Below are 72,089 nucleotides of genomic sequence, written 5' to 3'. Positions count from 1 at the left end.
TGCTAACAATCGATTTTGCAAGAAACTGTCCATTGTTGTTGGTGTTTCCTCTATTTCAGAAGTAGAAATCTTGCATTAGCGTTCAAAGTGGAGGCGAGCTACTTTTAGCTACGTTACCGTATATAACATATAGCTAGTGAACTCGGGCAATAGTGTTCTATAAACTTTTTGCTACATGGAAAATCATAATGTTGTCGTCCAATACTGAAATGGGTGTAATGGCGCCCAAGAACGGTGTGGGTTTTCCACTTGATTTGGTCCATTTTGGCATTGTCTACTAAGTAAAACGAAATGTTTCTTTCTAGTGTGGAATCAGTAGTAACAAACGCCTAATAAACGAGTATGTTTTATGCACCCAGTTATGTAAATAACAAGATGGACTGATTTCAAATGCATATGTCTACAAATAAACAGTATACGTATGTCAGCAAACACTAAAATAGCCTCACCTGTTAGTCGTGTGCTACATCCTCTCATTTATAAAATCTTAAAGACAAAGTATGGCTTCGTTCGAGAGACGAAATCTAGATACAAATTCGGAAAAAAAGACATTCTTCGTAATAACTGAGGAAAAGTCTCACATTCTTCTCCTTTTTAGGTTCTAACAACAATTCTGCCAAAATCTCGTTATCACTGTCTCATTCTTTCCTTCGATTGTGAAAACTTATTCTCCAGATAATCTCGCTTATCCGGCCCCAAATCGCCAGTTAACTTGACCCAAGTTTATACTCCGGTTGGTACACCGCGGTTCTTACGCTATACCGAGACTAGAGCATTATTACCTGTTAACCGGAGTTTGTGCAACCGGCCCTATGATGTACAATTTGTTTGTACATTTCGGATGTGGAACTGTGAGACTTTATTGAAATTTTCATAACAGAGCAATTGTGCACTTGGGAGGCATATTTCAGCAAACGGTAATTTTTACACATTGCACGAGAAATATAAATCTGGAGAACTGAAGTGCGTGAAGAAAGATGAGAGTTTAACTTTCTGTAGATGACGCCTTTATTACAGGTTGAGCATTAACTCAGGAAAGGACAGAACAGGTATCTTTTTGAAGGAACCATATTTACTTTCATTTAAGTGACTTAGGAAAAAATCGAACCGCAATAGCCAGACAGATATTTTAAAGTCAACCTTCCTACTAAATACTAAAATATTTTGAGACAACGGAAAAATAAATATTTAAATGAAGTTAGTCAATTTATCCTCGGATAAGTGAAAAGTATGTAACTGCTGATAAAGAAGCAGAATGGGACCTATATACTCGTCGCAAAATAACTTGTAAGTGGTATTCTATAAGGACACTTATAACATTAGGTTAATCATGGAAAAGTTTATTTTTTTAATTATTCCCTCCCTCTCATGATACCTACTTGGATTCTATATATTGTAAAAGACACGTACAAAATATGTGGCCTTTACTGTTCTTTCATCTTTGTTATTTCTTTTATAAACTAACAGACGTGACCTATTTTAAGAGAGCGACGTCTCGAGTTTCGTGTATGATCACAAAGGTGTAACGTATCCGAGGAAAAGCTGTGGTGTTGCACGTCGAACAACAGATTTTTCGCGGTCTTCCGTAAGAGGCGTCATAAGGGTAAGCCCATTTTTATTGCTGATACCAGCTCAGCTTCTGACTCACGGTTTATCCGACGCACGCCACGAACCGACAGATAAAGACTGATACCCCTATACGATAACAGTAGATAAAGGAAACGTCACACCTTAGACTTCCAACGCACATCGCAGCTTGGTATTGCATTTCTGCGTGGAAGTGTTTGATTCATTGCGTTTCCGAAATGTACCGTTGTCGACGTTCCCTTCTCTACACAAGTCTTCTTTTTGGTAAGTTTCAACTTGACACTGTCGCATTTATTGTTTTTCTATGTTTTTTAGCAAGTTTCTGGGAAAGGTGCTCACAGTAGTCAATATAAGTTGTGCAACCATTTACCAGCGACCCAGTGCACGTTTCAAATGAATGTGTGAGAGTTCGACAATGAATGTGTTCCCGTGTAGGTACGAATGAAGAGGAATGATTCAATGAATAAACCAGGAACATTACGGTGACTGAATCCATTAACCAACACAAAAAATCATCATTTTTATTACTGTTATTATTGTTATCTTTCCCGTGCGTGACCCAAAATGCTGACAGATCTTATACAAACGTTTTTAAAGCAAATTTAAGTTTTCGGTGATGCACTGTATAGAGAAACATGTTAAGAGATGATTAACGGCGTAGACGTGTAGCGGATGCAATTGTAATCCCCTTGCTACAAATTACAGGTAATGGAGTTATTCAGCATCACCATATTTGATTTTGTTAATGTCAGTGGCAGTTGAGAGGCAAAGAAATGCCTCCTATATAAATATTGCGTCTTTATGTATAGGATGACTCGGATAAGTTGTGCGCCTCAAATATTTCCGGGATCATTTGATACATTGTTATTGTGTTTTCAGCCCCAAATGAATTGAGAGTTTCATGCCTACATAAATTACAGAGCTTTCGTTATCAGCTTCGCTTATCCAAATGAAACTACAGTAATTTCTGCTACTAATGTCGTAGTTACAAAAGAGATGAATTCAACGGTATTTCACTTTTCAAAATCCGACTAGTAGTTTCGGAGTAAGAACAATATTTAGAGCATACAGTGAAGAGCCGAAGAAACTGCCTAAGTCCGCAGCCCGTGGTCGTGCGGTAGCGTTCTCGCTTCCCACGCCTGGGTTCCCGGGTTCGATTCCCGGCGGGGCCAGGGATTTTCTCTGCGTCGTGATGGCTGGGTGCTGTGTGCTGTCCTTAGGTTAGTTACGTTTAAGTAGTTCTAAGTTCTAGGGTACTGATGACCATAGATGTTAAGTCCCATAGTGCTCAGAGCCATTTTGAACACCTGCCTAATATCGTGTAGGGCCATCGCGAGCACGTAGAAGTGCCGCAACACAACGTGGAATGGACGCGACTAATGGCTGACGTAGTGCTGGAGGGAATTAACTCCATGAATCCTGAAGGGCTGTCCATAAAAATCTGTAAAGGTACGAGGGGGTGGAGATCTCTTCTGAACAGCACGTTGCAAGACATTCCAGCCCCAAGTCCGTCGGAATGCACAATGGGCGTGAATGGATGCAAGTGATGGCTCTGAGCACTATGGGACTTAAAATCTATGGTCATCAGTCCCCTAGAACTTAGAACTACTTAAACCTAACTAACCTAAGGATATCACACAACACCCAGTCATCACGAGGCAGAGAAAATCCCTGACCCCGCCGGGAATCGAACCCGGGCGTGGGAAGCGAGAACGCTACCGCACGACCACGGGCTGCGGACTAGAAGTGTTTGCGTACGTGTCACCTGCCAGAGTCGTATCTAGATGTACCAGGGGTCCCATATCACTCCAATTGCACTCCCCTATAGCGTTACAGAACCTCAATCAGCTTGAATAGCCCACTACTGACATGCAGCATGGATTCATGAGGTTGTCTCCGTACCGTACACATCCATCTGCTCGATACAATTTGAAACGAGACTCGGCCGACCAGGGAACATGTTTCCACTCATCAACAGTTCAATGCCGCTGTTGGCGGGCCCTGGCAATGCGTAAAGCCTTATGTCGTGCAGTCATCAAAGGAACATCAGTGGTCCTTCGGCTCCAAACGCTCATATCGACGATGTTTCGTTGGATGATTCGCACGCTGAAACTTGTTGATGGCCCAGCATTGAAAGCTGCAGCAATTTGCGGAAGGGTTGCACTTCTGTCGCATTGAACAGTTCTCTTCAATCGTCTTTGGTCCTGTTCTTGACTGTTCTTGCAGAATCTTTTCCGGCCCCAGCGATGTCGGAGATTTGTTGTTTTACAGGATTCCTGATATCCACGGTAGACTCGTGAAATGGTCATACGGGAAAATCCCGGCTTCATCGCTACCTTGGAGGTGCTGTGTCCCATCGCTCATGCGCCGACTATAGCACCATGTTCAAATTCACTTAAATCTTGATAACCTGCCATTGTAGCAGCAGTAACCGATCTAACAACTGCGCCAGACACTTGTCTTACACAGGCGTTGCCGAACGCAGTGCCATATTCTGACTGTCCACGTATCTTTGTATCTGAATACGCATGTCTATGCCAGTTTCGTGGAGACATTATCTGTTTCGAACATGAAATGACTGCTAAAATTCGTGATTGCATTCCCAAATAAGGGAATGCTTCACGTCGGATAAGAAATAAAGTATATAAAAGCGGCACACAGTCTTTCATTCTGTCTGTATCGTTCACGCATGTCGAGTGCTGGTTAGTTTCAAAAAATAAGTCTTTAAGAAACAAAGTAATTTGCTCTGCTACTTCTTTACAAAGAATGCACAAGAAACTCGAAGACAACTGAGTCGTAGTGACAAAAGTAACCCGACGGAAAGCGTCCAACAAAAATAAAAATTCAGTGAATGTTAAGTAGAAAAAATTGTCGTTAGAAGGGCACTCTACTGCTACCCAGAAGGTAAGAAACAAGCCTGCAATGAATAGTGCGAACGAAATAGGTGAACAGCTGTTACTCGTAATCCATGTGTTAGTTCCAGAGAAATTGTGAACGGCTCTGACCTCATTTGCCAGCCAGCAAGACTGCAAAAGACAGATGGAATTTCGAGCGGTTCTAGGCGCTACAGTCTGGAACCGCGAGACCGCTACGGTCGCAGGTTCGAATCCTGCCTCGGGCGTGGATGTGTGTGATGTCCTTAGGTTAGTTAGGTTTAAGTAGTTCTAAATTCTAGGGGACTGATGACCTTAGAAGTTAAGTCCCATAGTGCTCAGAGCCATTTGAACCATTTTTGAACAGATGGAATTAAACTGCTCTGTTATGGTGCGACATAAGGACATTGTGTTTTTCCTTCAAATAATTATCTTTATCGATGTAGCAAACTTTACATATCATAGAAAGTTGAATGTGAGAAATGCCCATTTTTGGGCCGCTGAGTATCGCCACTGGCTGAGGCAAGTTGAACATCAGAGATAGTGGAGTGTGAACTTTTGGTGTGGATTTATTGGAGACTAACTGATTGGTCCATACTTCAAGGAAGAAACATCTATGGGTAAAACATGCACAATTTCTTATAGAAATACCACTGGAGATAATACCACTTGAAATACTTAGATATAAGGGGCAGTCAAAAAGTTTGCGTTTCAGGGCGTATCTGCAGCGTATATTCGACTCCAATGCGGGTATATAAGCACAGACATGTAGGCAAGAGGTCGGTCTAACATTCGTGTCGTTCTGATGTGCCTATGGCAAATGCGGAAATGTGATCTGTGGCAATGCTACTACCAAATGTGTTCAAACAGGACCAACATGCTGTTATTCCTTTCTTCTCTGCCAAAGGACGAACACCAGTAGACATCCATTGGAGAATAAAGAATGTGTATGAGGCAATGTGTCTGTCGAAGACCACCATTGTGGTATGGTGTGCCAAGTTCCATGTTGGTCGCACGTCCACATACCGCAAATATCCTACTCCGTAAGTTACGCCAACTCGAGTGGGAGACACATATGTACCCGGCCTACAGTCCTGGGGCTCTATTCTGTATCATTGAGCCATTTTGCCGATCGGTTCGGTACGAGAGAGCCCCAAACGGTCTTGTTTTCGAAGGAGAGACCCAACATTATTCTACAAGCATTTCGGAAGCGATGTCGAAGGGTCCTAGCGAACCTGAACGCTACTGTCAGTTCTCCTCGCACCAACCAAAAATTGTTTAAGAGAGTGTAAAAGAATGAGAAGATGCATAGAATGTGGTTCCAGCTCGCCCCTAGAGATCCAGATTATGAAGTAGCCTACATCTCTATATGATACATCAATGATTTGACTTATAAAACAAATTAAAAAAAAAAAAACGCCTTTTCGAGAGCATGTGGCGAGTGCAACTAAAGATGTTCGTTGTAGTTTGTAACATGCATCTGATGAAATAAAATATTTCATATATTGTAGTATAGTCTGAAAATATTGTGGCAGGGATCATTCATCTCGTCTACTGTTGTTAAGGATTCAATTGCAGATAAATACACTATGTGATCAAAAATATCCGGACACCTGGCTGAAAATCACTTACATGTTCGTGGCGCCCTCCATCGGTAATGCTAAAATTCAATATGGGTTTGGCTCCTTTGCAACTATCCATTGTTAACTCTGCCGAGGGTTTTTGGCGGTCTTGGGTGGCACATATTTTATCAGCTATTACTTTAACAGCACTCATGTACCCATCACCAGGCCTCTTCCTTCTTCTATCCCTGCTTTGAGTGGCATGGGTAGGGGGTTGTGGTGCTGGTGATGGTGATGCTGTTGTTGTTGTTGTTGTTGTTGTTGCCATTGTTTGTGGTGGTACCTCTGCACATTGCTCCACAATGCAATCATTCAGCACATCCACATCAAAACTATAACATTCTTACATGTATTGATGTGGAGATGGCTGCATATCCACACTTTGGGAAGAAGAGAGACTGCATGTCTGTAAATTGCAGAACAGTCTGAAATATATTGCAATACTGTACTGAATGAAACGCATAACATCACAATGAACAGTTGAGCATACTTATGTTTTGTAAATAATGTAAGAAACAGTTACTACATAAGGGGGAATTTCTATTTAAATCACATTTTGTTATTATAAAAGTTGGGGGGGGGGGGGGGCCTTTGCCCCAATTTCAGGAAAATTGAGGCAACTTTTTCCCACTGACAAATTTGATAAAAGTAGTTCCACCATATTTGCATTTCTGACTTTTACACTTGAAGCAACTTGGAATGAATCTTAACACATTGAAAGGAATACTGCTTAAGAGATTAATGTTGTTACAGTGGGTATGAATGCAAACAAAAGCCAAGAGCACACCAATATGCAAATTACAATGCACACAAAATCTGAAAGAATTCCAGTAATCCATAACAAATGGAACATTTGCTAAAAATGTCACAAAATGCTTCTGAATCAGTGAAAGGTACTAGTAAACAACCTGATAGAAGGAAGAAACCAGGCAGTGCTTGATTATCCTAGTGATGAAGACCTATCATAAGAACAAATTGCAGATGAGAAAGTTCAGATGAAGACTGGGAATCATACAGAAGAAATAAAACCATATCAAAACCACAGAGAAAACTGATACCTATCCACAAGCAAATTAATCCACACTAGGGCTACTTTGCTCCAGTTTTTAAAAGCTTAAAAAAATTTTAAAAATAATTCCTTCAGGGTTTACTATGGTTCTTAAATAGATTTGGACAGAATAACCTCATTTGCAAAAGTAATTTTACAAAACTGCCACTCACTACATGATTTTGTATGAATAACTACGGCAGTGGAGCACAGTACTCTAACTGTACATGCAATGTGTCTCTCACCCATGAAATTCAGTTTTTGTCGTAAGTAAATAGGTAACTTACCTCTTCACTTTCATTGTCCTCAGTCATGGAATGTTGAGTCAGGCCTATGGATGGCTTTATCTTGGCAACAATGATCCGCCAAAACCAGTAACTTATCATAATACCATAAATCAGCATATATCCGCAAAATTGTAAGTTCATATTAACATAGTAAAATGTACATGGGAAAGCTACATTATAAACTATTACCAATCAAGATTATGTGCTTTCAAAAATCGGGTGAATATTCAGTGTGATAGTTCTAGGAAATAGTCTTAAATGTGTCCGATTTTTGCAAGTAGTAGGTTTCTACATTCAACACAAAATTCATAGTTTTGTACTCACGTCGTTCATCCCAGCACCACTGCTTTTCGGTGATTTTACTTTGATGTACTCCACTTTCAATTGAGTACGTAAATTGTGCATTCATGCAGGGAAATCTTTGTTCATCATAGATACCTCACAGTCTACTCACCGTATCTTTACAAATTAATTATATTTTTTGTGACACATCAAAACAAAACAATAAAGTGCTCTGATATGCATGCCTATAATACAAGAAATAAAGACTGCTACTACAGACAAAGAACAAAATGAAAAACAGACCATAGTCCATGCATTAGTGGTCAAATATGGTACAACAGATTACTGACCTCTGTAAGGTGCCACAAAGGGAACTTATTCAAAGTGAAACTGAAATATTTCTTGATTGACAAATATATATATATATATATATATATATATATATATATATATATATATATATATATATATATGCTACAAACACGGAGAGGAAAACAAATATTTTAAAATTTAGTGGTATGCGAACCTATGAACTTCGACATGGCAATTCGTTGCCTTACCGACTTGTTTTAAACAAAATTATTCTACAAAAACAGTAAAAAAACTGGCTAGCTTACAATGAAACGACATAAATAAGGTGACAGATAGTTGCAGTCATAAATTACAGCATTCATAGAATGAGAAATGATATTCAGTCTTCAGCAGTAGTACACATTTAGCATCTTCACTGTCGCCTTCAACCGTGGCAGTTCAGCAGCACATTTTCTTCTTCTGGAGCCTGAGGTTCCTCATCATCATTTTCCAGGCCCAAATTAATCGTTCAGTGCATCCTTGATGCGTGTTCCTAGTCTCCCCCAGGGTAAATTACGTGGACAGGAGAGCAGTCCCGAACATTTATTCCGAATAATTCCAGTCGAGGGAGACGCAGGCTGAATTGCGGAATGATGCGGTCATAAGCCGTAAATGCATGAAATTTTGGAAGGTTTCCTCTATCAGGCTTCACAAAATTCCTTTGCGTCGTTACTTTAAAGCTTTAAACGCGTTTCGATAATTAATAAGTAAGTTATTTGTGGAAAAACGTATGCGAAGTCTCTAGTAATTTGCAGCTAACACTCATTAGATATACATAAGCAGAGCTGACCTTTTGAAATTTAATGATTTTTTAAATCTCTTAATTACTTAAAAATAACAGGTATTTTGTGAGAATATTGACGGAAACTGTTTTTTATGTTATAATCATTCACAGTAACAACAATACAAACCATATTTGTAACAAAGGAAAATATTCTATTATGAACTCACATTCCACCTGGACACGTCCTGGTGATTCTTCAGTAACATAATCACTAAATCCGAAGCTAAAACTGCTCAATATATTTAAAATAACAAATTCTAGTTGTAAATAAACCACACCGAACCGAACGAGAGGGCCATACCGAAATACAAAACCTCTCGTACAGTTGTCGAAAAATCGGCAGGACCGATTGGCGACAGGTTTCATAAGCTTACTGAATAGGAACTTCCGATAAAGAACCGAAAATGACGTCACTATCGAGGCTAACATAGTGCACCGATCGGTATGGACACAGAATAGGGCTTCTGATCTCTTCCCATGCAGTCGTCGTGCCTCAGGTCCGTTAAAAAAGCCCTTGAACGATTGACGATATCTGTCAGGCGAGGATGTGCAGCTGGCAGTTCACCCAGCAGGACACACTGTTTTACCAAACGGGTATCTTCGATCCCATTCATAGTTGGAATGATAGCCCCGATTCTCACGGCGATTTTGCCTGATTTGCATACCGATTCTGTACTGTACGGCTTCGAATGGAAACTTTTTGATCACCCCTTATATACTAGGTGTCTCTCCTAAGAGATGTGATGCACATTTTCTCTGTTTCAGCAGATATTTGCAATTTAGTTTTTCAGTTGCACAACTGGAGTCAGCCCAAACAAATAGTGCTCATCGCGTTTTTTAGGCGACGCCCAGTGTTGACGAAAGGCATTGATTTGTTTCCCGTACAAACAAAATTTTTTTTCAAAACGGAATTTTACGTGCCTATTCGATAGAGCGGTTTGTTTTATCGTTATGTGTTAAAAGGGGGTCAGCCGTTGTGACCGAGCGGTTCTAGGCCCTTCAGTCTGGAACCGCGCTGTCGCAGGTTCGAATCATGCCTCGGGCACGGATGTGTGTGATGTCCTTAGGTTAGTTAGGTTTAAGTAGTTCTAAGTCTGAGGGACTGATGACCTCAAGATGTTAAGTCCCATAGTTCTCAGAGCCATTTAATTTTGTTAAAAGGGACAGTAAAAACTCGAAGAATAACCATCACTGATGCAGCGATAGCGTTGCCCTGACGCGCGCTGACTGCTACCACCAAGTATGCAACGCTGTTGAATGGATGCTGGATGAGTGTTTATCCTTCGTGTTTTACTGTCCCTGTTAATACATACTGATCAAACGAATATCGAAGTAACCTAATTTGGGAGCGCTCTCTCGAATGGGCACGTAAAATTCCGATTTAAAAATTATTTTTGTTTCTAATGGGAAACATGCAAAACCGAAATTGCAAATATCTGCTGAAAGATGAGAGAAAATGCGCCTGACGACTCTTAGAAGAGACACGAGGTATATGATACCATTACGATGAGTATCTGGCTCACTGCTCGCTAGTGAGCGGTCACCAAACTCTTTCCTGGGCGCTACATAGGATGTGAAGGAGTTATCAGTTGGCCTGCACGTTCGCCAGATTTGATCCAGCTGGACTTATCTCCGGGGTAAACTCAAAGACGAAGTCTACACACAAGTTCGGGCAACCTGAGATGATTCAAGGCATCGCATTGTTGCGGCATCTGCAAGGATACCGGAGGAATATCTTTAGTTTGTCCAAAGTCCTTGCACCAGTGACTATAAAGTGTATTGTAGTGGACCATGCGGTAGACAGTGGGCGCTTGATGTCATAAATGGAATTTTGAGGAAGTGTATAACAGCAGATTCTTTTGTGATTTCCTTTTTGTTGTTGTTACTGATGTAACTTTGCAATATAAGGCCCAAGTCACACTGACGTGGAGCGGCGGGGACGCACCACGGCCTTTAGACGCCGCGATTAGCGCAGCGAAGAGACGCGTGGCGAATACTACGTCCAAGTGGCGTGCAGCTGTTTTCATTAATCTGAAGCGTGCTTAAAAAATTGTTTTGCTTAGATGAAGCAAAGCTACATCCGTCTCTGTAGATAGTTTCCCAATTTGTGGCCCGTGTTTCTCTTTCATACATAGTTTATGAAGTCATTTAATATTGCATTAAGAGTTATTTCCATTTTAAAACTAGAGATAGACAATCACAGATACAGCGAGAGATTCAGCTTCTTGTACATACTGTATACATAAAATTTTCTTGTCTACACCAACGGTTTCGTTGACGAAACATTCAATAACTATTTTGGTTCACATATTGTCGAACAAATGACCTGCGTAAAAAATTAAAAATCAGCGTCCTGGGATTCACGCGTGGTCTCCTCTATGCAGTCTTCGTCATTCGTTTCTGCGGAAACTATTCGGCAAAACAAAATTGATTTTTCGACATCTTATAGTCTAACATTACAGATTTATAATAATGTCGTTTTATTGTCGTTATTGCCCACAGCTGCTGTCATGCTTACCAAATAAGTTAACTACCGGGTGTATTTTGAAAAGTATCCACTGAAAAATGTAATCACTGGCCAGTTTACATTTGGTGCGTTTTAGGACATAGGATGATATGTAGCTAACGCATCGAAATTGCGAAAAGGAGAGCGACACCGCTTTCCAGTCCCGAGTAAATAAGTGATGTATTTTGACGTTTGGTCGCGACGAGCTACGACGCGTAACACTCGACGTTATGGCCGCACTATGCAGATTTGTGGCTCGTGTTTCCCTTTCTAACGTGGTTTATGAAGTCATTTAATGTTGCATTAAGAGTTATTTTCATTTTAAAACTAGAGATAGACAATCACAGATACAGTGAGAGACTAAGCTTCTTGTATATACTGTATACATAAAATTTTCTTGTCTACACCAACGGTTTCGTTGACGAAACATTCAATAACTATTTTCGTTCACATATTGTCGAACAAATTACCTGCGTGCGATCGAGCAATGATTGAGTAATGGTATTTTGCTGTTCATGCATCTAAAGAGTTCTGTATTCTGAATGTTTTATGCTTACCTACTTGCTTATCTATTTTATGCTTACATATTTGCACTTCCTTGATTCAGGCAATGTGTATGATGAAAATCGCTATTTTGCATATTTTCGTAACAGTTATTACACAATTGTTTATGTTATCTTTGAAAAATTAGCTCCATCATTTTTACTTACCTGGACGAACAACGTTGAATCTGTGCAGTTACAACGTTGTGCTGCTGAAACACACTGGTTTTTCTGTGTTACGTATTGCAGAAATAGAAACTTTATATTGAGAGAGTACAACAACACAAAACAAAACTCGTAATGTTTACTGTAATATAAATTTGCACAAGCGGGAGCAGATAGAGAAAAATTTAACACTATTCCTGTTACAATTACACAAAAAATGTACAGTCAGCGTTACATTTTCTGTCCTCAGTCAATCAGTTTCGCCAGACGGATGTACGAATCCACTGCTCACTTGGTATTTGCTCATGGGAACTCCATTTTTTTAGTTTGAATATACTGTTGCATGCTAAGTTATGTACTTTTACTGGCAGAGTTTTATTACACAAGACAAGGAAAACTGTAATGTTACTTGCGGCAGACTTGTTTTCCAAGCACCTGCAATGCTTTGACAAATCCACAGTTGCTGGATGTTTAAGACTTCTCCTTCCCTGTAGTGTAGCTGGGTTGTCAGATGACGTATGAAGGCAGACGTGCTCAGTTATTTTGAACGAGCCTCTGTGTAAACTGTGGCCTGAAGCACTAAGATCCCTGAAATTCCCCGGAAATCTAGCACAGAAGGAATCCGTTGTCTTTGGCGTTGGCAATGACTGTAATTCAGGTATCGTGGTGAAAGGATATTTCGATCCTCTATAAGGGCAAAAATATCCATCAAATGCTAGGAACCAATGCCCTGTAATGAGGAATTTATGGTCAACAGCAGTGAAGTATTTACGGATGATCAGATTTTGGAAAACTCCTAATATTTTGAAAATATTTCACAAAATCAGAAATATTTAAGTTCAAGTGGCTCTGAGCACTATGGGACTTAACATCTGAGACCGTCAGTCCCCTAGACTGAGAACAACTTAAACCTAACTAACCGAAGGACATCACACACATCCGTGCCCGAGGCAAGATTCGAACCTGCGACCGTAGCAGCTTCCACTTTCGTTGCTTTTCTCTGAATACTGTCCTTTATTTTCTTTAAAGCAATATAGAAACATTGTTGAGACATAGTGTAAAACTGCTGGAAACGTTCAGGATACATGTTTAGTTCGCTGATTACGTCGAATGTGCCATATTTCTTTCGTTATTTTCAACCGTAACGTTTGTACCAATATCTTCTCCGTTGTATAATACTTACGAGTTAAAAATGAACCAGTGCATCAATGTCTTCGTCTGATAGAGGACATATACTGACTGATCCATTCGTGGCATTGTTCACGCCCTTGAGTTGCCGCCAGGCGCCCACACACACCATTTCTGTGTGGATTGGGACCAAGTGAGTACCTTGACATTAAACTCATGACGTGAATTTATTATTTAACGATCCTTATACCCCGACTAGCGACCTGTACTTGGCTTCTAACGGGTCGCAATAAGTACCTACGGCCGAACAGTTTGTCTGGCGTAGACTATCTTATTTGTAGACTACTGTGCAGAGTTACGAAAAAAAATCGGATCACGACATTAACTCAATATCAACATTTTCATATAACTTAAGCAATGTAAGTGTCGTTAGCGAGGAAAGTTGTCTGGAGGCATGAATGTTAAGTGTTCCATATTGAATTGGAGTTTCAAGTGGCATCTCATAGCAATGATGGGAGCTCATCGTCGTCGAAGTAATATGTTTACACCTATAATATATTTACAAATATTGTATGAGAATCGTGGTCGAGTGCGCACGTGTGTGTATGTGTATGTGTGTGTGTGTGTGTGTGTGTGTGTGTGTGTGTGTGTGTGTGAGAGAGAGAGAGAGAGAGAGAGAGAGAGAGAGAGAGAGATATTCAGTATGTATCGGAGGATGGCTGAGACGGCACAAATAACAGCAAAAATAAGAAAAACCATGCATGATCTACACTTTAGATAGTGTTACAGCAGTCCTCTTGTGAAGTTTAGTACACCCTGTGATGTATTGTTGAGACTCATTACCGCAGTTCTTTGTCATGGATTCTTTATAGCGGACCTTGCCCCCCAAAGAATCGTGTCCATATCTACGTTTGAGCAAAGGAAAGCAGAAAGCTGAAAGTTGAATCATCTGCTGCGCTGCTGAAAGAACATTCTGTACGAAAACAAAGGTAAATTGGTAATTTTTCCAAAACGTTTCACTTGTAGCATAAAGAATGAACCACCAAATGTTTTGGATTTATCGTTATGCAGACGTTCTCAAACAATTCAATCACAGCTTCACGACGAGGAGGTTATCATTTCGTTATCAGTAATATTTATTACGATACTTCAAAGTTGAGTAACTCACTGCCCGTTGATCGAGGAATTTGCAGTGAATTAAGACTGCAGTGAATTAAGACTGCTAATCTGAGGGAAGCAGAAATCGGCAGTTTAAATCGTCGTCATATTTTGAAATGCATCCTTCATCCTAGGAAGGATTCGAACCTGCGACCGTAGCGGTCGCGCGGTTCAGACTGTAGCGCCTAGAACCGCTCAGCCACATCGGCCGGCTCTAACAATTGTCCACATCTTTGAGAGTTGAATACTAGGTTAAAAGAGAGAGTGAAAAAAGTGGTCCAGTAGGGATTCGTGTCCACAACTTTTCAATTTCCAGCCACACAGTCCACCGCTAGACCACCATGCCGCATGCAAATTGTTTTTGTATGTCCATCCAACTGATTGAAAGATTGAGGGATTTCTGCCATTCACATACATAATAAAATGGAACGAACACACGCAGCCGTTCTTTCGATGTTATTTATTATATATCTGCCAGTTTCGGTGATTCAGTACCTTATCTTCAGGCCTTAATTGACGCTGAGGGGATTAACTCCAATCGTATACATGATTCCATCAGTGGCCAACATTCGTGAACTGGTTTCCATAGACTGTAGCAATGATAATGTGTCTCCAAACATCAACTACCAGCAAGTTGGAGACACAACATCGTTGTTATAGTCCACAGAAACCAGTTTGTAGATGTTCAAAGAGATTTCGTGATAGCTACCAGTCGTCGTCAACTTCAATCCACGGAATTTCGACTGGACACCCACCAGTCATCTTCAGGTGAGCCATATAAGACTGACGAAGACGTTCTCTACTCCACTCTATATAGTGTGCTGAGAGTATTGCCGCACATGCGTCAGAGTCACAGTGACAGATGGACCACACCACGTGGCGGCAGAATCCTCATTGGTGGAACTGTGAAGATAGCTGTCTTCGGCGCTGTCGCTCGCTGCAAACATCGGAGTACTCTGGTGTCTTCGTCTGGAGCAAGTCTCGGAAACGACGGGATTCCACGCGTTATCCAGCTGGTAGACGCTATCGCGGTTCATTAGACTTTCCACAGTGCGTATTTTAACGGATTCTTTTATAATGGAGTCCCAGAATATTAATTTTGGGCACATCAATATCCTTTTGCGGCTCCATTATAAAACAATCTGTTGAAATATGCATAACAGAAAATCTAATGAACCGTGACAGGGACTTCCAGCTGTATAATGCGTGCAATCCCATCATCTCCAACATTTGCTCCAGAGAAAGACGCCAGACTACTCCAATGGCGACGTTGAAGACATGCTGCCGGGCAATGTGGTCCTTTGTCACCATGATTCTGATGATTGCACGGCAATACTCTCAGCGCACTACATAGAGCGGAGTAGAGAACGTCTTTGTCAGTCTTTTATGGCTCACCTGAAGTTGACTGGCATGTGTCCAGACAGAATATCTGGGAGTGAAGTCGACAACGACCGGCTGCAATGCCGAAATGTCTTCGAACATTTAAATTGCTGGGAAAATTTTAAATTTCACGTCAGTTCACAGATGTTGACTATTGATGGAATCATATATATGACTGAACTTAACCCCCCCGGCATCAGTTAAGGCCTGAATATAGTGTATTGAATCACCGAAACTGGTGGCTATATAATAAATAACATCAAGAAGATGGCTGCAGGCGTTCCATTTTATTATGTATACAAATTGGGTTATGCTTGCTGCTCTCTCAAGAAACTACTGTTCTCTCAAGTTATGGTGGCTGTTCGCTAGATCGCATTGGCGTTGGCACATTTTTACAGAGGTGACAAAATTTAATTCGTCTTAATTCACATAGGTTCTACGAAATATTTATAAACCGTGCACTGAAACCTTCCTTGTGAATCAGTGTATTTATTAGTCAAAACCAGATCAAAATACCTATGGAAATTCCTAATATTAACCTGCATATACAGGGTGTTACAAAAAGGTACGGCCATTCTTTCAGGAAACATTCCTCACACACAAATTAAGAAAAGATGTTATATGGACTTGTGTCTGGAAACGCTTAATTTCCAGGTTAGAGTTCATTTTAGTTTCGTCAGTATATTGTATGACGTTGGAATGAAGCCTAATCCGCAAAGAGAAAATTTGCACTGAAATGAGGATTGACACATTGTTGGATGAACCATTCACAGAAGTGTACCCGTGGAGGCCAATCAGCTGCTGATAGTGCCTGCACACGCTGTACATGGTACGCAAACAACTGGTTCTCCCGTAGCAGTCTCCATACAGTGACGTGGTCAACGTTACCTTGTACAGCAGCAACTTCTCTGACGCTGACATTAGGGTTATCGTCAACGACACGAAAAAAAAAAAAAAAAAAGGGGGGGGGGGATATAATACACTAGATCGCGTGTTAGTCATCTAGGGCTGGAGTGTTTCGTGCTCCCTAAGGACGCCGATCAATTGCTTCGAACGTCTTCCTGTCGGGACACCTTCGTTCTGGAAATCTGTCTTGATACAAACGTACCGCGCCACGGCTACTGCCCCGTGCTAATCCATACATCAAATGGACATCTGCCAACTCCGCATTTGTAAACATTGCACTGACTGCAAAACCACGTTCGTGATGAACACTAACAGGTTGATGCTACGTACTGATGTGCTTGATGTTACTACTGTAGAGCAATGAGTCGCATGTCAACACAAGCACCGAAGTCAACATTACCTTCCTTCAATTGGGCCAAGTGGCGGTGAATCGAGGAAGTACAGTACATACTGACGAAACTAAAATGAGCTCTAACATGGATATTAAGCGTTTCCGGACACATGTCCACATAACATCTTTTCTTTATTTGTGTGTGAGGAATGTTTCCTGAAAGTTTGGCCGTACCTTTTTGTAACACCCTGTAGTGACTGTAGGAGGCAGGCGACTTCATTTTATGTGTGTAGAGATGCCCAGTTTTACAAATCCATCCAATTTTTAACATCTATGTTTCTTTCAAAAACCTGGCAGAAACAATACCAGAATTGCTACCATAGCTGATTGGTGAATCATCCTTAGAAGCCACATCACTTGAATTCTGGTTGGTGTGTCAGTCCAACTACATGCACCTATCGAATGGTGATTAGTATAAGTTTCAAATTAAACTTTGCTCCATTTGTCTGCTTTGCAAGTAGACTCCCTTTCTCTTAGCTGTGTCCATCTGGAGCTTCTCATCAGCGTGATGCAACATTTCCTTACAACAATATCAAATTCCACATAAGACAGCGATCAGTTTTGGGTTCAAAACATAAATCCTCAGTTATGGACATTCTAATTTCTCTGAAACTACTAACTGGATACTGAAGAGTAAAATGCAAATGAATTCGTCTTTATCAGAACCACGGTACTAGCAACAGTAATTTCTATACTTCATTTGAAAATCAGTATCTCTGTTAGTTATGAAACGATACTATACATCATTTAGTGGAGACATTATCATGGTTCATTTAAGGGAAAACAGAGGACTCAAAGGAATGAAGTGTTAGCACAGCCTAAATCTCCTTGTAGGGCCATGGTACAGTTGGATCTATCTGTGGCCACATGACTCCATGGAAGCAAGCAGGTCCATGGAGCCATCAACCTTTGGTGCTGCTCACCTACTGCCTGTCATCCCAGCGGGCATGTGAGGGGCTGTTGTCTATAGGTATGGTCGCTGTGACTTTGCCATATAGGCCACTCACATGATGTGCTGATGTGAGAGGAGAGGGTTTGGTGACAGAGACAGAAAATTGCCTATACATAGCATAAGCTACTTTAACAAAGGCAGATTGTTGTAGTCCATTGGCTGGGAAAGAGCATCTCAGAAACAACAAAACTAGTCAGATGTTCGCATGTTACTATAATGAACATCTATGGAAAGTGTTTGAAGGAAACAGGCATTTTGGAGCACACCATTCAGTACACATGAGATGCTGCAATTACATGTTCTTGTGTTGATCCAGTGACATTGTCAGTTACAATTGTAGTGAGCAAGGGATCACTGAGATTGGACCATGAATCAATGGAAACGAGATGACTGGTCAGATGATTCACATTTCTTGTTACAGCAAGTAGACGTTCATATCTGAATATGAAGTCATTCAGACGAACAGCTGCTCAAAACATGACCGCATCACGGACACTGGCTGGCAGGGCAGTATTATAGTATGAGCGTTCATCAGGGCTTCCTTGGTATCTATGGTAGTAATCGAAGGTGCCATGTCAGCTGTGGACTTCAAGGATATCATTGCAGATGATGCACATTGCTTCATGATGTCTTTCCCAACAGTGATGGCATCTCCCAGCACGATAACTATCCATGTCACAAGGCCAGATTCATTCTATAGTGGTTTGAAGAGCATGTTGATATCTTGTCCACCACATTCACCTGTGTGTGTGTGTGTGTGTTTTGTTTTGTTGAATAGGACTGATCTATTTATTGGTTGAGAACAACACTCATTAATGAGAATCATAACTATTTAAACATCAACTGACTAGTTCTACAAACAACACATTGAGGGTGGGAGTTCCACTTCAATGTGATGGCTAAGTTATAATAGGTAGACTCTGGTTTTGTGATCTGAAGAGCAGCAGCAGCAAGTGTGCCATGTCATACTGATGCAACTTTCCCAATTTAAAACACATAGTAAATTGCAGACTGCAGATCATCATAACCTAAATGAATTGTGTGATCTGTATATGCAGTTCTGGCATCACACAATGAGATGTTTGTTATGTTATGTTTGATTACCTTACAGAGTCAGCTAAGAAATTCTTGTTGATATGCGTACTATAATCTGGAACAAAGAACACTTTCATGAATTGTAGGGGGATACTGACAGCACTCCCTATTAAGATTTTACACCAATTGAGCAGGTTGGCTAGGAAACAAGGTTCCTTCAGTGGAAAGCTGCTGGACATTCACTCAAGATCTTAGACTTATTAATGCAAACTTTATTACAGTAAAAGCTTTCATTCCTTGGTACTCAAAAGATACAGTGATAAAACTTCAACACTGCATCATCATCATCATCATTTAAGACTGATTATGCCTTTCAGCGTTCAGTCTGGAGCATAGCCCCCTTATAAAATTCCTCCATGGTCCCATGGTCCCCTATTCAGTGCTAACATTGGTGCCTCTTCTGATGTTAAACCTATTACTTCAAAATCATTCTTAACCGAATCCAGATTCCATCTCCTTGGTCTGCCCCGACTCCTCCTACCCTCTACTGCTGAACCCATGAGTCTCTTGGGTAACCTTGCTTCTCCCAAGCCTGTTTGCCCTGACTGCTACATCTATAGAGTTCATTCCCAGTTTTTCTTTGATTTCCTCATTGTGGACACCCTCCTGCCATTGTTTCCATCTACTAGTACCTGCAATCATCCTAGCTGCTTTCATATCCATAACCTCAACCTTGTTGATAAGGTAACCTGAATCCACCCAGCTTTCGCTCCCATACAACAAAGTTGGTCGAAAGATTGAACGGTGCACAGATAACTTAGTCTTGGTACTGACTTCCTTCTTACAGAAGAGAGTAGATCATAGCTGAGCGCTCACTGCATTAGCTTTGCTACACCTCGCTTCCAGTTCTTTCACTATGTTGCCATCCTGTGAGAATATGCACCCTAAGTACTTGAAACTGCCCACCTGTTCTAACTTTGTTCCTCCTATTTGGCACTCAATCCGTTTATATTTCTTTCCCACTGACATTACTTTCGTTTTGGAGACGCTAATCTTCATACCATAGTCCTTACATTTCTGATCTAGCTCTGAAATATTACTTTGTAAACTTTCAATCGAATCTGCCATCACAACTAAGTCATCCGCATATGCAAGACTGCTTATTTTGTGTTCACATATCTTAATCTCACCCAACCAGTCTATTGTTTTCAACATATGATCCATAAATAATATGAACAACAGTGGAGACAGGTTGCAGCCTTGTCTTACCCCTGAAACTACTCTGAACCATGAACTCAATATACCGTCAACCCTAACTGCTGCCTGACTATCCATGTAAAGACCTTTAATTGCTTGCAAAAGTTTGCCTCCTATTCCATAATCTCGTAGAACAGACAATAACTTCCTCCTAGGAACCTTGTCATATGCCTTTTCTAGATCTATAAAGCATAGATACAGTTCCCTGTCTCACTCATAACACTTCTCCATTATTTGCCGTAAACTAAAGATCTGGTCCTGACAACCTCTAAGAGGCCTAAACCCACACTGATTTTCATCCAATTGGTCCTCAACTAATACTCGCACTTTCCTTTCAACAATACCTGAGAAGATTTTACCCACAACGCTAATTAAAGAGATACCTCTGTAGTTGTTACAATCTTTTCTGTGTCCATGTTTAAAGATTGGTATGATTACTGCTTTTGTCCACTCTGATGGAACCTGTCCCGACTCCCAGGCCATTTCAATTATCCTGTGTAGCCATTTAAGATCTGACGTTCCACTGTATTTGATGAGTTCTGACTTAATTTCATCCACCCCAGCTGCTTTATTGCACTGCAATCTATTGACCATTTCCTCCACTTCCTCAAATGTGATCCTATTTCCATCATCATTGATATCCCATTCTACCTTGAAATCTGAAACATCACTGATCGTACTTTCACCTACATTGAGCAACTCTTCAAAATATTCCCTCCATCTGCCCAAGGCATCCACAGGATTCACCAGCAGTTTTCCTGACCTGTCCAAAATACTTGTCATTTCCTTCTTACCTCCCTTTCGAAGACTGCTAATTTACACTCCAGAATGGTTTTCCAGCAGCTTGACCCATAGTCTCCAACCTGTTTCCAAAGTCTTCCCAAGATTTCTTCTTGGATGCTGCAATTATCTGTTTGGCTTTGTTTCTTTCTTCAACATAACTTTCTCTGTCTACCTGAGTTCTAGTAAGTAGCCATTTTTGATACGCCTTCTTTTTCCTTTTACAAGCTGCCTTGACTGTGTCATTCCACCAAGCTGTTTGCTTCATCCTACTTTTACACACTACTGTTCCCAGACATTCTTTAGCCACTTCTAGTACTGTGTCCCTGTACCTTGTCCATTCCTTTTCCAATGACTGTAACTGATTACATTCAACTAACTGGTACCTTTCTGAGATTGCTGTTATGTACTTGTACTTGATTTCCTTATCCTGAAGTTTCTCCACTCTTATCCTCCTACATATGGACCTGACGTCCTGCACTTTTGGCCTCACAATCCCAATTTCACTGCAGATTAAATAATGATCAGTGTCATCGAAGAATCCCCTGAATACACGTGTGTCCCTCACAGCCTTCCTGAATTCCTGATCTGTTATTATATAGTCAATGACAGATCTGCTTCCCCTGCCTTCCCAAGTATACCAGTGAATGTTCTTATGTTTAAAAAAGGAGTTTGTGATTACTAAGCCCATACTGGCACAGAAATCCAAGAGTTGTTTTCCGTTCCTGTTGGCCTCCATATCCTATCCAAATTTACCCATAACCTTTTCATACCCTTCTGTTCGATTTCCAATCCTGGCATTAAAATCACCCATGAGCAGAACACTGTCCTTGTCCTTTACTCTAACAACTACATCACTGAGTGCCACATAAAAACTATCCATCTTATCTTGATCTGTCCCTTCACAATGCGAATATACTGACACAATCCTAATTGTCTTGCTAGACACTGTCAAATCTATCCACATCAGTCGTTCGTTTACATACCTTACTGCAACTACGCTGGGTTCCATTTCTTTCCTGATGTAAAGCCCTACACCCCATTGTGCTATTCCTGCTTTTACTCCTGACAGGTAGACCTTGTATTCTCCCACTTCCTTTTCTTTCTCACCCCTTACCCGAATGTCACTAACAGCTAAAACGTCCAGCCCCATCTTACTTGCAGCCTCTGCTAGCTCTACCTTCTTCCCATGGTAGCCCCCATTGATATTAATAGCTCCCCATCTCATTACCATTTGTTTGCCAAGTCGTGTCTTAGGAATCCCTGGTTTGTCAGTTAGAGGTGGGACTCCGTCACCTCCAAAGGTCCGAGGCATTTTGCTCTGATTGTTGCCAGCATCATATTTAAAGTATTGGGTAAGCTTGCCCCAAGTCCCATTGAGTTTTACCCCTAATGGTTGAGGGACTATCCGGTGGATTTGGTAGTCTTTGCCGTATGAGCACAAAGTTTGACCACGACTCAGAATATGCCCGAGATGCCCAGCCTTATTCCAAAGTAACTGATATCCCAACTGTCGGGACCACTTACTTGGCCACTCATACGTTGCCTGTGGTTCATGAACTAGGACATAACTACAGGAACCCACACCGTGAACCACCTTCAACACTGCTAATCAGTAAAAATATTATTCTTTGAAAACCAGAACACAAAGGCCCAAGTCCCAGCAGGTGTAACATTAATGTAAAACAGAATGATAGAATCAAACAGAAGCTATTAATCTACACATTTGTTTCAAAAGAAGACAATTTGGACTAACCGGTGGATTTGGTAGTCTTTGCCGTATGAGCACAAAGTTTGACCACGACTCAGAATATGCCCGAGATGCCCAGCCTTATTCCAAAGTAACTGATATCCCAACTGTTGGGACCACTTACTTGGCCACTCATACGTTGCCTGTGGTTCATGAACTAGGACATAACTACAGGAACCCACACCGTGAACCACCTTCAACACTGCTAATCAGTAAAAATATTATTATTTGAAAACCAGAACACAAAGGCCCAAGTCCCAGCAGGTGTAACATTAATGTAAAACAGAATGATAGAATCAAACAGAAGCTATTAATCTACACATTTGTTTCAAAAGAAGACAATTTTGTTTGAGGCATTGTACATCAAACAATATAAGACATTGCAACACTGAAACAAATCTTGACAGGTCCTTGCCTGAAAAATGAAGTTATTTAAGAAAATTCTAAAATATTCACCAGAAAAAGAAGGAATTAAAGAAAATTCTAAAATATTCACCAGGAAATTTTTTTACCATTAACAGATACTTCTAGGTGACTGCATAAGGCCAGTTTAACCACCTTTTAGTACCACATTACAAGAGATAAAATCAAATAACTTCCAATCTACGAACAATACGCTGTTAACAATAAATGACTTCTGATCCTTGTCAATTGGTTGCTATAACACAAAGAAAGAGCAAAGCAGTAAAATACTCTTGTATGCTTAAGCCTGCAAAATGTGTGTACCACTGTACCAAGATATCCAGCTCACTTAAACATTATAGGATTAGAGCCAGAATATGCACCATGCCGTTGGCTGGTCAAAAGTGGAAAAACTGGCTGCAGGCCACTTGTAATTACCAAACACTCCTGTGGTAGCATAGGAAATTAGTGTACATGGTATTATTAGCCTTCTACAACAAACAGAAAAGTGAAACTAGTTAATCTAAATAACATACACTTCCATACATGAACCTAATCAGCAGTTGCAGTGTACACAACTGACAAAACATAGCAAGCCAAAAATGGTTCTTTCAAAAATGTCATGCAAGATGGCAAGATATTGTCAACTCTCCCAAAATAGTTTCTTTCATAATTTCAACCTTAAGGAACATGCAAGCAGTCACTTGTACAGAGTGTGAGGTGAGATTAGTGCTAGCAACTGAAGCTTTAAATGCCCACAAGGACATAAATTCAAAACCAGTGACTGCAGCTAAAGCACTGTGTAACATGTCTGATGAGCTGCGATGCCAACACTGTTTCCCAAAGTTCAAAGTTGCTGCTGAATGCCTCAAACCTCACAAGATGTCTGAACATTGCATCTCATCAAAACAAGGCGTCTAACCCAGCCTGCAGTGCTTGCTCACTCCGTCATCTGCACCGGTCACTTGTGACTGCCACACACAGAGGTGCTTCCAGCACCAGGGTCTTCCGCAGCATATCATGGCCCACTTGCCAACTGTCAGCTCTGTCCAGCCAATGCTGTTTGTCCAGCACAGTGCTTAAAAATTTTTTCCTCACACAGAACATGTTTCCTCCACCAACCCACCAGTGATGTCACTGGAGTTGTTTGCATCTGTGACAAAATCGATTGGGTCGTATCAGATATGATCCCATAGAGTTTACTTTCAGGTGACACCTTCTGCAGTCTATTGTTCTCAAGAAAGATTACAGGATATTTGGAAGCCCAATATTCTCAAAGTTGTGTAAGTCTCCTTACCACAAACATTCATTATCTGTGACTGAGAACCAGACCAGCATAGGACAGCATTTTCCCCCTATCCCAGGTATCATAGCATGTGGTAATTCTGGAAAATGGACTGCTATGTATAGTATATCCAAAGAAGTCTACATCTGTTGTAGGAAAGTGTTAAGTCCCACTAAGTTTTGCTATTTATTCCTTTTCGTCTCTCCCTCTGGGGATGTCAATATCATATTAACTTTTTTATTTGGACACATCTCCTTATATTGTCCCTGACTGTAGTTCCTATATCTTGATGAAATATGTATCTTTTTCTTAATATTGTCACGTCAGCTGTTGTTCAGCACAGAATGAATATGGATCTTTCACTTATGCAGCTACAGTATGCCGCATTTCCTTTTGTGAAGAAACTATCACTGAATCTCGATGTTGGCATCCTAATAAACATATGGTATAATCTTCATAAAGCATTCCTAGAACAGCTAGTAGTTTTTGTTATGGAAGCACAAATTCAGTTTATTTTTGGTTTTTTCATGGTGAGCATTGAGTATTTCTCCGCTAATGATTTTAATAGGAACAATTATTTTAGTAAATGAGAAATATGTATTTAATTTTGTACTTTGTATGATTTTAGCCCATTATTTTTGTTTTGACTCTATAACAACACTGCCACTTAATCTGGTGACAATTTCAGCTTATGAACAAGGCTCCTTAGCAAGTGGTTTATTTAATACAACAGCAGGCATTTCCTTTAACTGCAAGTACTCACAATGTAAATCTCACTTCTTCTCACACAATCTTTAATAAAACATCATTCAGCACAAACACATTTCAATCTAGAACACAACAAAATGTTTTGTGACTGTCTAATAGAACTCTAGGTGTGATGAAAAATGATTACAGGGATCTGATGCAAATTAACAATTCTCCTGGCAGCCATCTCAAATACATTGCATATTTGGCTGCGCAATTTACAGCTACATATTCAGCTTTGGTAGTTGGAATAGGAACATCCTCCAGTTCCACCCCCTCCCAGCAGAAAAGCACTTCCATATTGTGACAACCCAAATGTTAAATCACTTACAAAATTCATGTCAAGAAAACAAGTTACATGCAAAACTTTAAAATCCCCTTCGTTAATCATAATGCTATAGTTTTTAGTAACCTTAAGATAAAAAAAGGACTGTTTTCCTGCCCCCTCCCCTCCAAAATGCACACTAGTAAATTTATAATTACATTGGCTTAAAATATTGGCTGCGTAAGATATGTCAAGTTTTGTATTAGTATTGATATACAGCAGACACCCCACAAGTTCCTGATATGGCATTTGTACCTCATCACCCTGTACATCCCAAAGCTTTAATCCAGTCTCTATTGGTGTTACTTCAGGAGTGCAGATTAACGCAATTAAAGGAGTCTTTCCTTCTCATCCTGTTCGATAAGTCTCCCCTGGCCTGGAGATCTGGCTGACTTTTCCAAACTCTCCCCCTTTTCCTAAACCTCTCTAGTACTTTTCATGCACCTCTCTTAGTTCCCCCTCAACCATTCTGTCAGAAGAAGGAGCCACTGGTTCCAAAAGCTTGCAAACATAAAATATTTTTGTATATGTGTGTTCTCCTGCAGCCACTTGGTGAGAAGATTTTTTTATCTGCCCAATAACATTATATTGTCAAATATTGATTATTTTCATTGTTATATTAAAGTGTTTCAGCATATCTGTAATATAACCCTTCTGTTCAAGTTTTAAACTACCTTCCTTCCAGTTTTATGTAACTATATATATGTGCCTAGATAGGACTTTTAACTTCAAAATGCTCAGATAAACCATGGTACAACTTCTCTATCCTTACACCATTATTACAAAAGGCATCAAAATCAACAACATAAGAAGCAACAATTGCAAGGCTTTTAACTGGCCTGTATTCACAACAGTAATCTATGTCTAAAAACTGCATTCGGTTGGGGCTGCTGGTGGTAGCAGTCATGCATGCACAAGGTGTGTTTGCTTGTGTGAAGGTGTATGTAGTTTGTTTGCTGACAAAAGCTTTGCCCTAAAGATATAATGTTTACCAGTCTTCTCATTGTGTTAAATGGTTAAGAAGAGATACTTTACCCTCCCAGAACACCTGTTGACTGCATCATTAAGTTTTCTACGAGGAACACAGTTCTTTAAGTACACAGCCATACTGCATGCCTCTGCCTAGTATCACTTAGGAAAACCAAAATCAAACAACATTCACTGTGCCATTTCACAAACTGATCTGTTAGTTCTTTCCACAACACCATTTTGTTTTGGACTACGGGGAACACTAATCTGATGCTCTAACCTGTTCTCTCTGCAAAAAGAATCAATCATAAAATCCACGAATTCAGTGCCATTGCCTGATCTAATAGCTTTGATGTTCCTGCCCAGCTTTCAAACAAACAGAAAAAATTAAATGTAATGTAATTGGATAGGTAAACATATCTATTCACCAAGCAGCAGCAGAAAACACACATAAAAGGAGGTTATAATTATGCAAGCTTTTGAAGTCAGTGGCTCCTTCTTCCAGCAGAAGAAATGAAGGGAAAGGAAGAGGGGTGAAGGAAAAAGACTGGTGAGATTTAGGAAAAGGGGTAGAGTTCAGAAAAGTCACCCAGAATTGCGGGTCAGGGGAAACTTACCTGACAGGGTGAGTCTTTCCTTCTCATCCCATCCAGTAAGTCTCCCCTAACCCACAGTTTTGGGTGACTTTTTCAAAATATATCCCTTTTCCTAAACCTCTCCTGTCCTGTTGCTTCACTCCCTTCCTTCCCCTTCAACCCCTCTGCCACAAGAAGGAGCCACTGGCTCTGACAACTTGCAAAAGTATAACCTTAAGTTTTGTGTATGTTCTCTTGCTGCTGCTTCATGAGTAGATTTTTTTGATTTAACCAGTTACATCACAATGTCAAACATTGATTATTTTCATATATTAAAAATAAAGATTCCAAGACTTACCAAGCGGGAAAGCGCCGGCAGACAGGCACATGAACAAAACACACAAACACACACACAAAATTACGAGCTTTCGCAACTGGCAGTTGCTTCGTCAGGAAGGAAGGAAGGAGAGGGAAAAATGAAAGGGTGTGGGTTTTAAGGGAGAGGGTAAGGAGTCATTCCAATCCCGGGAGCGGAAAGACTTCCCTTAGGGGAAAAAAAAGGACAGGTGTACACTCGCACACACACACACATATCCATCCGCACATACACAGACACAAGCAGATGTCTGCGAAAAATTTGACGTCTTACCAAGCACACACTATTTACGCTTGCCAATAGCTTTAGAATCACACCACTCTAACTTTATGTCTCTTATCTTTCAACATGACTAAAATCCAGTGTCCACTTTTACATGAGTAAGTCTACAATACCATAAGTCTTCCTAGTAACTAATTTTACTAACAGCTAGAGCATGCTCAGTTGACACAGGCGCAACACTTTTTAGTTCATAAATGGCATTTGACTATGATCCAGAGAAAAGTAGCTCATCACTTTTTAAACTATTACATCCATGTTTGTCAAAAAACAATGTTTATGCCTCTTTTAACCAAAGCAGAAACTGACGACAAATTAATGGCTAAGGCAGGGACAAGAATAACATTTTTGATTGAAGATATACCTGGAGAATTCACAATACAATTCCTAACCATTCATTTACTAATTCAACATTATCAGCACACTTCACAATTTTTTGTTTGCAATTTTCTGGTACCAAATCTCGAAGCCATCCCTGTTTTGAATTTATGAGTGATGATGTTCTGGAATAAATTATCCAGTCATTCTAGTTGAATTCCACACACCAATTGCATGAAACAATGACATGTCTGCTCCCAGGAATCCTTCTTTGATGACTCTTGTCTTTGGTGATAAATGGACTTGAAGTAACATTCTTCCAGCAATTGAAACATTTTATTTTCTTCTTTTCTTGTTTTTCTTTGGAAAAACCCTTGTGTGATTTCTCACAATGCTTTGTGAGTCAAGCACTATCACCACCATCTTTGTCCAACTTGAAGTATTCTCCCACATTTCCACTTAGCAACTTTACTTTGATGTTTTCATATGTGAGATTTTCATCCATAGCACTGGCCTCTATAACCTCCTAGTAAAAGAGATATACTTTTAGTAAATCTCTCAGCAGAATGAGTGCAATTTGTGCATCATCTTTTTTTCCCAGGCTCTGCAGTTTGTTGGCTACATCAAGAATATGAGTTACATAATTTTGAACATTTGCTGCAAATTTGGATAACATGCCATTCAGCAGAGTGCAGTGACACAATTACTCAAAAGCTATTAGCGAAAAAGTGAACTGTAAAATATCTTTCTTTTTAGGTTATCTGCCATCCCACTTTTTTGACTGCCATGTTTAGTTTGAGTGAGTTCTGTTATAGAGTTTCATGTATTTCTCAATGTGTTTTAATAAAGTGAGTACCTTCAGTATCAACATGTACTTAGCGTACTTACTGTGGATTGACTTGTCCCTCAAGTAGTGACTCTACAGAAAGCCCAGGACCATAAGAAACACATTAATTGTAGGAATACTATGATAACAACAACAGATACCAACCACCTCATCAGAACAGTTAACATGAAATTTGGAGGAAGTCTCTGCAACCCTTCTCCCTCCAGTGCTCCCACAAGATGGTCAATTACCAGATAATTCATAAGATATGCAGCCCATGGACAAATTACCAATTAGCTGCATTGTGTCTTCCATGCTGGTAGCAAAATCATCATACCATTATACATGTCACAGCAGCTGGACCTGTTGTTCAAACTACTTTAAATCTCATTTCCTGCATTTGGCGAATGTGATGAGAATCTTAATTTTTTTCCTGACCATCAGTACTCTAGCCACTCAAACTCTTTTGTTACTGCCAGATATTGCCCATAACGTTCCCTCTGTGTATTAGTATGCACACTTGAAAGGCCATGTACTCCACAGTGATCACAAATCAAGTGACCTATACATCTAGCAAGTTTTAAAAAGAGCTTATTGGTGATAAGCCTCCATCTAAATTCTGGTGTCACCTGAGAACATAAGACTCCTCTAAAGCAACAAAATGACCATATCCGTGCATCTACTCAAATTACAACAGTGACCAGGAGCAGGCACAACTGGATATCTTTGTACACGAAGATCTACATGTGAATTCTCATGTTATGTTGTGTGCTGACTCTGTCAAAGCTTCATTGGAAACACCTTATACAGGTCCTTAGCCTCTGTTGGCATGGAACAAACAGACTATGACAACATTCATTATTGGTTAATGGCAAGCCCACTACACTGTCCTTGGCACGTGTCTTAACGGCCTACCTACTTCAAGAGAACAACACTCTGGGTTCTGTCACGTATCATCAGCTGTTGCCTACCCCGCATCCTGCAGCCGTTGCTGAGACTACACCATCAACAGACAAATCTCTGTCATACACTCAACCAGCTTCATCTGTTTTAATACTAACCTGCACAGGAGCTGGTAAAGTTGCGAATATCAAATATCCCTTTGTTCCAGGAGTGCCACTCTACAGGGAGGAAATGGGGGGGGGGGGGGTATATGTGGTGACACAATTAGTCAAAAACTATTGCTAAAGAGTTCGCAGCTTGTGGTCTTCGGGTAGTGTTTTCGCTTCCTGCAGAAGGAGACCCGGGTTTGATTCCTGGTGGGGTCATGGATGACGGGGTGTTGTTGTGTTGTCTTCACCATCATCATCCATCCCAATTATGGTCAGAGAAAGGCAATGGCAAACAACCTCTGCTACGACCATGCCTAGTCAGCGGTGCGGGTCCCCCGCATCGTTCCCTATGCTCCTCGGAGTATGGGACCTCATCATCATCATCATCATCATCATCATTGCTAAAGATGTGAAGTGTAAATTATCTTTGTTATTATGTTATCTGCCTTCCCACAGTGTTGACTGAGATGTTTAGTTTGAGTGATTTCTGTTATAATGTTTTGTGTATCTCTCATTTTGTTTTAATAAAGTGTACAGCTTGAATATCAAGAAGTGCTTACAACTCCAGCACAAATAACAACAGAATCCTTAAAAGTGAACTCTGTTTGTGTGGAGAGGACAATTACTCAAGCAATAAGCTTACCCAAAAGGATAGTGCAAAAGTCTGAAAAAGCAGCAAATGAGGTGGCAGGAAAGAAGGCACCATATAAGAAGAGAGACCTACTTGCAAAAAGAACAGCAAATCAAGCTAAAGGGATGAGAATACCAACACATGGAGTACGGCAGTCAACCCGGGGAAAAAAAAAAAAAAGTGGTTTCACAGACGAAAACAGTTAACAAAGTGAGTCATCAAGTGGATGAACAGGTATGTGACTATCATAACACATATGATCACAGTGCATCAAGATTAAAGACATTAACGGAACCTACAACTTCAAATATAAAGTCAAATTGCTCTCAGAGGAATACAGACAGAGACAAACTACTTACTTTTTCTACAAATTAATATACGTTGTATTAGAAATAAAATTTTAGAATTAGAACATTTATGTAACACTGAGCATGTAGATGTTATATGTGTATCTGAGCACTGGTTAACACAAGAACAAGTAAACATGTTCATTCCCCAAGGGTATGTTTTGGAGACATGATATGTAGAAAACAGAGGTGAGGCGGGAATTTTTGTCAAAGAAGGAATAATGTTTATTGAAAAATGTGAATTAATAATTAAAAAAATATTGAAGAGTAAAACGAGAATTGCTATATTTAGTGATTTCAACATACAAATGGTAAACACACAGAGACCAATTGCTAGGACATTTTTGAATATGCTAAGATCATTAGACCTCTATTGTACAAATAACTGTGCCACACGTAAGAATGCCTGTATAGACAATATTATTGTGAATTTCCATAGGGAGGATTTTACAGTTAGATTTGCAGGAAGTGGACTTGCAGATCATGAGCCACTACTCCTTACACTCTGTAAGAGGCAGCCAGTTAAAACTGAAGAATCTAACGTAGTAGTGGTACGAAGACAGAAGGAAGAATACATAAATATGTTTGTTGATAGATTAGGAAGTGCAGATTGGGACTTTATATATAATTGTCAATCTGGAAAAAGGGAAGCTGAAATTAGCTTTGGTAACTTCTTTAAAAAGTAAACAGATTTATGGTATTCTTGCTCACCAGTAAAAAAAAATTAGATATCCAAATGAAATGAAAAAGAAAAGTCTGAACTGGTTCACACAAGAGCTAGTAGATATTAGTGGAAACTTGCATATGCTGTTCCAGATGCATAAACTAGCCTCTGACCAAGGGGAAGAACAGAGTGTGAACATTCATAGGTCATATCTGAAATGCAAAAAATACTATAAAGCTAAACTACTTCTGGTGAAAAAGCAAGCAGTGGAGAACTATATAGAAAGAGCTCCCAACAAATGCAAGGCAGTCTGGCAAGTAATAAAACAAGAGAATACACTGAAATGCACAGAAACACCTCTACTTGATCCTGAAGAATTAAATGAGTACTTTTTCAACTCAGTTAAAGAAATAAGTAACAGTATCAAAGCAACAAATTCATCTGCAATGAACCTTGTTGGAACACCACTGCCTGTTAACCTGGCATTTCAATGGAGGACTGTCACACCTGCTGATGTTATAAAAGCTGTATCCAAATTTTCAGGTTCTAAAAGTATGGACTGTTATTGGCTATCAAATAACATAATTAAAAAGACAATACACTCAATTGCCAAACCATTAGCTTATATTTTTAATAAATGTGTAGAATTTGGAGTTTTTCCGGATGCACTCAAGGTATCAAAAGTTGTCCCAGTTTTTAAAAAAAGGCGACAAACATCTCCCCCAAAGCTACAGACCAGTCTCCATTGTTCCAATATTCTCAAAGGTATTTGAGGCGCTGATAAACACACAAATAAGCAACTTCTTTGAAAAACACAATATCCTATGTAACAATCAGTTTGGCTTTCGAAAGGGGAAGAACACGACAGGGGCCATCTTGGAAATCATTGACCAAACCTTAACAGCTTTTGAAAATAATAACATGGTATCACTGGTATTATGTGACCTAAGCAAAGCTTTCGATTGCATTCCTGTTGACATACTAATGGGGAAACTAGAGTTTTATAGGGTGAGAGGGAGCACTTTATCTGTGATAAATTCTTATTTAAGTAACCGAAAACAATTCGTTTCAGTCAGAAATTTAAATTCTTCCATCATGGAAATCAGCACAGGTGTACCACAAGGGTATATCCTTGGACCCTTCTTCTTCATTGTCGCTATTAATGATTTACCTAAAAATATAGCTCACCCTGTTGTGTGTTATGCTGATGATATGACACTACCTACCACACATCAGAACATTTCAGATCTGAATAACCTAACAAAAGAAACACTAGATAAGGCCCTGGACTGGTTTGCAGCCCATAAGCTCCTATGCAACCCTGACAAAACACAACAACTTTTAATGGGAATATCAAATGAAGTAGGCAATAAGTTGGTAAAACTCTTAGGTATTCACATTGACTCAAAACTATATTGGGAGGAACATGTCAATCATGTATGTGAAAAAATATCTCCTGTGGCATACCTTCTCTTGAAGCTAAGGGAGGTGGTGAGCTTCGAGTACCCCAGGGTGACATACTTTGGGCTATTCCAGTCACGTATTTCATATGGTCTGATTATATGGGGGCACTCCCCTCACATCAAAAACATATTGAAATTACAAAAAAAGTCATATGTATAATATGTAAAAGAGGTCATAGGGAGCACTGTCGTCCTCTTTTTTCCAGACTCAGAATACTTACAATTATAAATTTATACATCTATGTGTCTGTACTCTATATTAAAAATAATATTTCAGAATTTATTGCCAGAAGGGAAATACATGAACACAACACCAGGGCTAACAGTAATTTAGACATACTGCGCCACAGATTAGCGAGAACAAGAAATTCCCACAATGTTAACCCACTCAAAATGTTCAATAAACTGCCAGTTCATGTTCAGTCTATGGATACAAATTCTTTTAAAATTAAGTGGTACAGCTGGCTGATCATCCATTCTATGACATTAAAGATTTCTTTGAGATGCCTGAGGAGAATATAAGCATTTAAAAGTTGTCGGTAGTTTAACATATTATTTTGTGCAGTGGTTAATCGTGTGTAATTACAAAGTTTATACCATAAACAATAGAATACCATATTATATTAGATTATAAGATAGCTTGTTGCGTTAACTTTTAAAAGCTATCCTTTGTAATTTGGTACACTGCCATGCTTCAAATGTATTCTATAATGTATTGACAGAAGTTTATTTTATTATTCTGTATGTACTAGTACATCTTGTATGACGAAGCCAATATCATTGTAAAATGATCTACAGTGAATAAAATTCTTGATTGATTCTTGTTATACTTATTGTGACTTCACGTCTCCCAGATGAACTTCCCAGAGATTTATCCACCTAGTTTATTCTTAATAGTAAGCATGTTTTCCCAGGCATCCAAAGCTTCCTTTGCATTTGATGCTTTCAACATGTGTATACAAAGATTTTTTTTCATGCAAAAGGGTAAGTGTCCACACACCTGTATCTTTCTTTGTGTTCGTAACAGCACTTACTTCCAGGGCATAGTCCTATAATTTTTTAGACATAAATTCAGGTTCATCATGAACTTTCATATGTTGTAATCAACCTTGTTCTTTCAGATTTTTTGAAAACCCTAACTCACAGGCACTAAATAATGGAAACAATTTCTTCCAAAAAATAAGTTTAAACAGTGCTAAGTTTGACAAAGCAGGTCACTTATGTATATTGCTGCCAGTACAACACACATAATTCATTGTCATATTTACTGCCCTGGGTCCATAGCCTTTTAGAACAGGCTGATGATGATATGATAAATACCAAGTCCATTTTTCATAATAGCTATATTCACACATCAGTGTTACATCATATACACAAATGAAAAAGGAACAACACAAAGATAGTAATGCCTCACAAAGAGTTACAGCAAAATGATGTTAGATCACCAACATAACAACAATAATTAATAGGTAATGCAATAATTGAAAATCTTTGGTGGAAAATAAGTCCAATAATTCAATTAACATCTGTAGAATAGTAAACATTTGTTAAGAAGTAAGGAATATTTAGAATACATTAAAGCTTATTGAAAAATGCTGTACAGGCCATACCAGTATTGGAGGTGGCCTGTGTCAAGGATGGGAGGGGATGGCACTGGAAGGGAGGTGGTTTGAAATAAAAGAGAGAATTTATTGTGGAGAATGTGGTCCATGTCAAGTTCTGCTGGTGGCTGGTTATTGAGTGCTGAGCAAGATGCTGATGGCTAGGAGCTGCCCACTCTGTAGGAAAGCTGTATCACATGAGGGAGACTCAATTGCACTTTGCTCGCCAAGGTGCAATCAGGAGTTGCCACATGACCCCATTCTTGTGTTCCCTATTGGCTAAACATGTGGGGTGGATAGCTTGTTTATTCAGCAGAAGGCTGCAAAACCTGCTCTTATTTCAGGAATATCATTACTTTACTGAAATATTAATTTTTCTCTTGGAGCTTCTGACCCAACAGCATTTGAAAATGTTACACTTGAGCATCATTAAGTTTAAATATTGCAGCCATGCACAATAGTTTCACTTATTTAAGAAATTATTGAAAGTTTTGAATTATCTTCTAGTTATATGAAAATTGTAATACTTCTCCTATTACGAATTTTTATTACTGACTTAATTTTGTTTCCAATTAATTGCAGTGATCCTCAGTCTTATGATACATGAAGCTGAGTGCAGGAGAAAAATTTTAAAAGGGCGCAGAACTATTTCAAGATACTATTATGGTAAGTATATCTTTTAAAATAATTAATACTTTTTATATTCATGGAACTTATGAGCATAAAAATAAAATTTATGGCATAAAAATCAATTGTGCTTATTTGTTTTTCATTATTCTGCAATTCTTAGGGAGATGTTTACATTAAAACAGGATATTAGAGATGAACCCTAACGTGGCCTCATCATCCTTCCCCAGTTCTCTTACTAAAAACACTAATGTCTCAGCAGAAGAAAGAACTGCTATTCACAACCCCAAAACAGATCCTCACCTACTCATCCTCCCTGCAGACAAAGACTACACCACTGTTACAATGAACTGCTGATGGAAAGCCTCTGCCAAATGTATCATTCATTTGCCTACTAGCTCTGTTAGAGTGATCCCATCCGAGAAGTCCAGCATAACCTCCAACCCTTCCAGAAATCCTTAGACCCATCCCAGACACTCTCCCCTGAGTCCATTTCCCCTATCACCCCTAAAGCATCCTGCACATTCACAACCTACATGCTCCCCAAAATCCACAAACCTAACAATCCTGGATGTCCAATTGCAGCTGGTTATAGGCTCCTACTGAAAGAATTTTTGCTATTGTTGACGAGCATCTCCAACTGATTGCCCAGCACCTAGCCTCTCACATCATAGGCACTAACCACTTCCTTCACTGACTCTCCACATCCTCACCCCTTCATCTCCTCTGTCCCTACTTGTCACTGTTGATGCCACCTCCGTATATACCAACCACTCTCATGTCCATGGCCTTGCCGCTATCAAACACTATCTCCCCCCAACATCCTTCAGACTCCAAATCCATTATATCATTCTTTATATACCTTACCAAATATATCCCATTACACAACTACTTCTACTTTGAGGGGAAGGTATATTAACAAATTCGTGGCACAGCCATAGGCACCCACACAGTACCTTCCTATGCCAACCTTTACACTAAAATCTACTTCTAGATTACTACTCTGCAATTCACACTGAACTGCCTGGTGAAAGGTTCATTGAACCACTTTCACACTGTTCTCTGCCATTCCAATCTTGAACAGTTTGCAGGAAAAATGAACAAATATTTCCATGTAAGCTCTGATTTCTCTTATTTTATTTCAAAGACCATTTCTCCCTGTGTAGGTAGGCGTCAACAAAATATTTTCACATTCAGAGGACAATGTTGAAGATTGAAATTTCATGAAAATATCTCACCACAATGAAAAATACCTTTGTTTTAATGGTTGCCACACCAACTTGCACATCATATCTGTGACTCTCAACCTTTCTCTGGACCATCTAAAGGAAACCTTCCTAGCCTTCAAAGACCCAAACCCCTTGATTGGTTCAGGTTCATCAATGATATCTTCATGATCCAGACGCAAGGCCAATACATCCTGTCCTGATTCCTACACAACCACAACACCTTCTCTCTCATCTGCTGCTTTACCTGGTCATCCTCCACACCAAAAAGCTGCTCCCTAAAGCCTCACCACCTATGGCCAGCATATATGCAGTGATGAGAACTTGCTTGACCAATATGCTGAAGGTATAATGAGGGCCTTCACATAAAGGCACTATCCCTCAAACCCAGTCTGCAAGCAGATCTCCTGTGCCATATCCTCACACACCCCTAATCCTCCCACCACCACCAAGCATCAGCTACAAAGGCATCCTGCCTTCATCACCCTGGACTGGAACAAATGGACCATATCTTTCATCAGGGCTTTCATTATCTCTCATCATGCCCTGAAATGAGGGATATCCTACCCAAGATCATTCCCACCCCTACTAATGTGGCATTCCATCACCCATCCAGCTTACACAACATTTTAGTCCATCCCTATGTCACTCCCATTCCCAACCCCTTGCCACAGGGATCATATCCCTGTGGAAGACCAACGTGCAAGACCTGTCCAATCCAGCACTTCCTACTCCAGTCCTGTCACAGGATTATCCTAAAACATCAGAGACAGGGCCATCTGTGCAAGCAGTCATATCACATACCAATTCTGCTGCAGCCACTGTACAGCTTTTCATGTCAGTATTACAACCAAATAGCTGTCCACCAGAATGAATGGCTACTGCCAAACTGTGGCCAAGAACAAAATTGACTACTGACTGGCACAGCTTACAGCTAAGCACAGCATGCTCAATTTCAATAGCTGCTTTACAACATGGATCATCTGGACCCTTCCTTCTAACAACAGCTTTTCTACACTATACAGATGAGAATTATCCCTGCAACACATTCTTTGCTCCTGTAACCCTCCTGGCCTCAATCTCCATCAACACTTTGTCCTCATACCCTCCAGTCAATAATTTCCCTTTCCTCTGCCCTGTCAATGACTCAGTGCTTCTGCTATTTGGTGAGTGGTCTTCTTTACTCCTAAAGTATTTATAGAATATTGGGTTATATACTTTTGTAGAAAATACATGCACCCCAAGTTCTCTTTAATATTCATCTGAGGAGCACATCTTTCGAGGAGATTAAAATGTAAGGAGGGGAAGGTCTTGCCTTCACATCCTTGCCTTTCCCTTTCATGAAAACCATTTTGTCATACAAACATGTAGTAAGGGTGAAATGTCAACACACTTCTATCAACCAGAGGTTTACCTTGAACTCTTGCCTTGTACACATCTTTGTCAATAATGTTCATCACAATGCTCTCTCTCTCTCTCTCTCTCTCTCTCTCTCTCTCTCTCTCTCTCTCTCTCTCTGTTGTTGCATTGAAGTTCCTTTCCTGAATCTGAAATTTGACTGAAATTATTAAGGCTTCTGCATCCACACCCACAGCTATATCAGCACCATGTGGACCACTGTACTGTTGGTGGTAGGAGATACATAGTCTACCAGCATAATTGTACCCTTACTACTTCTGTAGCTGCTGTTGGTTTGGGAGAAAGACTGACAGTTAACTTTTACATTACGACAATTCATTGTACCAGAAACTGATGAGTAACAGCTGGTAGAAGAGAAGCCACACACTTTCAGAATCAGTGTAGAACACAATAGGTATCCAGTTACATTCCCCTGTTGAGAGGCTTTAGTTGTTTTTCACTTCTGCTATGATTTACATTGGTGTCTGTAATTTTTGTGCCCATCAAGTAATTAAAATAAAGATATATAAAGCAATCTCCTTCAGTGAAAAACTTCAGAATAAAAAAAATTAGCACTTTTGTTTTTCCTAATGCAGTAGGATGGGATAAAATATCAGCTAAAATAATAAAGGCCTTATGTTATGGTATAATATACCTGCTCTCCCTCTCCTGATCTTTAGATCATATGAGAAAGGTACCTTTATTGATACCCTAAGATACATGGAAGTATGGCTGTTACAACAAAGTGGCAGACACCACGAGGCATATAAAGGTGGTGGAGTTTCCATTTATATTTGATTTGATTGATTTCTTTATTATTGGTCCTGTAGATCATACAATTTGCACAGCAAAGCACATCATGATATATGACAAGTCAATTTGAAAAATTATGTTAAGATGGTATATGATGAGAGATGACAGTAGTGGCACATAACTCACATAGCCGAATACATACAGGATATATAGACAAAATATAAAAAGGTGGTGTGTGATGAGACATGACAGTGGTGCATACTGCATATAGCAGAACACATATAAGAGATACAAACAGAATATGAGTAACAAACAATAATTAAATTATCTTACTAAGTAAAAATATCTACAAGTGAATATACAGCTTATTACAAGTAATTAAAATATTGTGGTACATAGTTCACATAGCAGAATACATATATGAGATACAGACAGAATATAGATAAGATACAATAATTAAATTATCTTACTAAGTAGAAATATCTACAACTGAATAAACAGGGTACTGCAAGTAATTAAAACTTTGTTTCAAGAAATTCATGTACAGAATAGAAACAGTGATTTAGTAGCAATTCCTTTAATTTAATTCTCATTATTTTTGGGCTTTTGCTTGTTTTTATGTCTGTTGGGGGGTGATTGGATATTTTAATGCCCATACATTTAACCCCATTTGCATATAATTTTGTGTTTTGGGCTATAATTTGTAACTGTGTTTTGTTTCTGATGTCATGTGTGTGGTGGTCTGCATTTCTGTCGAGGGCGTCCAAGTGCTGTACTGTAAAACAAGCTAGTTCCAATATATAGAGGCATGGCAGTGGAAGGATTTTTAGCTGTTGAAATAGTGGTTTATAGTGTTCAGTTCTTTTTCTACATTTCATTATTCTTACTACTTGTTTTTGTAACTTGAAAATTGTGAGAGAACCAGAGCTCTTCCCGCAGAAGATTAGGCCATAGCTCAAGACAGACTGAAACAGGGCATGGTACACCAGCTTCAAGGTATCTACACTGGCTTAATAATCGTAATAGATAGCAGGTTTTACTAAGCTTTTGTGACATTGCCTCAATATGTGGTTTCCAATTTAGTGTGTTACTGATGGTAAGTCCAAGAAATTTGGTGTCCTGCCTGTTCGTAATGTCATCTTTGCTGATAACTATAACTGCATTGAAGGGGGTTGGATTTTGTCTAGTATGGAAGTTCATACTTACAGTTTTTTGAGTATTTATGAGTAGTCTATTTGCTTCAAACCATGATTGTAAATGACAAGTAGTTTTCATTAACTGCATCTTGCAGTGTGTCACCTCTACTGCTTATCAGGATATTTCTGTCATCTGCATAAAATTATTATTATTATTATTATTATTATAGAAAGGAGCTGGCATTTGGTATATGTTCTGGGAGATCATTTATGAAAAATATGAAAAGAATTGGGCGAAGGACAGATTCCTGAGGGACGCCATTTGTTGTATGTAGTATATCTGACCTGCAGTGCCTGAATGTCTCCGATTTTCTTATTCCTGGGCCAAGGACAGATCACTGAGGGACGCCATTTGTTGTATGTAGTATATCTGACCTGCAGTGCCTGAATGTCTCTGATTTTCTTATTCCTACATATTGCTTTCTTTGACTAAGGTAGCTATGGAACCAATTGTGGGCTACACCTCTAATCCCATACTTACGGAGTTTCATAAGCAGCAGCTTGTGGTCAACCATGTCAAAGGCCTTGAACTGATCAAGAAATACACCGACAGCAGGTTGTTTATGGTCAACAAAACTTGAGCACTTTTCTATAAATGCATACAGAGCATGTGTGGTGGACCTATTTTTCCGAAATCCATATTGGGAATATGTGATTATGTTGTTAGAATTTAAATATATTTCTAATCTAGTTAACATTCAGCATTCAAATATTTTTGAGAAGGCAGATAAGATAGCAATTGGCCTATAGTTTTTCATGTCTGTTTTCTCTCCCTTCTTGTAGAGAGGTATAATTTTAGCAAGTTTTAGCTGGTTTGTAAATGTTCCCTCTAGAAATGAGGCATTTATGGTATTTGACAGGGGTCCACTGATGTAATTTGAACACTTATGAATTAAGAAGCAGGGTATCAGATCATGCCCTGCAGAATAAATAATTTTGACTTCTTTTTTAATAATATCTTCAATTTCATATGGTGTTGTCGTAGATAGGAAAAAGGAGTTCAGAGGAGTATTATTTTTGAAACAAGAGTGTGCAATGTTTGGAGAGTTAGTCAGGAGAGTTGTGGGAGGAGAGTGAACAGTATTTGAAGAGTTGGTTAGGAGATTTGTGGAAATTTCTGAAAAATAGGTATTGCATTTATTGGCAATTTTATGTGCATTTTCAGTCTTTTGTCCTTCTATATTTAGTGTGATTTTATCCTCTATCCTTAACTTTCTTCCAGTCTGTTCATTTACTATACCCCAGATAGTCTTACATTTGTTGGAAGAACACCTAATTGATTTATCATTATGAGCTTTTTCTTAGCCCATTTGATAACTCTCCTGTATGTGTTTTTGTAATTTTTATAGTATACCTTGAACTCTTAGGATTTGCCACTGTCCAGTTTGCTAAGTCTGTGCAGCTGCCTCATCTTTTCTGATGAAGTTTTAATACCTTTTGTGACCCAAGCATTCTGTTTTTTGTTAGTGATAGTCTTTGTTTTCTCTGGGAAATGGGAATTAAAGTAATATTCAAATATCTGCAGAAAATTGTCATATTTTGCATTTGTTGTTGAGGAAGTATATACACTTCGCCAGTCTTCTTTCTCTAAGCTAAGTACAAAGTTGTTTATGTTGCTATCACTATAACTTCTACATTTAATAACTGTTTCTCCTGTTAGGAGTACATTGAGTGGTGGATTAAAATATATACTGTTAGTGCACTGTGATCTGAAAATCCAACATCTATAATTTTTACAGTGCAATCAGTGTCCATGGGAACCTGAACAAGACAGTTGTTTAATCTCATAGGACATAAAACTTTCATATTTAAGTTAAATGACATCATTAAATTTACTAATTGGGACTTTCGAGCAGATTCTTCAAGGAAATCAATGTTGCGATCACCACATATTATTATATTTTTTGAGTTGTGACAAACTTTTTCTAGCAATAGTGCAAAGTTTCTGAGGAAGACTGAAAAGTTACCACTATGTGATCTATATACACACATTATATACATATTTAGGTCAGCAAGTACTACCCCAGCTATTTCAATGTCTTTGTCTGAGGAATGCACTTCACAGGGATGGAAAGGTTCACAGCTAATGTTATTTCTTATGTATATACAAGTTCCACCACCTTTGTAATTTTTCCTAGAATAGTGGTGGACTAAACTGAAGTTTCGAATATACTGATAAGGTAATTCTGACAGGAAAGCTCCTAAGGACTGCAAACAGTAAGGGTGTGAGATTACCCACAGCTAGAGAAAAAGACTTTGTGATTACTGGTCTAATGACTGATGACTTTATATTGTTTTGTGTATACAGATCACCAAGTGCAAGATTAGCAGCTTACTGAAAAAAAATTGCCAACTTACTAAGAAAGAAGAAAAATATTATCTGTGGAGACTTCAGTATTGACATGAGAAAAGAATCAAGGCCGAGATTTTGAAGACACCACCTTTGTAATTTTTCCTAGAATAGTGGTGGACTAAACTGAAGTTTCGAATATACTGATAAGGTAATTCTGACAGGAAAGCTCCTAAGGACTGCAAACAGTAAGGGTGTGAGATTACCCACAGCTAGAGAAAAAGACTTTGTGATTACTGGTCTAATGACTGATGACTTTATATTGTTTTGTGTATACAGATCACCAAGTGCAAGATTAGCAGCTTACTGAAAAAAAATTGCCAACTTACTAAGAAAGAAGAAAAATATTATCTGTGGAGACTTCAGTATTGACATGAGAAAAGAATCAAGGCCGAGATTTTGAAGACACCACCTTTGTAATTTTTCCTAGAATAGTGGTGGACTAAACTGAAGTTTCGAATATACTGATAAGGTAATTCTGACAGGAAAGCTCCTAAGGACTGCAAACAGTAAGGGTGTGAGATTACCCACAGCTAGAGAAAAAGACTTTGTGATTACTGGTCTAATGACTGATGACTTTATATTGTTTTGTGTATACAGATCACCAAGTGCAAGATTAGCAGCTTACTGAAAAAAAATTGCCAACTTACTAAGAAAGAAGAAAAATATTATCTGTGGAGACTTCAGTATTGACATGAGAAAAGAATCAAGGCCGAGATTTTGAAGAATTGTTCATTCAATCCAATATGGAGGCAACGATATCTGCACCGACAAGAGTGACTTCTCAAAATCAGACTGTTATTGACAACATCATTACTAATATTAATAGGAGTAACTATCGGTAACATGTAGACCAAGCTGAAATATCTGAACATCGTGGACAGCATGTCTGCTTCTGCAGAAGGAAGAACATAATATCAAAACCAAAACAGACAACTAAAGAAATCAGGAACATTAGTGCAAAATATTAACATCTTTAGGACAATATTAAGCAGGAAAAACTGGAATGAAACCCTACAGATGCAGAATGTAAATGAAAAGTATGATTCCTTTATTACAATTAAACACAATTTTAACAAAGCATGACCTAAAGTAAAGAGATGAGAAAAGCTGCAGGATTAGACAAAGTGGTTACCAGTGAAATAAAAGTACTGCGAAGGAAGCTGCAGGATCTGAGGTAGAGGGTTGAACCTGAAAATTATAAAATGCTATGAAGGAAGTATAGAAAAATAATAAGACAGGCGAAAGCAAGAGCAATTAATGCCACCATAATGTACTCAAAAAACAGGGTAAAGGCACCCTGGAATGCTATTAATGATGAAAGAAAGGAAAAAACACCGGATTAAGCAAAGAAACAGATATCAAGTCAATGAAAATAGACAACACAGTGGTTACAGATGGTAGAGAAATAGCTAACATACTCAATATATAGATGTAGGGAACTTAAAAGTGGAAAAATAGTGTGCAAAAGAAGGTTAATAAGTTATCAACAAATCAAGTGGAACAATGTTCTTGAAGCCTGTCATAGAAGATGAACTGAGGAAAACTGTACAAAAACTGCATCCAAGTAATCAGCTGGTGATGGTGAAATATCAAATTATATAATAAAGGAAGTAATGAGCAAATAATTTCACCATTGCAGGACATAGCAAACAGCCAAGGATAACCCCAACAACTACAGGCCAGTTTTATTGATTAAAAAATTCTTAAAAATCTTGGAGATGCTTATGTATAATAGATTAGTTGATTATCTGGATAAATGCGACAGTCTTATATCAACACAGCATGGTCTCAGAGAGAGTAAATCTACAGAATCAGCAGTTGCCAGTCTGACAGAATATATTATACAGTCCTTAGACAAAAAACAAGTTGTACCTGCAGTGTTTCTGGATCTTTCCAAAGCATTCAATACTACTGACCATGACGTACTACAAGAAAATTGGAAAACTAAGGTATTCAAGGACAAGCAGGTGAGTAGATAGAATCATACTTATGCAACATTCTATTTATCAATAGGGAATTCATATCAATCAGAAATCAAACCATCAAGTATGGAGTGCTGCAGGGATCTGCAATGGGGCCACTGCTGTTTGATCTGTTTGTTAATAACATGGATGTTGAAGAGAAGGAGAAGAAAATGTTGTATGCAGATGACATGACAACATTGAACAATGACCAATGTGCTGTACAGTTTGATAGAAAAGCTTACATATCTACAAACACCACAGTTCAGTGGCTCCTTAAAAATGGAATTATTATAAACCTAAAAAAGAGAGGGCTGTGCACATGGGTTTAGAGGTGGATAAAATGAGACTGGAATAAGTAGAATCCACTAGATTCTTTGGTATTACTGTGCATAGTGAGCTGAAATGGAAGCAACATATTAATTCTGTCTGTAAGAAACTCACCTCTATCATATTTGTAATGAGGCAGCTATCACAGTACGCAAAGAGCTTCTGTGCACAGTATACCATGGACTCTTCAAACTATACCTGCAGTATGGAGTGATAGTGTGGGGAAACTCAGACATTCAAGAAGTAAAAAGGTTGTTCACATTAAAAAAAAATTAAATTTTAAAAAATCAGGATCATATTAAGAGGAAAGACTTCTGAAACATGCAGAAACTGCTTCAGAAGACTAGGTGTCTTAAATTTTACATCCTTGTACACATATAAAACAATAATATATGTCACAATAGATAGTGCAGAGTGTACACACCCACAACACGTGGATGAAGAATTACATATGAAGCATACCCCACCAATTAACAATACTTGAGAAAGGGCCCCAGTACTCAGGTGTCAAATTACTAAGAAGTCTGCCTAAAAAAGTGTGTGACAATGTACATGACAATAAGTTTTCAAAGAAACTCAAAGACTGTCTGGTGGAAAAAAAAATTGTGTTAAAGAATACTTAAATGTATATTGTTACTAATAATCAGTGCTGTTAAAATATAAGAAAAATGGATAGGAAGTATGTGATAATGAATGTTTTCTACTTTTACCATATTCTATATTACATGTACAGTCACTGTACACATGTAAACCTACAGGATCATATAAAATTCAGTTCAATTCAATTCAATGAAATTATTGGCTAATTTCTCTTTTGCCAATATTTTAAAAATCTTCAATAAGTTTGCACTACAAATAGAAAGGTATAATCAAACACACAAAATATTCTGTAATTGAACTTATTGACGAAGCCCATTGTATAAGAAAATACTGAACGGCTAATAAAGATTGTTATTCTTATTCTTATTCTGGATAACGCATATGGATTCAGAAAGATCATACTATGATAGAGGTAATTAAGAAACTGGTCACAAAAGTAATCTTGTGCCTTCATAATAAGACCAATGTAACAGGAACTTTATACTCTGATTGCTTTTGATATGGTAAACTGTGACTTGTTCCATTTGCAAAATGGCTGCCTATGGTTTTGCAGAAAAATCGTTGTATTCTCTATCTTTTACTATTCCACTTCTTGTCCTCTTTGGATGGTATATCATATAAGATAATCATAGACATGATTCTTTATGCAAATGATTTGAATCACTGGTTTCTAATGAAGCCAATGAAGCAGTTGTTCAAAGATACACTTAGGGAATTTGTGATTTACAGTAAGATGAAAATCTGATATTAAACTTTGCTAAAACTCTAATTGTGTAATTTGATACAAATAAAGATCTAGAATCCATATCAGAAACAAAATAGAATAATAAAAATGTCATTACTACAAACTACAGTAATTTGTTAATATTCTTATGAATAAAAACTTGACACAGACTTTTCATGTGGAGGCCTTTTTAAATTATAAATAATGTAACTGAATTTGATGTCACAAAGAGACTTTATATAATGTACATTTGACTCCAATTGTCAGATATGGAATCATCTTCCTGATTTTTGAAGGAAGAAGTTTGCTGAAAGTATTTCTCTCTCTCTTTCTCTCTCTCATGTCATGGCCATGACAATGTTCATTTGGGTGTCTGTGTGGTCATACCTGTGAATGTGTGTACTGTTACTTGAAAAATAGCAATTGTCAGAAATAGGTGAGCTCTCTTCCAGCAATTTCTTTGTGTTCATTGGAGTTGTGAAAAATGTTTATAAGAACACAATGTTCTTTGCTATGCAGTAACTGAAGAAATGTTTGAATCTGCTAACATATACCAACTTTAACAATTTGACGACTAAGAGTGTGTGAAGTGTATATCTTCTCTAGATAGCCAGCTTCTGGAATCTCTATGAACTTCTTCTCTGAAGAATGATGCTAGTTACAGGAACCTTAAAGATTCTCTCTCTACTTGCAAAATAATTAGTTACTCGAAGAATACTATTGTAAAGAACAAAATTCACACTGCACAATTAAACATTAGACTTTTTGTAAGTCACTTGTATTATCTCACATTAGAAACAGATTTAAGTACATTTAGCAAATAGTTGGCTTAACAACCATAACTCTATTACAAATGAATTGTAAAATATGTCTTGCTTCCAGCAAGCCTTAGGTAAGAGTTTTTTTTTTTTTTTTTTTTTTTTTTTTTTTTTTTTTTTTTTTTTTTTTACTTCAGAATCTCAATTGTTCTTGTTATTTATAACAATGGTCACTGATACAATTAACACAGAATAACCTAGAAGTCCCGTGGATCGCCCGACAAGTACTTGTCGGTATTGTTTGTCTGCTGCGCCTACCTTCTGCTCGTGACTGATTTCACAACTGCACACACAAACATGTGACACACAGTAGGTAGGATTCTAGCATCCCACTCTCACATCTAAAATATCATGTGTTCAAGATGGTAGAAGGCCGAGTGGTTCTAGAATTTACGCACAAATTCTCAAAACACTACACAACGTCCTAGTTTTCAACATTGCCCACCGCTATGATCTGCTATAGTGGTCCTGTCTTGACCAGGAAATAACTGCAGCAAATGAACAGTTATAAAACCTATGTAAACACTTCAAAAATTTTACTGTGATTAATGTCAATGGACACAGATTTCATATTTGCCATGTTTTACATCTGAATGGCCTGGGCAAACATCTAGTAACCAAGAAAGCACTTTGTATATTAGTAAACGAGCCTCATGAACTAAAAGCACAGAGATAACCTTAGGATGGGATCAACAATTTCATGACAATTCTTTTTTAGTTTAAGTTTAGAGACTAAGTGTGTAGACAAGTACAAAATGAATTACATTCATTCAGAGCAGACATTCCCCTATTCTTGTAATAACTCTATCGTTTTGTTGCATGTCAACATAAGACATTAAAAAGTGAGGTAGATGACATCAGTGTTCTACTAGAATAAAGTAAAAATTATGTTCTATGTATAAATGAACATCGACTACATGAGAATTGACTATATTTGTATGAGCCATCAGGATATTTTTAGTATCAAGTTTTTGTAGAAGTGTGAACAACTATGGAGGTACTTCAGTATGTGACAGCAATGATGTTTCGGCAGAAAGCGTTAATCTTGGCATAAGTAATTTTTGCACTGAAATGTATCTGAGCACCACCACCTATCTTTAGGTGGTGGTGATCTGAGGCAGCTGCTATAATATTTCCAGGTCTCAAACTGACTGCGGTGTCTGTATAGTATTAGCCACGACAGCAATATTGAAGTCTTCATAGAGGTACTAGAGAGAACAATCTCCCACTTGCAGAAATACAATCAATATAAAATTTTAGCTGTTGGGGACATTAACACTGACATCAGGGTTACAATGACAAAGAACTTACACTTGCTTAACATCCTCAGATCACACAATATGTTTTGTGCAGATAACAAGCTAACAAGACAGCCATCATATCTGGACAATCTTATAACAAATGTAGGAAGAAATATGCATGAAATAGTGCTTTTTAATACCATGTATGAAACAGATCATGAAGGGATATGGACGAAATTGCTGACAAAAAATCCCAGAGAGCAAAGTGAACAACTCAATTGTGTTGGAATTGTTAATGATTCTCCTATCGATGCTTACAGATCACAGCTCTGTATGATAGAATGGTCCAACTTCCTGTCTCAATTTACAAATGCTGATGAAGCTTTTGACAACTTTGTCACTCTTGTTTCTCATATGTTTAATAAGTGCTGTCATAAAGAATTAAAAACACATTATGGGAAACCAAGCAAAAATAATCATAGTTTACAATGATGGTTCACACATGACCCCAAAAGTTAAGAACACAGGACATCGATATCTATAACATATCAAACAACACTGAAGAAGATACACTTAAGTATCTTCAACTAAAGGAAAGGTACAGATCATAAATTATAAAATAGGAACAGTTGGCAAATGATAACTATATTTAGCAATTGCAAAACAAATGCAAGACTGCTTGGAGAATCATCAAAGCAGAACTGGGTAATACTAATCGAGCCACTTGTGACACTACCATTGTCACACCCAATGAAATAAACAACTTCTTTATTAATTCTTGTAACAAAGGACACCCAACTCAACAAAATGACAACCATGAATCAAGCAGTAATAAACATTTAGAAAAAATGAATTCATTCATATCACACAACAAACCAGCAACATCCCCATTATTATCACTGATGTTCAATGGTGGATACAGAAAAACCTCAAGGAGGGGGCACTAAAGATATCTTGAGATACCTTTACTTTTACAATAATAAAAAATAATCAAGTCGCATGCAAAGTTTAAGAGTTTCTTTTAAACTGATTATACACATATACATAAAAAAAATACAGTTGTGTTTCTCTTCCTTAAATGATGAATTCTATGCGCCTATTCTTCCTGGCAAATTGATTGATTTCATCATCAATAGGACAACAAATTTCAGGGTGAGTGTTCAACAGAGGTACACCATTAAGTCAATCCTCCTTCAGCACCAACCTCGCCATGAATCAACTGATCACTCTCACTCTTGACTAATCTCCACAATTGCACTTGCTACAACAAGGTTTTTTTACTTATTCATTCTTCAGTCTTAATATTTCTGCTTCTGAATGTAAACTAGCTTCCTATTCAGTGAACAGTCCATATTATAACACTACATATCAAAGGTTCTCTGTACAAGAAAACAGTAGAATATTCACGACTTTTCTCGAACAAATACCAGACAGAGTAACATATCGAGGTCCCTAGAATGGCCATGGCTTTTCTCTTAGGTTCGTGTTAGCTATCTATGTGCTTGACAGAAATGTATAAAATTCGATGAAGCAGACGTGCTTGCTACATATGGAAGTACAACTACTTGATAACTCAATTCAGTCAAGTCAACTGATGAAAGAAACAAATGAATAGTGTGTGGACTGATTGGTAGGAGTGGCATGGGTGGCAAGTGGCAATGTAAGTGGCCCTGCAAGAGCACAAGGGGCGGGGGTGTGCACCTTCCATATGTATCCACCACTCCTGATGTTGCAGCAGCTATAGCAAAATTCAGCATTTCAAAATTAGAAGACTTGTATGGTCTTTCAAATTTTGTTACTAAAAAGATAGTGGACATTATACAACAACCACTCTGTGTACTAAAGAATTAGATTTTTATGAGTTGTTCTTTCCCAGCCTACTTAAAGATAACAATAATTAACCTTCTACATAAAAAAGGAGACAAATCATGCATTGATAACTAGTGTCCGACAAACTCTCAGTATGGCTTCAGGAAAATTCATCTGACACTGAAAACTGCTGGAAATGTTGTATCAATGAAACTCAGAGCCTTTGAAGCAAAATCATCTGTTGATGTTCTGCTCATTGACCTTAGCAAGGCATATGACACTACAACTCATCAGATTCTAATAGACAAACTGAGGTGGTATGGCATTCAAGATACAGAACTCACCCGTATAGAATCGTATCTTGACAATAGGAAGCAGAAGGTACACTTGAATAATATGAGCTCTGGGTTCCTAAACGAGGTGCGCCTCAAGTTTCTGTACTGAGGCCCTTATTGTTTTCAATCCATATTAATAACCTATCTACTATAAAGCCATGTAAATAGGTTCTATAGGCTGGTGAAACCACTTTCATTGCAATTGGAAAATGAAAGATAATGGGGCAGTGTTGCATGATAATACATATCACAGCTGTGGCACCATCTGCTGGAACATGTGTACTAGGGACATTTTGACAAGAATTTTCTGGTGAGAGAGAAAAGTGATTTAGAAAAAATAAGTGCCGAGGCAAGTTACCCATAGTGAAACAGTTCTACTTTAATCCATATCAGATTTGACTGTGTTTCGAATGATAAGTAAGAAATTGGTACTAAAAACAACAAAATAACATTTAAATAATGCAGTGTTGAAATGGAAGCTGTAAATATAGTAAGACCCTTGACTAGTGTATGTATATTCTGGAAATCTAATGATAAAAAAACAATGTAACAGTAATTGGATAGATAAAAAATGTACTCACCAAGTGGTGGCAGGAGAACACACACATAAAAAAAGGTTTTAGGTACGCAAGCTTTCAGAGCCCTTCTTCCAGCAGAAGGGTTGAAGGGTAAGAAAGAGCAGGGAAGGAAAAAGACTGGAGAGGTTTAGGAAAAGGGGCAGAGTTCAGGAAAGTTACCCAGAACCCCAGGTCAGGGAAGACTTACTGGATGGGATGCGAAGGAAAGACTCAATCTTTCCTTCTCATTTCGGATGGGAGTCTTTCCTTCGCATTCCATCCGGTAAGTCTCCCCTGACCCGGGGTTCTGGGTGACTTTTTCAAACTCTGCCCCTTTTCCTAAACCTCTACAGTCCTTTCCCTTCACCTCTCTTCCCTGATGAAACTATAATGTGCTCATTAGAGCACAAATCCAAAGGTGGACAACCGTTCCCCTTGGCAGATAATCCATCAGGTAATTTTAGATTCTTCACTTGCCCCATTCAGTGGAAAAGTAGTGTTAGTTTCTATTATTGAAATTTCATAGGCTTGACAGGTGTTTATTAGTGTACACCATTTCCCAGTATTTTGCAAAATGTAATAGATGATCTAAAGGGTCAAAGCAAAACCAACATAAGAATTTCTAGTAACTGGTCTAAGGACAATAAATTAACTGTAAATCAAAATAAAACTGAGAATGTAATATTTGGTTTATGCAAAACTAATAATGACTTACGTTATTTAACACCTTCATGTACACTTGGATTCCTAATTAACTTGGAACCTCCACAAATTTCTATATGCACTAAATTATCAAGAGTCATATACCTGCCACAAACTTAGAACATGTGTGAATGAAAACACAGTGCTCATCTCCTATTACGCATTTCTTCATAGCCACATAATATATCGCGTACTGCTTTGGAGCAGCTCCACTGTAACAAAATAAGTTTTTATATGGCAGAAAAAGGTAATCAGATGTGTAGTGAGTATTTTCAAAAACATATCTTATAGGGCACTTTGCAAGAAACTGGATGTCATGATAGTTCCATCATTATTTACACTTAGTTGCCTAGCCTACACAAAAGAAAACCATTGTCATAATACACATCACGAAGGAAAAAGTTTGATCAGTCTTTGACATGACTAATCAAGACTCAAAATAGCTACATATACCTTGGAGTAAAACAGTTCAAAGCAATGCTGACAGCAGCACACATACCTAATTAAAAACCTTAAGAAATGTTCTACAAAACTGGTTTTCAAAGAAGGCTTTCTGTGTCATAGAGGAATTTTTTGCTGTTCAAAAGATGATCTAAAACTTTAACATATACTCATTGTATGTTTGTACACAAATCTACATTATTTAACTGTTTTCTTCATTATTGTATGTACAATTGTGTACTATGCAGTTTGTACAAGGTATTAATATCAATGGCATGCCAAAATGCTTGAAGATGAAATAAACAAAAATAAAAACATCCAGGTGTTAATAATGTTTCCTGTAACACGTACCTAAGCCCTCTACATTAGTGCACTATAAGTGAGTGATTGTCTTTCTATTATTTTATGTATAACTCTATCCTGCAATTTCCATTATTGTTAGAATCATTATTTTTTGAACGGCATGCAGCTATAATGTATTGTTAAATGATTATGCCATGCTCTTGGGTAAAATAGTCCAGAAGCAGAATAGCTCCCCATTTGGATCTTGAGGCCGGAACTATACAGGAGAATGTCATCATGAGGAACCACAAAACTGACATTCCACAGGTCAGAGTATGAAATGTTAGATTTATTTATTGGCTAGGTATGTTAGAGAATCTGAAAATGAAAGAGGATAGATTCAAGTTATATACAGTGGGAATTGTTAGGTTCAGTGGCAGGGCGAAAAGGAGTTCTGGTCAGGGGACTGCAGTGTTATGAATGCAAAATCAATAGGAATAAAGCAGGAGTAGGTCTAATTGTAAACATACACACAGAAGAGCCAAAGAAACTGGTACGCCTGCCTCATGTCATGTACAGCCCCTGTGAGCACGCAGAAGCACTGCAACACAACATGGCATGGACTTGACTAATGTCTGAAGTACTGCTGGAGGGAATTGACACCATGAATTCTGCAATCCTGTCCATAAATCTGCAAGAGTATGGGGGGGGGGGGGGGGTGGAGATCTCTTTTGAACAGCACATTGCAAGGCATCCCAAATATGCTCAATAACATCCATGTCTAGGGAGTCTGATGGCCAGTGGAAGTGTTTAAACTCAGAAGAGTGTTCCTAGAGCCACTCTTTATCAATTCTGGATATGTGGGGTGTTGCATTGAGCTGCTGGAATTGTCCATATCCATTGGGATGCACGATGGACATGAATGGATGCAGGTGATCAGACAGGATGCTTACATACGTGTCACCTGTCAAAGTCATATCTAGACATATCAGGGGTCCCATAGCACTCCAACTGCACATGCCCCACACCACTGCAGAGCCTCCGCCTGCTTGAATAGTTCCCCGCTGACATACAGGGTCCATGGGTTAATGATGTTGTCTCCATATCTGTACAATTCCACTTGCTTGACACAATTTGAAACAAGACTTTTCCAACAAGGCAACATGTTTCCAGTCATCAACAGTCCAATGTTGGTGTTGGTGGGCCCAGGTGAGGTGTAAAGCATTCTGCCATGCAGCCATCAAGAGTAAACGAGTGGGCCTTTGGCTCCAAAAGCCCATGTTGATGATGTTTTGTTGAATGGTCATATGCTGACACTTGTTGATGGCTCAGCATTGAAATCTGCAACAATCTGCTGAATGGTTGCACTTCTGAAATGTTGAACAACTCTCTCCAGTCATCACTGGTCCTGTTCTTGCAGGATCTTTTTCTGGCCGAACCAATGTTGGAGATTTGATGTTTCACTAGATTCCTGATATTCACAGTACACTTGTGAATTGGTCATATGGTAAAATTCCCACTTCGTCATTCCCTCGGAAATGCTGTGTCCCATCTCTTGTGTGCCGACTGTAGCACCACATTCAAACTCAGTTAAATCTTGATAACCTGCCATTGTAGCAGCAGTAACTGATCTAACAACTGCACCAGACACTTGTTGTCCTATATAGATGTTGCCAGCTGCAGCACCATATTCTGCCTGTGTCTGTATTAGAATACGCATGACTAAAACAGCTTCTTTGGTGCCTCATTGTATAAAAATGGCTGCAGAGTGTTTGTGTGTATATGTTCCGTATCTCCCCCTAAACCAGATTGATTTCAACTAGACTTGCAACACATATCATTTATTGTCTGGATAGAATCCATATGGGGCAGGGGAAAAGTGGAAAGGTTGGCACTGCCTGACATCTCTGCTGCATCAACATATCATGCAGGTAGTATCGGAATGCATTTGAGGTAGCAGACAGGCAGATGTGAATGGCTGAGCAGAGGGAAGGAGGAGGAGGACATGAGTAGTGAGGTGAAGGATGAGGAGATGGACAGAGAGAGGAAGAAGGAGGAGATAGACAAAGTGAGCAAGAAGGAGGAGATAGACAGATAGATGTGTGATGATCAAATGCATGGAAAAGGGGGGACGAGGAGATGGACGGAGAGATGGTGGAAGAGGAGATGGAAAGAGAGTGGGGGAAGAGGAGATAGAAAGAGAGAGGGGAACACAAGTTGGTCAGAGAGTGGGGATGAGGAGATAGACAGAAATAGGGGAGGAGACGATCAGAGAAAGAAGGAAGAAGAGGTGGACAAAGAGAAGAGGGAGGAGGGAGAGGTTTATGAGGCAGGTGGTCGATGGAGAGGGGTAGTGGAAAGGTGTGAGGAGGAAGGTGGAAGAGTTGTGGCTGTAAGATATCTCTACTATCACTAAGGATAGGAATGAGGATGAGAAGGTGATGATAACTAAAATTGTTCTTAAAGTACCTTTCAGTATTTCTGTCCTGTATTTAGTTGACTTGGAACACTATTAAAGTATGAAACTCTATTAATCTTTCGTTTGTGCTGCTTATTGTGTCAACCAGGTCATAAGAATGGATCATAACTTTTAGAGACCAAAGATCGTGTCACAATAGCTGAATACCATAGATAAATTTAATATCCTCTCTGGGGGGTCACATAGTGTGTGTGTGTGTGTGTGTGTGTATAATAATAATAAAAAAAAAAAAAAAAAAAAAAAAAAAAATGTGACATGCATATGATGGCAAAGGGAGGATGTATGTTGTTGTTGTTGTGGTGTTCAGTCCTGAGACTGGTTTGATGGAGCTCTCCATGCTACTCTATTCTGGTGCAAGCTTCTTCATCTCCTAGTACCTACTGCAGCCTACATCTTTCTGAATCTGCTTAGCGTATTCATCTCTTGGTCTCCCTCTACGATTTTTACCCTCCATGCTACCCTCCAATACCAAATTGGTGATCCCTTGATGCCTCAACACATGTCCTACCAAACGATCCCTTCTTCTAGTCAAGTTGTGCCACAAACTTCTCTTCTCCCCAGTCCTATTCAATACTTCCTCATTAGTTATGCGTTCTACCCATCTAATCTTCAGCATTCTTCTGTAGCACCACATTTTGAAAGCTTCTATTCTCTTCTTGTCCAAACTATCTATTCTCTTCTTGTACAAACTATTTAATCGTCCATATTTCACTTTCATACATACACTCCATACAAATACTTTCAGAAATGACTTCCTGACACTTAAAATTATACTCGATGTTAACAAATTTCTCTTCTTCAGAAACGATTTCCTTGCCATTGCCAGTCTACATTTTATATCCTCTCTACTTTGACCATCATCAGTTATTTTGCTCCCCAAATAGCAAAATTCCTTTACTACTTTAAGTGTCTCATTTCCTAATCTAATTCCTCAGCATCACCTGACATAATTCAACTACATTTAATTATCCTCGTTTTGCTTTTGTTGATGTTCATCTTATACCCTCCTTTCAAGATACTGTCCATTCTGTTCAACTGCTCTTCCAATTCATTTGCCGTCTCTGACAGAATTACAATGTCACCAGCGAACCTCAAAGTTTTTATTTCTTCTCCATGGATTTTAATACCTACTCCAAACTTTTCTTTTGTTTCCTTCACTGCTTGCTCAATATACAGATTGAATAACATCGGAAAGAGGCTACAACCCTGTCTCACTCCCTTCCCAACCACTGCTTCCCTTTCATGTCCCTCGATTCTTATAACTGCCATCTGGTTTCTTTACAAATTGTAAATAACCTTTCGCTCCCTGTATTTTACCCCTGCCACCTTCAGAATTTGATTGAGCACATTCCAGTCAACATTGTCAAAAGCTTTCTCTATGTCTACAAATGCTAGAAACGTAGGTTTGCCTTTCCTTAATCTAGCTTCTAAGATGAGTCGTAGGGTCAGTATTGCCTCACATGTCCCAACATTTCTACAGAATCCAAACTGATCTTCCCCGAGGTCGGCTTCTACGAGTTTTTCCATTCGTCTGTAAAGAATCCGCACTGTCGCCTGATAAACAAAGTAAGAGCCTACGGAATATCAGACCAGCTGTGTGGCTGGATTGAAGAACACAGCATGTTGTTACAATGGAGAGACGTCTACAAACGTTAAAGTAACATCTGGCGTGTCACAGGGGAGTGTTATGGGACCATTGCTTAAGATAGTGTCGGAAGTTCCATGCGGCTTTTTGCGGATGATGCTGTAGTATACAGAGAAGACGCAGCATTAGAAATTGGTAGTGAAATGCAGGAAGATCTGCAGCGGATAGGCACTTGGTGCAGGGAGTGGCAACTGACCCTTAACATAGACAAATGTAATGTATTGCAAATACATAGAAAGAAGGATCCTTTATTGTATGATTATATGATAGCGGAACAAACACTGCTAGCACTTACTTCTGTAAAATATCTAGGAGTATGCGTGCAGAACGATTTGAAGTGGAATGATCATATAAAATTAATTGTTGGTAAGGCAGGTACCAGGTTGAGATTCATTGGGAGAGTCCTTCGGAAATGTAGTCCATCAACAAAGGAGGTGGCTTACAAAACAATTTTTCGACCTATACTTGAGTATTGCTCATCAGTGTGGGATCCATACCAGGTCGGGTTGACGGAGGACATAGAGAAGATCCAAAGAAGAGCGGCGCGTTTTGTCACAGGGTTATTTGGTAACCATGATAGCGTTATGGAGATGTTTAGCAAACTCAAGTGGCAGACTCTGCAAGAGAGGTGCTCTGCATTGCGGTGCAGCTTACTCGCCAGGTTTTGAGAGGGTGCGTTTCTGGATGAGGTATCGAATATATTGCTTCCCCCTACTTATACCTCCCGAGGAGATCACGAATGTAAAATAAGAGAGATTCGAGTGTGCATGGAGGCTTTCCGGGAGTCATTCTTCCCGTGGACCATACGCGACTGGAACAGAAAACAAAGGTAATGACAGCGGCACGTAAAGTGCCCTCCGCCACACACTGTTGGGTGGCTTGTGGAGTATAAATGTAGATGTAATGTAGACAGTTCGGTAATTTTCACATTTGTCAACACCTGCTTTCTTTGGGATTGGAATTATTATGTTCTTTTTGAAGTCTGGGGGTATTTCGCCTGTTTCATACATCTTGCTCACCAGATGGTAGAGTTTCATCAGGACTGGCTCTCCCAAGGCTGTCAGTAGTTCTAATGGAATGTTGTCTACTCCTGGGGCCTTGTTTCGACTCAGGTCTTTCAGTGCTCTGTCGAACTCTTCACGCAGCAATATATCTCCCATTTCATCTTCATCTACATCCTCTTCCATTTCCATAATATTATCCTCAAGTACATCGCCCTTGTATAAACCCTCTATATACTCCTTCCACCTTTCTGCTTTCCCTTCTTTGCTTAGAACTGGGTTTCCATCTGAGCTTTTGATATTCATACAAGTGGTTCTCTTTTCGCTGAAGGTCTCTTTAATTTTCCTGTAGGCTGTATCTATCTTACCCCTAGTAAGATAAGCCTCTACATCCTTACATTTGTCCTCTAGCCATGCCTGCTTAGCCATTTTGCACTTCCTGTCAATCTCATTTTTGAGACATTTGTATTCCTTTTTGCCTGCTTCATTTACTGCATTTTTATATTTTCTCCTTTCATCTATTAAATTCACTATTTCTTCTGTCACCCAAGGATTTCTACTAGCCCTCGTCTTTTTACCTACTTGATCCTCTGCTGCCTTCACTACTTCATTCCTCATAGCTACCCATTCTTCTTCTACTGTATTTCTTTCCCCAATTTGTAACAATTGTTCCCTCATGCTCTCCCTGAAACTCTGTACAACCTCTGGTGTAGTCAGTTAGGAGGCATGTATGTATGTATGTGTCAATGTATTATGTTCCACATCTCCTCCTCAACCAATGTATCAATTTCAAACAAACTATAATACTTATTGTTGGAAAGAAGTACTGTGGAAGTAAGAACCACTTATTTCCAATTAGGGTTGGCAGACAGAGAGAGGGGGAGGGGGAAAGGAGATGGTCAGAGAGAGGGGGATGGAGGAAAGGAGATACACAGTGAGAGGGTGGAGGAGGAGATAGGCAGACAGAGAGAGAGGGGGTGGAGTTGAACAGAGATCGGGGTAGGTAGAAACGGACAGATAAAGGTTGAGGATGAGGTAGACATAAATGGGGAAGAGGAGGTGACAGCCAGAGAGCCCTGGGGGGGGGGGGGGGGGGAGTAGGTGTAGAAAGAAATAAAGAGGGGGAGGAAGAGATGGGCAGATAGTGGGTGGAGGGGAGATGGGCAGAGACAATGGGGGAAGGAGGAAATGGACATAGAGAGAAGAGAAGGAGTAGTAGCAGTAATAGGAGGAGGACAAGGATGATGAGGTGGACAGAGGGGGGAGGGATGGACAGAGTGTGAGGGGAGAGGTGCTGGTCAGAGAGAGGGGTAGGAGGAGACAGATTGAGAGAGGGGGGAGGAGATGGACTGAGAGAGTAGGGGTAAGAGGAGATATGTGCAATAAATATTTTAAAGAGGAAAGTGGGTGAGTTACAATGAACAGCATAGTGGACATATTATCATACAGCCACGATAGTCATACAGACATCGGAAGTTCACTGAGGCTTTTTTGCAGATGATGCTGTGGTGTATCGAGAGGTTGCAACAATGGAAAATTGTACTGAAATGCCGGAGGATCTGCAGCAAATTGACACATGGTGCAGGGAATGGCAATTGAATCTCAATGTAGACAAGTTTGATGTGCTGTGAATACATAGAAAGATAGATCCCTTATCATTTAGCTATAGCAGGTCAGCAACTGGAAGCAGTTAATTCCATAAATTATCTGGGAGTACACATTAGGAGTGATTTTAAATGGAATGATCATATAAAGTTGATCGTCGGTAAAGCAGATGCCAGACTGAGATTCATTGGAAGAATCCTAAGGAAATGCAATCTGGAAACAAAGGAAGTAGGTTACAGTACGCTTGTTTGCCCACTGCTTGAATACTGCTCAGCAGTGTGGGATCCGTACCAGATAGAGTTGATAGAAGAGATAGAGAAGATCCAACGGAGAGCAGCGCGCTTCGTTACAGGATCATTTAGTAATTGCGAAAGCGTTACGGAGATGATAGATAAACTCCAGTGGAAGACTCTGCAGGAGAGACGCTCAGTAGCTCGGTACGGGCTTTTGTTAAAGTTTCGAGAACATACCTTCACCGAAGAGTCAAGCAGTATATTGCTCCCTCCTACGTATATCTCGCGAAGAGACCATGAGGATAAAATCAGAGAGATTAGATCCCACACAGAAGCATACCGACAATCCTTTCTGCGAACATTACGAGACTGGAATAGAAGGGAGAACCGATAGAGATACTCAGGGTACCCTCCGCCACAGACCGTCAGGTTTCTTGCGGAGTATGGATGTAGATGTAGGTGTAGATGTAGACATGAAACCAACACCCACCACACTAGTGCCAAGTTTATTTACAAACTAGCTCCTCAGGTGATGGAGAGACTGAAAGAATGTATGATGAGGTAAAAGAAATTATTCAGATACTTAAAACAGAGGAAAATTTAAACTGTGATTTGACATTTGGAATTCATTAGTTGGAAAATGAAGAGAAGGAAAAATAGTACAAGAACATGGACTGGGGAAAAGAAAGGGGAAGCTAGCTGGTAGAATCTTGCACAGAATCCAAGTTAATTATCACCACCACCTGATTTAAAAATGGAAGTAGGCTGTATACACGGAAGAGGCCCAGAGACACTGGATTTTCATATTGATTATACAATGGTAAGATAGAGATTTTGGAACCATATTTTAAACTGTAAGACATTTCTAGGGGCAGATGTAGACTCTGATCATAATTTATTGGTTACAACTGTGGATTAAAAGAGAATAAATGCAAAAAGGCAGGAAATTTAGGAATTACACCTGGATAAACTGAAGAAGCAAGATGCAAGTTTCAGTGGGAGCAATATACAATGATTAACTGAAACAGATGAAAGTAACAGAGTAGAAGATGGATGGGTAGCTTTGAGAGACAAAACAGTGAATACAGCATAGAATCAAATAGGTAATTAGACAGGGCCTAGAAATCCTTGGATATCACAGTAGATATTGAATTTAAGTGATAAAAGGAGAAATATAAAAGTGCATCAAATGAAGCAGGTGAGAGAAAATACAGTCTCCTAAAAAATGCGATTACTGAAAGTGCAAAATGACCAAGCATGAATGGCCAGTGGACAAATATAAGGCTATAGAAATATATGTTACTAGGGAAAAGATATACACAGATTAAAGAAATATTTGGAGAAAAAAGAAGCAGCTGTATTAATATCAAGAGCTCATATGGAAAATCAGTATTAAGCAAAGAAAGAAAAGTTGAAATGTGGAAGGTTGTACGTAAAGTCCGGGAACACATTCAATTATTTATTGCACAAGAACCAAAATTGTACAGATATCATACATGCATCATTTTAAAAAGAAACACTGAAAGCTTTTTTCCATGTGTACTGCCACAGCATAGTTGAGTAATTTGTGACTTTTTTCTGTGGGGACATTTTAAAGATCTGGTGTATGTACTGCATCTACTATGTGATGTAGCAGAGCTCCGCAGAGAATACGGGAAGCAACTGTCACAGTCGATGTTGCCATGCTGCGACAGGTATGGCAAGAATTCGATTACCGTATTGACATCTGCCGGGTCACTCATGGTTTGCATATCAAATGTTTGCAAAACAAACTTTCATAGTTCCTCTTCAAAATGCAATATGTATGACATCTGTACAGTGTTTAGTTCTTGTGCAATAAATAATTGAAAGTGTTCCTGGACTTTATGTACACCCTGCATATGAAGAGGCTATAAAAGAAAAGTGAACTTGGTGGCAGTATTGTAGAAATGGAAGATGGAGTGGAGAGAGATGATGTTGGAGATATGATAGTGCAAGAGGAATTTGACAGAGCACTGAAAGATCTAAGTCTAAATAAGGCTGCTGAAGTAGACGAAATTGCCTCATAACTATTGATATCCTTGGGAGAACCAGACAGGATAAAACTATTTCATCTTTTGTGCATGGTGTATGAGACACGCAAAATACCTTCAGACTTAAAGAAGAACGTAGTTATTTTAATTCCAAGTAAAACAGGTGCTGACAGTTGTGAGTATTACTGAACTATTAGTTTTAATATATCATGGTTGAAAAATACTGACATGAATTATGTACAGAAGAATAGAAAAACTGCAAATTTATATGGATGTAGGTTGCAGTAGTTATTCTAAGATGAAGAAGCTTGCACTGTATCCAATACTGTGGTGAGCTGCATCAAACCAGTCTTCAGACTGAAGATAACAACCCCAGCAACATATAAAACACTCAATTTTTCAAGTCAGAATCCCCAAGTATTTATAGGAAAGTCCTTTGAAAATGGGAGTCTTAGATGACAAAGAACACCATATCAGTGACACAAAGTACTTGAGAATAGTTGTCTCGTATACAGGTGTAAAAATTTACAATATCTGAACAATCAAGCATAAAAACATTTTAAAAAATTTAGTGTTAGTATAGAGCAGAAGAGCTCATGGCTGATGAGTTCACATACATAGCATTGTAATTATTTCCAAATTTTCAACATTGTGAATCTAAGTATCAATGTAAATCAAATTGTACAAGCTGATCTTACTGTCTAAAATGTGTATATCTGTTATTTTCTGTGTTGTTTGGATGCAAAAACTAAAGTATGTAATAACATAAGTAAAACACAACTGATGCATCACCATTATCTTGATATAATGATTTTGCATGATAAGTCATGTGAGAATAAAGATGTAATCCAATCAACTTCCATTCCAAAGCCAATTATTGAATCAGTCTCATAATATTTGAGGAGAATCATGAGGATATCACAGATATACAGCAAAGAAGTTTGAGAATCAGAATGCCCCTTTTCAATTAAACTGTATTACTTACATTTCCACAGTTCTTGTAGCTCTCAATAAATGAAGAGGCTAGGAGCAGAAACATCAATTCCACAATACTTTACATTTCTAGAAATAAGGAAAATGAGATCTTCACACCAGCATTTGGAACTTGCCTACATTTGACTGTATCTCCCCATTACACTTTTAGAATTCACTGAAACAATACCAGTATTATATTTTGTAGCTCAAAAGGAGGTTGCTCAACTTCATATTGACTCACTTTAAAGTAGAGCTGACAAATAGAACCACAAAACATCAATGAAAAACAATTTTTATATTATTGTTTATTTATTTATTTATTCATTTCAACTTCTAAGGAGCACATGGAACCGTTAGTTAGCACTGATCTTAGCTTTTTTGTTTTTCTTTTCTTCCCAAATCTTCCTCATCCTTTCACTATGGGCCTGTCTTCTTTCTTGTGTTCGTGCATTTTTCAATTTCAGATTCTTTTCCATCGCGTTTTTGGTTGTTAACTTATGTTCCTTTGATGATAAGGAAGATTTTCTTGGTCATTCTAGAGATGTCCATTCTTGTTAAATGTCTGTATAATTTCAATTGTCTTTTCCATGCAACTAACATGAAACATTCTGTCCTTGCGTGCAGTTCTTCAGAGCTTTTGCGCATCCAGATACCATCTTGAATCTTGGGTGCAAATATTTTCCTGAGTATTTGCTTTTCCATATATACATAAAAAGCTGCATATATTCTTACATCCTGGGGATAATACTATACTCAGCCAAATTAATTTTCATTCCACAAACTATTATCATCTGATAATTTTCGGTTAAATCCTTGTGGAGTTGATCTTAATTTTATGTTGCCTTTATAAGATTAGTTCTCGGTTTCATAAAAGATGTGAGCAGGTATCATAAATCTAATTTGTACTATAGCTTGTGGCCTACCTGCACCAGGAAAAGTTGTCAAACCAAGGAAAAGTTGTCAAACCAAGGATCATACATTATGTTACTGCAACCACTAAGCTGCCTTATGTGTTAAGTAATGCTGAGCCTCACCCCCTAAGTTCAGTAGTCTTTCTTCTTTGACAACATAAGCCAGTATAAAAAAAGTTCAATAGAAATAAAGCATAATATCCAGATATTGTAGTGTGCTTGTAAAATGCTACCATTTTTATTGTATCATAATAACATGTTCTGTGTGTGATCTCATCTTTTAGAGATCTCCACAGTACAACTATGTTTTCAAAGACATTAATTAACAACTTTTGAAGTACTCCATTTTCTGTAGTAATAAAGCTCACACTTGCCTTTCAGCATTCTTTTGCTTCAACTTGTATATGATTCATTTGTCTATTCCATTACTTTGTTATTAATTACCCTATACTTTTTGTGCTCACATGCTTTATCATCCCTTCTGCCCACCCATGTTCTCTTATACAAATCACTGACTTCCCGGTTGTTCTGTTAACTATTAATTTCTCCCTGCATTTTTTGTTCTTTTCTCTCCACAAAAGCTATTATCAGTTTTGTGTAGTCAGTGGTGCATTTTTAATCCTTCTCACTTTTACCTGATTTGCCCCCATAATGATCAATTATATTTTGCTCTCGACAACTGATTGATGATCTGTGATCCTAAATTCTTCAGACAGTAAAAGGCTGAATGATTGTGAACAATTACTCTTGGTGTAGTACTTATTATATTATGTAAGTAATCTAATTCGAGTATTTTTTTGTATTCATCAATCAAAATTACAAAAAGGCCTAAAAATCTGAAAGTATTTGTATAAAAGATTAACCATCATATACGGATCCCATACAATCAATTGTGAGGTCTCTATATGATGTGTTCATGTTGTCACTTACAGGAAGTAAGCTAGCTAGACTGCAAGTCAGGAATGCATTTAAACTGTTTATATCTCACTAATTAATTGTGGAGCTTATAACCTCCTATCTTCAGTAGGAGCAGAAAGATGGGGAAAAAAATGCATTTTTTAAAAAATGGAGAGATGGATAGAGGAGGGGATGGACAGAGAGAGGGGTAGGAGGGGTTGGATACAAAGAGAGTAGGAAAGGAAGGGATGAACAAAGAGAGAGGGAAGGAGGAGAGGGACACAGAGAGGGGGAGGAAGATACATGTACGATGGGGGGAGAGGAAGAGATGTATAGGGTTGGGAGGAGAGGGGGAGAAGGAGATGGATAGTGACAGGGACAGGGACAAAATGACAGAGTGAGAGGGGCAGTAGGACATGGACAGAGAGAGGTAGGGAGAAGCACAAGGACAGAGAAAGGGGAGGGAGGAGGAGATGACAGAGAGAGGGGGAGGAGAAGATGGATAGACAGAGCGTGGAGGAGAAAATGAGCAGAGTGGGGGGATGAGTTGATGGACAGAAAGAGGTGGGAGGATGAGACAGACGGAGAGATGGGGTGAGGAAGAGGTGGATATGAATAGGGAAGAGTATAAGATGTATGATATACATTTGTTGCATATGTGAACAATCCTGGGAGCAAAAATGCTAGGTCATTAAAAATTTAATGTACACTATTTGCAAGCAAAATATTGTCTACTGTAATAGACGTACTGCCTTAGCTTCAAATCCTCCTGCACTGTTTTACTAAGATGTGACATCAGTGAAGTCATAATCCATGTTTTCACCTAATCTTATGGCCTTTATGTAACACACATTATATTACATGATCTTCCTGAAACACAATGAGGTGAGAAGAGATCACCAGCTATTTGTCTCTCTCCTAAGGAGGATCCTGAGATTCCTACTGCACAAGCTCCAACTCTGAAAGTTGACAGTGAGAGCACTTCTCCTCTCATTACAGCAATATTTGTCATTTCTTTTCAGACACTCGTTAAAGCTTTTACAGCAGTCTGCCTATCACCATAACAGCAGTTTAAGTGTGTGTTACTGGCTGTCAGACCACAAATCCATAGGCCTGTGACTGCACCCCTGGATGATCCTGAAATTTGTTCCAAGCCTCAGTTGATTTTTAGTTGTATGTGAGGGGATGGAGGAGGTCAGATGAATGCAAAGGTGTGCTATCTCCAACAGTGCCATTCTAGTACAGAACTGTGGAGTACAACTCAATCCAAGCTTTGGACTTTTATTTTATTTAGTATCGCTAAAGCATCTTCCTAGTTCTCAGTATATTTTGTTTCTGATTCACAGGAATACCAGCTTTGAGTATCAGTAATTCGTACTAGAAATTGGATCCCACCTAATATCTAGGCTATATGTGTTTGTTGTTTTTTTATTTTATTTTTAATCTTTCAATAGTGAAAATAGTATTTCTGTTTCAGAGGGTACAGCCATACCAGCATGGGCTATCATAGTTATTGTTGGAGTAATCATGCTCGTCTTAGGAGGTGGGCTGTATGCTATTATGAGGAAAATTGTTCTAGGAAGCAGTAACACAGATTATTCTCCTACTGCAGTAAATGAATCTTAAGATATACATGCAACAAAAATTACCAGTAAGTTCATATATCTATAAGTTGGCCAGTTCGTTATGTAAAACCAGATACATCAAGTTACTGCAATGGGCATGCAATTAACTACCTTGAAGTCAAAGGGCAGTTTTAAACAAAAATAAACAACTGAAATTTTAAACAAATACTGTAGTTTTTGGTAGTGGACTGTCTTGTTTCTTACTCCTACTCCATATCTTTTGCTCTCTCTTTACAAATTCATAATAGAATGTGCTAAAGAAAGTATGTATGCAGATAGTTATTAAAAACTTCTGTTCAAGACATCCTCCAAACTAATGTCTGTCTGTACTTTGGAATTTGTATATCTCGGAACTGCAATTTCAATGAAATGATTAAACAAAACTTTGATGAAATACAGCAACAGAACTATTTTTTCATTGAGAGTAGCTGTTTCATAACATGTCAGAACACGTAACTTCCAATTAGCACCATTTTTACCAGATATATAACAATAGTTAATGTTCGTTATGGATTACATAAAAATAGCTTTGTGCTATTTGGATACCACAATGCAAATAAACGCATGCCCTTCTTTACTGGAAAGTTGAAACAAATACTGAGTGTTTACCTTGTAATAAAATGACTGGGGGAAAAAATAAATAAAACATGATTTAATAAAGCATTGGTTAGACACCTTATGCTAAGGAGTTATTAAAATTATATTCATGCACTTAGTATGAAACTATAATACATACCACTAAAGAATTGCAGTAATTATCATACATGTCTCTCTCTTTCAGGCTAGACACAAGAAGTGAAAATGAATTGAATTTCATTCAACTGAGGATGTCAGTTTGGTTTCAAAAGTGCTTTTCATCCCAGCACTGCAATTGGAATTAGATGTAATACAATAAAATTCATTTAATAATCTATTGTAAATAATGTTCCAGTTTTGCCTACTGAACAGATAACTTACAAACTCAACTACTTCGCTGTTCTTTGGATTGTGTTGTTCAGAGAGTATGGGCATGTTTTATGAGGAAGAGTCAATATTCACAGCCTTAATCTGTGTAAACATTTATTCTAAACAGACTTTTTTTGCATTTTTCTGATATTCAGAAGTTAGATGAATACTATTTTTTAAATTAATTTTGTGAAAGCTTCATCTGATAAATTTGATTATCATATATTTGAGTAGCAGCCAATTGTAGGTTTCCAACTTAGTATGAAATGTATCATAGAATATTCAAATTAATATTTTGTCTGTAAACAATAAAATACCTGTCAGAAATATATCATTAGACAATTACATATTATTTTGGATCAAAGTATACTGCATATGGTTTTATTATGATGTCACTAATTAGCAAAAACTAAATTCCAAGATAGATGTTTAAAACAATTGTTCCAACAATTCCTTATACTATAGACCGAATGAGAATTACCATTATCCATTTTGTACATCAGTCCTCAACTGTGAGAGGTTCTTCATTAAATATATTAAATTTTTCGCAAATTTGAAGAAATATTATACCATTTCTGCTGTTCTTCATTCTTTACAGCACGATTTGTACAATATTTTAATGATTTTTTTACAATAAAAACATGAAAGGCTACACACAGTCATCACTATCCACATGCCTTGACAGTTTAGATTGATGCTTTGCAAATATTTTGTCATACATTGCAGGTCTTCTATTCAGCGGGCTGTCACAGATAGCTAATAATTTAAAATGTTTGATGTTAAGAAGATTTATTGTTGGTTGTTTTTGTCAATCACTACAGTTAATATCACAGATTTCTACGCATATATAATAGCTCAAATATAATGGATTGCATATATAAGCACATTTACAAATAGTTATGGTTACTCCAAGCAAAATTCAGTTATATCAATCGCCATCAACTTGTCCACTGAGTAACAGTCATACTCTTTTAGGCAAGTTTCTAAGATTTTTAAAACCTTTGTGACAGAATCAAGTGTGCTATTTTTGGTAATTTGTTGAACGAATTCAGGCTCATGTGTTTATGGCTTGAGTGTGTGTGTGTATTTGTGTGTGTCTGTATGTGTGTGTGGAATCAGTTGTAATTCCAAATAATTTCACAGACTTAGTTGCTTGAGAGTGACATAAAGTTCTTCAATTTTTGTTTTGTTAATGGACAGATGGTTACTAGACACAATTAATTTTATCACCTCAATTATTTTTCACTATAATTTTGAATACTTTGTAAATTTTCACCTGTTATTAGTGTCACGTCATTGGCATAGACCATGCTGAGATACTATTTTTCTGACAGATAATGTTTTCATAGAACAAGCAAATAAATACATGACTGCATAACCACTGTAACCTACACCCATTTGAACCTGCTTGCTGTAGCCAAACCTTCTTCTCCCTCTACAGTTTTTATCCATTCTGTCGCCACCCACCTGCACACACAAACACAAACACTTGCTTCCATTACCAAACTGATGAGTCCATCCTGACGCTTAAATTTATACTGAATTTCTCCTTTCCGGAAATTCTTTTCTGCTATTGCATCTGCATTTTATATCCTCTACTTTACTTGTCATCAGTTATTTTGCTGCACAAATAGCAAGCCTAAGTAACTAGTTTTAGAGCTCATTTCCTAGTCTAATTCTCTCAACAATTTCTGATTTAAATCAACTTCATTCCATTATTGTGGTTTTATTTTGTTGATGTTCATCTCATGAACTCTTTCCAAGATATTATCTAGTCTGCTCAATTAATCTTCCAAATCCTTAGTTTTCTCTGGTGGAATTACAATGTCATTAGCAACCCTGAAAGTTTTTTCTTCTCCTACATGAACTTTAATATGATTTCAACATTTATCCTTGGTTTATTTTACTACTTGTTCAATGTGTGTATTGCATAACATCAGTAATAGCCTACAACACTGTCTGACTCCCTTGTCAACTACTGCTCCCCTTTCATGTCTTTTGAGTTGCGGAATTTCCTTGAAGAAATTCTTGTACTGAAATGCAAATGGTAGAGTGATGTTGATCAAAACACTTCATTAACCACATGAAGATACAAGCCAAATGCATGTACACTAGACAGTTGTTCACAGCAAACTAGAAGCATCAAAGGTACTCACTGGACAGGAGAGCAACCCACTGCCCAAGGGTCTTATTCACTTGCACTTGTGTTACTGATAGTGAGGCCCCACAGAGTGCCCCCCTCCTCCCACCTTCCACACTCTCCGGGAATGCAGAGCATGCCAGGCTAACATCGCAAAATCTATAGTAACAAGACTCACTCGACGTTCAAGTGGAACAAAGGCCACATGAAATGATGATGATGATATCGTATACTGTAAATTGTGTGATCATTTCAATGAAGTACAGTTTGTGTTGTTAGTGTCATTAGAGGGCACAGCTGTCAACATAATCTTCACACATGTGCAGGTTAGTAACTATACCATGGCTGCTGTTACAAAGGGCACAGCTGGACTATTTATCATTGTAGAGCAGAAAAAGAACATGAAGCTGTGATGCTCAACCTGTCCCAATGGAGTGATATTGACTGAGATAGGGTGGATGTTGGCAGGGTCAGCTGTAGCGGGAATATTGGCCAACATGGAGATTGTGTATAGAAACTGAAGTATATGAAGAACAGTTTGGATTTATGACGGGAAGAAGAATAATCGATGCAATATTTGCACTAAGGCAACTGATGGAGAGGCACAGAGAAGTACAAGTCAAATTGCATATGGCATTTCTCAATCTTGAGAAGGCATATGACAGAGTGCCGAGTCTAGACATATGGAGGTGTCTGAGAAGTAAATGCCTGCCAGAAAAATACACTCCTGGAAATTGAAATAAGAACACCGTGAATTCATTGTCCCAGGAAGGGGAAACTTTATTGACACATTCCTGGGGGCAGATACATCACATGATCACACTGACAGAACCACAGGCACAGAGACACAGGCAACAGAGCATGCACAATGTCGGCACTAGTACAGTGTATATCCACCTTTCGCAGCAATGTAGGCTGCTATTCTCCCATGGAGACGATCGTAGAGATGCTGGATGTAGTCCTGTGGAGCGACTTGCCATGCCATTTCCACCTGGCGCCTCAGTTGGACCAGCGTTCGTGCTGGGCGTGCAGACCGCGTGAGACGACGCTTCATCCAGTCCCAAACATGCTCAATGGGGCACAGATCCGGAGATCTTGCTGGCCAGGGTAGTTGACTTATACCTTCTAGAGCACGTTGGGTGGCACGGGATACATGCGGACGTGCATTGTCCTGTTGGAACAGCAAGTTCCCTTGCCGATCTAGGAATGGTAGAACGATGGGTTCGATGACGGTTTGGATGTACCGTGCACTATTCAGTGTCCCCTCGACGATCACCAGAGGTGTATGGCCAGTGTAGGAGATCGCTTCCCACATCATGATGCCGGGTGTTGGCCCTGTGTGCCTCAGTCATATGCAGTCCTGATTGTGGCGCTCACCTGCACGGCGCCAAACACGCATACGACCATCATTGGCACCAAGGCAGAAGCGACTCTCATCGCTGAAGACGACACGTCTCCATTCGTCCCTCCATTCACGCCTGTCGCGACACCACTGGAGGCGGGCTGCACGATGTTGGGGCATGAGCGGAAGACGGCCTAACGGTGTGCGGGACCGTAGCCCAGCTTCATGGAGACGGTTGCGAATGGTCCTCGCCGATACCCCAGGAGCAACGGTGTCCCTAATTTGCTGGGAAGTGGTGGTGCGGTCCCATACGGCACTGCGTAGGATCCTACGGTCTTGGCGTGCATCCGTGCGTCGCTGCGGTCCGGTCCCAGGTCGACGGGCACGTGCACCTTCCGCCGACCACTGGCGACAACATCGATGTACTGTGGAGACCTCACGCCCCACGTGTTGAGCAATTCGGCGGTACGTCCACCCGGCCTCCCGCATGCCCACTATACGCCCTCGCTCAAAGTCCGTCAACTGCACATACGGTTCACGTCCACGCTGTCGCGGCATGCTACCAGTGTTAAAGACTGCAATGGAACTCCGTATGCCACGGCAAACTGGCTGACACTGACGGCAGCAGTGCACAAATGCTGCGCAGCTAGCGCCATTCGACGGCCAACACCGCGGTTCCTGGTGTGTCCGCTGTGCCGTGCGTGTGATCATTGCTTGTACAGCCCTCTCGCAGTGTCTGGAGCAAGTATGGTGGGTCTGACACACCGGTGTCAATGTGTTCTTTATTCCATTTCCAGGAGTGTATATCAGAGTGGTAGAAGACACATGCGAAGGTGCAATAACACAAGTCAGCAGCAGTGCAGGTGCCACAAGGGTATTTCCAGTGAAAGTAGGACTACATCGGGGATTTGCTCTCAGCTTATATCTCTTTGACCTTGTCATGGATGTACTAGTGAAAGATGTGAAAAAAGAGGGACCTTGAAGCATCATATCTGCTGATGATGATGTAATCTGTGAACTCAGCCAGGAGGCACTTCAAGACAATCTTGACCAGTGTAGAAAAGCTCTAGAGGAAAGGGGAATGCGAATTAGCAGCTTGAAAACAGAGTATATGTGTACAAATGACACCAAAGATCTATTTTTTAACCTGCAAGGAGAACAACTGGCACTGGTCAAGAAATTTAAATACCTAGGCCTGGAGGCCGAAATACAGCACAGGATAAATAGTGGATGGATGAACTGGAGGAAACTGAGCAGAGTACTGTGTGATAAGAATGAGAGGAAAGCTTTTCCAGTCAGTGGCGAGGCCTGTGATGCTGTATAGTGCAGAAACTTGGCCAATTATCAAAGCCCAAGAGAAAGAGATGGAAGTGGCAGAAATGAAAATGTTAAGGTGGGTGAGTGGGGCAACACGATAGGATAGACTGAGGAATGAGTACATCACGAGAACAGTGAAAGTGGGGCCCATGGGGAAGAAGATCCAAGAAAGTAGGCTACGATAATAACGAGCATCAAAATCAATTCAGGGATTAGTAAACACAGGGTTGTCGTAGCAAGATTGAATATTGTAATCCCCAAATCCTTGAAAAATAAGTGTAAAACATACCTATTCAAAAAAGTAGCTAAAATTCACTTGATGCTTTCCTGAGAGACAATCTCCACTCATTCCAAATTAATAATATAAGTGTAGACCAGATGTGGCTTAAATTCAAAGAAATAGTATCAGCAGCAACTGAGAGATTTATACCAAATAAATTAATGAGCGCTGGTGCTGATCCTCCTTCATACCCAAAACAGGTTAGAACACTGTAGCAGAAACAACAAAACAAACATGCCAAATTTAAACAGTCACAAAATCCCCAATATTGGCGACTTTTTACAGAAGCTTGAAATTTAGCGTGAACTTCAATGTGAGATGCCTATAACAGTTTCCACAATGAAAATTTGTCTCGAAACCTGGCAGAAAATCCAAAGAGATTCTGGTCCTATGTGAAGTATGTTAGCAGCAAGAAACAATCAATGCCTTCTCTGCACGATAGAAATGGAGATACTATTGAAGACAGTGCTGCCAAAGCAGAGTTACTAAACACAGCCTTCTGAAAAGCCTTCACAAAAGAAGACGAAGCAAATATTCCAGAATTCAAATCGAGAACAGCTGCCAACATGAATAACATAGAAGTAAATATCCTCAGAGTAGTGAAGCAACTTAAATCACTTAATAAAAGTAAGTCTTCTGGTCCAGACTGTAGAGTAGTGAAGCAACTTAAATCACTTAATAAAAG

Source organism: Schistocerca gregaria, chromosome 2, assembly GCF_023897955.1.
Source record: "Schistocerca gregaria isolate iqSchGreg1 chromosome 2, iqSchGreg1.2, whole genome shotgun sequence".
NCBI classification, from domain to species: domain Eukaryota; kingdom Metazoa; phylum Arthropoda; class Insecta; order Orthoptera; family Acrididae; genus Schistocerca; species Schistocerca gregaria.
This window is presented reverse-complemented; position numbering follows the sequence as displayed.